This window comes from Haplochromis burtoni, unplaced genomic scaffold (genome assembly GCF_018398535.1).
Source record: "Haplochromis burtoni strain Fernald_Lab_line unplaced genomic scaffold, NCSU_Asbu1 Contig_249, whole genome shotgun sequence".
Lineage (NCBI taxonomy): Eukaryota > Metazoa > Chordata > Actinopteri > Cichliformes > Cichlidae > Haplochromis > Haplochromis burtoni.
Genome location: NW_024582610.1, coordinates 9,133 through 60,673, shown reverse-complemented (window position 1 = coordinate 60,673; position 51,541 = coordinate 9,133). Strand labels below are relative to the sequence as shown.

The 51,541-nt window shown below is 40.2% G+C and overlaps 4 protein-coding genes and 1 long non-coding RNA gene across 6 annotated transcripts in view; 1 reads left to right on the top strand and 4 right to left on the bottom strand.

Annotated features, from left to right (window-relative positions):
• Window positions 1-3,618, bottom strand: part of nfic (nuclear factor I/C) — a 48,795-nt gene extending 45,177 nt beyond the window's left edge. Inside the window, exon 1 of the mRNA XM_042227222.1 lies at window positions 3,375-3,618. Within this exon, the coding sequence (XP_042083156.1) occupies window positions 3,375-3,470 (96 nt within the window). The 5' untranslated portion in view covers window positions 3,471-3,618. The remainder of the gene's footprint in view (window positions 1-3,374) is intronic.
• Window positions 3,619-9,395: 5,777 nt separating this feature from the next.
• LOC102310485 lies at window positions 9,396-13,462 on the bottom strand. The gene is made up of 3 exons (XR_316821.1): window positions 13,329-13,462; window positions 12,379-12,517; window positions 9,396-10,176 (listed from the first exon to the last, which is right to left on the bottom strand). It is a non-coding gene; the product is annotated as an uncharacterized LOC102310485 (long non-coding RNA).
• Window positions 13,463-14,969: 1,507 nt separating this feature from the next.
• On the top strand, window positions 14,970-25,261 carry lrrc40 (leucine rich repeat containing 40). The gene is made up of 15 exons (XM_005938435.3): window positions 14,970-15,190; window positions 16,685-16,866; window positions 17,521-17,594; window positions 19,033-19,162; window positions 19,322-19,445; window positions 20,454-20,593; window positions 20,781-20,953; window positions 21,240-21,330; window positions 21,630-21,675; window positions 21,885-21,987; window positions 22,806-22,913; window positions 23,029-23,139; window positions 23,579-23,656; window positions 24,385-24,570; window positions 24,915-25,261. The coding sequence occupies exons 1-15, from the start codon at window positions 15,049-15,051 to the stop codon at window positions 25,018-25,020; spliced, it is 1,794 nt and encodes a 597-aa protein (XP_005938497.1). The 5' UTR covers window positions 14,970-15,048; the 3' UTR covers window positions 25,021-25,261.
• Window positions 25,262-26,538: 1,277 nt separating this feature from the next.
• Window positions 26,539-37,303, bottom strand: ptmaa (prothymosin alpha a). 2 transcript variants are annotated; one of them, XM_005938436.3, is made up of 5 exons: window positions 37,118-37,303; window positions 29,341-29,409; window positions 29,161-29,242; window positions 27,639-27,712; window positions 26,539-27,135 (listed from the first exon to the last, which is right to left on the bottom strand). In XM_005938436.3, exons 1-5 carry the CDS (start codon window positions 37,160-37,162, stop codon window positions 27,097-27,099), a joined length of 309 nt encoding a protein of 102 aa, XP_005938498.2. In that variant the 5' UTR covers window positions 37,163-37,303; the 3' UTR covers window positions 26,539-27,096. The 2 variants fall into 2 exon arrangements, with proteins under 2 accessions (XP_005938498.2, XP_014194267.1); XM_014338781.2 differs by having other exon boundaries at window positions 27,633-27,712; window positions 37,118-37,302.
• A 6,894-nt stretch (window positions 37,304-44,197) lies between these two features.
• phb2b (prohibitin 2b) lies at window positions 44,198-50,737 on the bottom strand (the record flags this gene model as incomplete). The annotated part of the gene is given in 9 exon segments (XM_014338792.2): window positions 44,198-44,744; window positions 47,445-47,524; window positions 47,704-47,781; window positions 48,116-48,219; window positions 48,405-48,534; window positions 48,722-48,906; window positions 49,163-49,242; window positions 50,242-50,326; window positions 50,605-50,737. Coding segments are annotated over 9 exon segments (900 nt in total), but the record flags the coding sequence as incomplete, so codon positions are not given.
• Between the last annotated feature and the right edge of the window lie 804 nt (window positions 50,738-51,541).

Below are 51,541 nucleotides of genomic sequence, written 5' to 3'. Positions count from 1 at the left end.
CAGCATTTTAAGTCAACAAAGATACATCCCATGTTATTATTTTCAGTATTGCAAAGCTTCTGTGTAAGTTCAATAAGAAAGATCTATAATCCCTCATCTGCCTGCTTTCCTCTGTTAGGTTGCTTTTCAGTTCTTCAGCCACTTTCTGTTCAACCACTTTGCCATGCTGTCAATCCTAGTACTGCCATTGTTACTCTAGTCCAATCAATTGCCTTCTTTGAGCCTATCAGCCTTCACTTTGCATGGCATAATTCTTTGCTCTCTGTCATTTTCCCTTTCAGACTCATTCATACAACCCACCTCCTCCCCGTCTCCACCTCACAGTCACCTCAGTCATAGCTCCATCCAAGCCTCAGTTTTCATCTTCACCTTCTTCTTCTAGTTGCTCAGCAGTCCTGAGCAAGCACTTTAGCAACAGTGGGAAGGAAAAACTCACTTTTAAGCTGAATGCTCTGCCTTCCATACTACTGCATACAACTACTACAGATGGGTTTTTAAGTAATGGTTTGATCACTGCCATCTTATAGGCATGTGGTACTTAACCCAGTAATAGGAATGAACTGATCATATTTAAAATTATAGTATTAATTAATGGCAGGACTTCTCTGAGCAGTCTTGTAGGAATGGGGTCTAAAAGACACGTTAATGAATTGGAGGAAGTAATTACTGAAGTTAACACTGAAAAATCAATCAGAGAGAAACAGTCTAAAAAAAATTAACAATATTACTGAAAGTAGCTGTACGTAATAATATTATAAGTAATTTTTTCTCTAATGTTTATTTTGCATTTTTGAAGAAATTTATGAAATCATGACAATTTAAGGTTAAAGGGATGCTTGGCTCAACAGAGCTCTAACTCTTTGTCAGCCTGGCTGCAATGCTAACAGAAACCTAGGGTTGTTCTTAATTTCCCTTAAAAAAATAGAGCAATAAACTATTTTTCCAGGCAAAATAAAGATCTTCTTAATTAGTGAGATTTCATTTCCTCCCCACCTTACAGATTATCTGCTTTAACGTGTATGTTTCAGAATTGAATACTTCTATTAAATTGGTTTTTGGTGAAGACCGAGTCTCTAAATATGCAAGGCCTTTCCTGAAAAAGATATTTTCTGTTTGAAGCACATGTTGTGTATTCCTTTCAGCACTGAATGATGCAGCACTCAGTGGTGAATCGTGTTCAGAGCATGACAGCGCTCTGACCTGCACAGTGAGCTGTGTTCACACAGTGATTTCTGGAAGTATTTCTGAGACCATGCACTGATTGATTACATAATCATACCTGGCCTTATAGCAGTGCTGCCGAGGGCCTTAACATTATATAAACATTTATAATATATAAATTATAATACATTACATTACATTATAATAAAATTTAATATAACATGAAATTTTTTTATAGAGCACTCAAATTTTTTTTGAATTGGGTTTGTAATTTTTATAAACAGAATTTTATAGAATCAGCAGTTCTATTAAGTTAGGATCAAAGATACTAGGTGAATTTTCTTAGACAGTGTAAAGTGGAACCTATTATACTGACATGACAAGGTGTAAAAAAAAAAAACTCTTTCAGACTTTAGGAAAAAGGTTTTGGATGCTTATTAATCTCCAAGGGACTGAAAAATTATTGAAATAAAACTTACAATTATCTACAAGTTGTGAACATTTAAAACAACGTCTGTTCTTTCAAGAACTGATTGGCTCAGCAAATTCAGCCCAGGAGCAGACCGTCACAGGCAAAAAGAAATTTGAAATTTCTCAACCTTGAGATTTCTCAGTTTTTCAAAAGCAACTGCAACAGATTCTGTTAGCAGTAAACTTTTAATCTATTCACATTTTACCTGAAAGAAGCAAACTTTTTAAATTTCGTTAATAAGCAAAATCCAGATTAACATGACATAGCTGAAAAACTACTGCCGTAATGTGAATGATAGAAACAGAAAACAACCGACTCTCTTATTTATGATATATTTGATGGACACACTGTATCTAGGTCTCTCTTTATATAGCATAAGCCAAATTTGAAGTTGGCCCATTTGGGTGCAACTCAGCAGGGTTCTTGTAATTCCACTTTGATATAACTGTGCCTGACTATCCTGCGCAAACAACTTTAACTTACAATAAACTGACAAGAGCACTGCTTAGAGGTAAACGAGAACAGGTTTGAACCTTGCTCTCCATGCGATTGATACATATTTGCGTGGGATTTATGTTTTGTTGCATTTCTGCATTTAGAGCACAGTTACCTTCAATGCATGTGCAAATCTCTGGGCAGATAAACAAAAAAATGTTTTTAAATCTGTTCCTTCCATTTACTATTTTATACACTGTTGGTACGATATAAGTTGCAGTATGTGACAGACATGAAAGAACACTTTAATAGTTTTCATCTGTCTGTCTGGGTCTGTTTTCGAGGCTTCTCATGCTATCGCCCTTGCTCCGCGACCACTCCTCTTCTTCCCTTCTTACAAAGATTATTACTGCCAGCTGACCTCCTACACACCACTTGCCACCCAGTAAGTTGTTTAAATACAAATAAGATGGCGGTATAAGAAAACACTGGAAGCAGAGTAAATACTACAATTATCATGCTTTTGTTTTGTTTTGTCATGTCACACAGTAAAAACAATACAATATCCACATCTCTGCAGTATTAAAGTGTAGAAACCCTGAATGCTAGCCATGTCTTTAATAATTCCTGATCTAATCTGAACAAATCCAAAAGGCACATGAAGCTCAACATTATTTTAAAAAAGCCTCAAACTACAAAAACATATCAAAATAAGTGACATTAAGTTACATTAAAGTACCAAGATAATGGACAAAAATGATCTTAGTCATTTTTTATAATATATGGTGTGTTCAGCACATTTGACTGAATATAAACAAGAGGGCAGAATGACACGCAAATTTAATGCCATATGATTATAACGTGATTCATCATAAAACATGAGCTCTTATTCTGACTCATCTCATAAACAATGTGGAAACAGAAAAGGGATTAGAGAACAACAAGCCCTCTGTCTCTCGCTCTCTTTCTCACACACACACACACACACACACACACACACACACACACACACACACACACACACACAGAGTTCAGCACCCAAACTCCAGCGCAGACCTCACACTCGCTGAAGGGCAGAGCCGAAAACAGCAGTCTGCTGTACGTTCATCCCTCATAATTCATAATTAAGATTCAAAGTTTGTTTAAGGAGGAATGAATCCTGTGCAAGCTGTTAGTGTTGTTGCTTTTTCTGTGGGAAAAAAACTCCAACTTTATTTTATATTAAAATTAAAATACCAAACTCATAAATCTGACAAATAAAATAAAAACAGATTAGCACCATAGTGCTCATTATTATTGTACTCACCATCCACCATGTCTTGGCACTGACATCATAACACAACTGCCACTTCACCGAGCTGTCTGCTTCACCGCATCCTCCTGGTGCAGATGACATTGCCATGACAACAGAAAGGGAGCAATCAAACCATCACTTCATGGCTTTTGAGGAAAACAGAGGACTCGATGATAAGTGATGAGCTGCGCTTCCCGTGCTTTTGTCTGTATTTCTCAGCCTTTTTCGGATGCAGTCCTGTGCTGTTGTAGTTCAGCTCTGGGTCTTTATACAAAGTTCCTGAGAAGAACAGAGCAAGAAGCAAGTGGCAAACTAATGCCCAAACCGTCCAGTATCTAAAAAGAAGGGCTTCGATGTTTGGTTTCCAGTGCAACGAAGATTAATGTACATTTGACATATTCAAGAATCCTCTGACATGTGTCGACACTTTGTATTGCTTGTGTTTGATATATTCTCCCTGCTCAACAAATCAGTCAAGCCTCCGAAAAACAAAAAGTTAGTTATATTTAGTGCAGTTTTAAATAAAGCCTACATTATAAAAGCACAAAAAAACAGCCTTGAACTATATAGGAACCCTGATCCAGCACCGTTTCTCCTCTCTGTCCCACTGGACTCCCACTAAATCCAAAAACTATCAGGCAGAGAATTTCAAAAGTCCCACTCCACCATGGTCCATTTCCAGTCGTCAGCTTCTTGCATTTCTTTCTTCATACAAAAGCCGAGCTGCTTACCTGTCACGTTCTGTCCCCCACAGCCTCGAGGAAAACCTCAAACTTTGAACTCCAAACAAAACTCAACGTGATATTGTTCTCTTGTCAGTTATGCTTCCCCTGATCATTCCCTCATGTGGCTCCTGACAGTCTCTTCATTTTGGAAAATCAAAATAAATAGGCATTAGTTATTTGTAAGTACTGCATATATTCCTGTATTGTTTTTCCAGGTCCTTTCAGCACCTGTCCAAGTTCAGCAGTATCTCTACAGAGAGTCCCATTCAAAAAAGTTCAATCAAGCTCCATTCTTTCTGACAATTTTAAAGTGGAGGAAAAACAGCAGCCAACAACCAAACCGACAAGCCAGCCACCCCCTTTCTTTATTCCACTGAGTGGGCTGTCACTTTGAAGAGGCGGATTAAGAACTAGTAGACACACATGCGGGTACACACATACATCAGATGCTTGTTGCCAGCTGTCTAATCACATACATGTACAAAAACATACACACGTTGCTTTAAAAAAACACTAATGTGCAAATAAAACAAAAATGAGCCAAAAACCCTTTAGGTCGAGATGTCCACTGTGACTCAGTGCTCATTTTGAAAAAATGCACTGACCTTTCTCTGTCTCTCACTCGCTCGCTCTCTTTTTATCCAACACCCCCACAGCAGCACGGGCTGGTACAGGGATCCTCAAATCTAACTTCTTCAGTGGTTCATGGAAACGTGAAGTTCTCTAATGTCCTATCATTTCAAATCTCTCTTATGTTAGGAAGAGACACTTTCGAGTTATTCCACAATCAAATTATAAAATTCAAGGTGAGAAGAAAAGATGATACGTGACTCTGAGAAGCTTAAGAAAAAGTGGATACTAATACTGAGAATACTGAGATTGTTAATACCCTAAATATTTGGGAATTCACAACTATATAATTGCTCCTAAATTTGCTCTGATTCTATTGTTTTGTAGTATGTAAGTTTTCTGTTATGATTGTTGTGCTGGAAACTCACACCTGCCCATTCTGCTCTGAGTCTCCTCTGTCAGCATGACAAAACGTGTTAAAATTATACGCCAGGACCACGGGAAGAATCTGGTGCCTCACAGCAAAAAAGTCTTGCGTTCGACTCCACCACCTTGCTGTGGAGTTTGCACGTTCTCCCCGTGTTTGTGTAGGCTATCCAGGTTCTCTGGTTTCCTCCCACAGTCCAAAGACATGCAGTTGGTGAGGTTAGGTTAACTGGTGATTCTAAATAACCATAGGTTGTCTGCCTCTCTGTGTTAGCAGGGTGTACCCCATCCCTCGCCCTATCATAGATGGGATGGGCTGCAACCCTGATAAGAAAGAGGACGTGTGTATCGAGTCAGATGGACATAGCTTTGGCCAATACCCAAGTAACCAGGTGAGTCAGCAGACCCTCAGGCTTTGAAGCTTTGACTCCAGCACACTAAGGCCAGTGTACGTGGGCCAGTTTCTGAAGCGTTCATTCAAACCATACTATTAGTTTTTCTACTCCACTCCCCTCTTTTCACCACCCGTGCATTTTTGTCCCTTTAGGAATTTATGTGCATTTAGGTGTTAATAGTCTTGATCTGCTCTCCCCTGTGCTTTTGTGTTGCCACACTTGCTAGTTGTTTGTCTCTATATTTGTCATTTCTTTTTTATCTGTCCACAAAGTCCAACCAATTGTGGAAAAGCCCTTTACAGGTCTTCTTCCTGTTAAAGGAACTTCATCCTCATAAGAGTTTGTCTAGTTATTGGCATTTTCTTTATCTTACTTTATAGCTGATCTTGAGATGACTGCTGATGAACTAATGTTATGTCAATTAAAAATAAATGAGCCAAACTGAACTGCTTGGTATTGTACCTCAGCCGAATGCTTCTGGCTTCCCAGGAACACAGGGTCTAACCATTTTGGAGACCTGGGGGCTGCAACAACTCTACAGACCAGTTTTAGCAGAAAAAAACTTATAGTAAAATTGCTGTTTTGGTTAAATGTACCCAGCCACTCACCCACCCACCTACAACCACACACACAGTCTCGATAGATAGATAGATAGATAGATAGATAGATAGATAGATAGATAGATAGATAGATAGATAGATAGATAGATAGATAGATAGATAGATAGATGGATGGATGGATGGATGGATGTCATTTCGAATCATACTTCCTTCACAGGGTATTCGAAAGATTTTGCAATTTTCTTTTAAAGTAAATTAACCAATTTACAGTACTACCTCTGCCCTTTGCTGAGCTGCCTTGTCTAGAGGACGGGTGGTTTTTCAGGGTGTGGTGACAGTGCGGTTGACTTAGTGTCTATGTCAGCCCATAGAGTTATAGCCTTACAGCTGAGGGCTTGAGGTCTCCAGATCAGGCCAACCACAGCCCACTGACGAGAAGGTCAATACTCCTCCACCAAATGTCAAACTGCTGTTTTAGGCTTGCCTTAAACTGGCATTATTATTTAGGGTACTATTGTTCTTCCCTGGTCTTTTTAGTAGTTTTTCCCTTTAAATGCCTAAATACTGCTTTAAATACTAGAGAGGATGAAAACTTACTGAGGGTTTAGCAGTATGAAACAGCCCACCTCTCACCACACACATGCACATAAATTTAAAACACAATCTTGTAATTACTAGTTCAATCAATCATCTCTAAGGTTCCACCCCCTCACTTAATTAGACAATTAACCTCCCTCAGAGGTGTAAACATGCAGCAAATCAGGCATAAACACAGCACTGTTGGTCCACAAAAACAACAGGACATAAAGGGAGTAAATTACAGGTCAGAATAAGCACACACACACACACACAGTCCAGTACCCAAACCCCGGAACAGACCTCACACTTACTGAATGACAGAGCAGAACAAGCCTCTTTTCTTGACTTCAAAATCTGCTCTACTTTCTTGCATTCATGATCGTTGTCCAACAAAATGTAATCTTATGATTCACATTAAACACGATACTTATATATAATCAGCATAGCTGGGATACACAGTTCAATTTGGTTTTATTTATATAGCTCCAATTCACAGCACCATTCATCTCAATGTGCTTTATACATTTATATAAGAACACTGAATTAAAACAGAAAGCACCCCAACAACAATCTGATGATGTCCTGTGAGTAAACACTTTATAAGAACCTTCAGCATGACCAGGTTTAGGGAGGGGCAGCCGTCTGCCTAGAGAAACAACAAACATATTGATATATATTTTATTTAATAGATATATATTAAACATATTTGATTTATATTTGGTTGTATTTGAGCAGAAACTGAAGTGGCTATACACATGCACTGTAGTTTGTGAAGTTCAGACAGTTTTTGATTTATTTATTCAGTGGGGTGGCATGTTGGTGTGGTGGTTAGCACTCAGCAGGACGGTTCTGGGTTCAAATCCAGGCTGGGGCTTTTCTCTGTGGAGTTTGTCTGTTTCCCCCATGTCCATCTATCTTCTTCTCAAAGACATGCATGCAACGGGCTAGCAACTTCCCAAGGTCAACCAGACTGTTGCCCTGTGACAGCTGGGATAGGCTCCTGTCCCCCCAACCCTGAACTGGATGAATAGAAGATGATGGGTGGATTTATACACATACCAGATGTTATCACGGGGAACTTATTAAGTTATTAAAGTAAATACAAATTTGCTATTAAACAGTCACTTCGGGACAGTGATTCCAGCTCTTAAGCAAGCTACAGTGGAAAACAGCGCTCGTGAAGCACAGTGGGCAGCAGTACGTGATACACAGATGTAGGGCAATGGGGCTCTTGATCTCTGAAGCCATTTAACAGCTTATAAAAGGCTTAAATGCTTTGGCACCACCTGCTGGATGTTTCCAGTGCTGCTTTAAACAACATTACTCTAGATCAGGCTTGGCCAACTCCAGGACTCGAGTGCCGGTGTCCTGCAGGTTTTAAATAGTACTCTGGATCTACACACCTGAATCAAATGATTAGTTCATTAGTTCAAGACATGTTGAGGAGGTAATTTAGCCATTTGAATCAGCTGTGATGGATCCAGCAGGACACCGGGCCTCGAGGCCCAATTTTGCCAATACCTGAAGGTTTTCAAACAACTCTTCCTCTTCCTCTCTGGGGGATCTGCCAGCATCCACAATACTGAATTTGGAATAATATGTTGTTTGGTTATCTTTTGAATAGCATAGCTCAAAATGTGTTAAATGTATTTATATCTGTAGCATTTTTAGCTCCCACTGGTCCACTCCTGCCACCATTGTGCCCTCTTACCACTTTTTTTTCCACTATGGTGACTGTGATAAGGAGGGAGCGGTTCAAAGAAAAGAGACGTTTCAGAGTCCTGTCGATGGATGGATTGATCTAGTGAATAAAAATAGTTCTTTATGGATTAGAGACATATAATGTGCATAGATGACAGCGCTGAATAACTGAGTTTGCAGTAGGAACAGGAAGCTCACTGCTGTGGTTTGTAGCTGACGTTACTGGTTAACAACTTTAAACAGATTCAGCTTCTCTACAGTAACTTTTTGAGTTTACCTTCCTACAGATACTTTTATGTCCATCTACAATCGCATTTCTGTACAAAAGTGGGGGTTTTTCTGTGGATGAGGCTTGTTTATATATCAGTGGCATAATTGCTGGAAAGAAACTTATTTTATTTGTTGTTAGGGTTTTTTCCATTTATTTTTTTTAAATTGCTGTATTTAGGGATGTCGGGTATGTTGCTGACATTGACATTAACACACATACAGTGCTGTGAAAAAGTACCTGCCCCTAAATCTAATAATGTTTTGTGCCACCTTTGGCAGCAAAAACTGTAATTAAGCCTTTGTGCTAACTGGCCATGAGTCTTTCACATCATTTTGGAAAAATGCGGAACCACTATTCTTTGCCAAAATGTTTTTATTTAGTCACGTTGGAGTTTTTTGGAGATTGACTTGCTGGTGTATTTTGAATCATTGTCTTGCTCTTAAGCTTCAGGGCATGAACTGAAGCCCAGATATTCTCCTTCGGGATTTCCTGGTAGAGAGCAGAATTCATGGTTTCATTATTCACAGCAAGTCGTCCGGGTCCTGAAGCAGCAAAGCAACCCACAACCATGACACAATCACCAGATCTGACTGTTGGTATGAGGTTCTTCTTCCCAAATACTGTGTAAGTTTTACTAACAGACAAGTTTTGTTTCCATCATTTTTTTTGATTCTTGATCAACATGCATATATTTTCTCAAATACATTTATGAAGGATACAAATTATTTAAAAGCACAGCTTTATGTAGGGATGCATAAAAAATAAAAAGACGACAGGATATTGGAAAAACAACATAATCACACCACTTCTTCTTCTTTCATTTATTCTGGGATTTGGTACGTCAGGTGTGAGCTCCAGTAGCTCTGGTTAACCAATAAACCAGTAACCAACCAGACCTAGTGCATCATTGTAAACATAACCTTTAAAACTAAATATATCATATTTTGTTTTATTTTATTTGCAAAGAAAAAACCCAAAGTAAATTGCAACATTTATTTTTAAAGAGCAAAATGTAAATAAATGCCTGATGTTGCAAATACAACACAAATCAAAACTTAATTTGTTTTGTAAAATGTTTAACATAATTTATAATTCAGCAACAGATTCTATATTGATCAAATATTTGATATAAAATAACTCTAAAATGAATTAAGACACTACATGTAGGATTTAAATTTCCAGTTTTCCAGAACAGTTCTTGGCTTTGCAAATAATCTCACCTTCCTCCAGTTTCCTGTCTTTCTTACATCTTTCTCCATCTGTCAGTTTTGCACATGAATGATTTTTTCCTCTCGCTGGAAAATGCAGCAACTCTTTATTTAGCTCACAGACATGTTTTGCGAGAAAAAGTGCAGAAACGCTTTTTGTCTTTGCTGATATTTTCTGATATTTGCTCAACCACCAACTTAAAAACTCGATTTATAGCAATATTCACTAAATATGACCATGATAACTTTATTAAATAAAAACAAGTGAGTGAGTGTGATTTAGCAGAATCGTGCTCTTCAGTTGGTCATGAACAGCTACAGACTGGTTTGATGAATTTCAACTCCATCCGCCCCTGCTGGCTCGTCATAACCATCCTCCCTGCAGAAAAAAGACAGTGATGATCAGACAGGTTATTTGTATAATCGCTTTTACCTGTAGCTACCTTTGAATACCGTGAGTGACTTCATAATGTAAGAAAGTGCATCCAAATTTATGTCTAATGGATGTGAATGCTAGATATTTTTAAAGAAAAACAAGGTTATTAATTTCACCACCAAGTTAACTGGTAATTGTAATGCAGAAGTACAGTTTCCATTGTTGCTGTGGAGGGAGGATGTGGTCTGTGGCTTAGCTGCAGGGGAGAAGTGGTACAGTGGTTTCAGGGGCACTGCCAGGGGAGGCTGACTGACCCAGCTGTCAACGATGGTCTAATCATGCCTTACCTATTTCAGTAGCACGCTGGAGCCTGGCAGAGGGAGGACAACACTGGGCTGGCATTGAGAGACAGAGACAAAATGAAGGCGGCTACTGAGGCCTGAAAAAGCCTTTGTAAATAAGCGTAGCCCATACACGCAGTCCAGGTACCGGTGAAGATGGTTGAGGAGCTGCCCACTCTGCATCAGGAGATTGAGGCAGTGCATCAGCAACAAGATGAGATGCTACAGACCGAGGCCACAAGACGCAGGCGTGCTCAGAGGATCCACCAGGGAGCCCTCAGCCAATGGTGGCAAGACCATGGCTCCTTGCCCCAAAGAGGAGACCCTCCATCACCACCTGAGGGAGAGGAGCTGCCCTGTTCATATCCTAGTAACCTGTTTCTCTCTGCGTCCCTTAATTCTGATTAAAGGATGTGCCAGATTGGACTAGGTTTAACAAACTGATGGGCAATGGCATGATGGGCAATGACATGTGATGTCTGTGCTGCTCAGAGGGATATCACTTTGTTTTAGTTCTTGTGGATTATGCAGTGAGATGTCTCAAAGCAGCGCTGCTGCTTAGCATTTTTGCAAGGAGTGTAGCACAGATGCTGTTTTAGTTCACCTCCTGAGTCAGCATCCCAACAGAGATACAGATGGACCACGGCACCTTGTCTCACACTTTAAAAGAACACTATGAATTATTGGACTAAAAGTCTGTTCGGACCAGCGTCTATCACTTGCGCACTGACAGGTTAGTGGGGCATATGAAGAAGACTTTAAAGTCTACGACTCGTAGGTTCATTTACAAGGATGAACACAATTGGCATCACTGGCTAGACCCACTATTGTGGTTGTGAGGTGCCGTTGAGGTGCTGCAGGACCCTGCAGGATTTTCTCCCTTTGAGCTGCTGTTTGGCAGGAAGCCATGAAGGTTGTTGGAATTAATTAAAGAAAATTGGGAAGAAGGTACAGGAAGGCTATTAGTGTTAGGTGCATGCCATTAAGCAACTTAATTCATTTAAAAAATAATGTTACAAAAGCTTCGAAATAAAGATGGTCTAGCACACCCAGAGGGCTTGAGCTCCTGGCATAAACATCATATAGGTTCACAGTTCATCAGCATATTTTATTTTCATTTCAGTAGATTTTCTATTGATTTGTTGTTGTGTAAAACAAATCGCCATGGATGAAGTACAGCTGCTTCTTCAAGTCAAAGTTTGTTTATCAGGTGCCTGCTAGCTTTTTCCCAGTAAAGGTTTTAGACACTAGAGAAATGCACCTGCACTGTGTCTGCAATGGTTCTACCTTTTCACTCTTTGATCTGTGTGTGTGTGTGTGTGTGTGTGTGTGTGTGTGTGTGTGTGTGTGTGTGTGTGTGTGTGTGTGTGTGGGCGTTGGCCTCCTTGCTCTAGGCAACGGGGCTAGCTTCTTCCTGCTAGAGAGGTTTTACTGTTTTTGCTCTTGTGTTTACTTTTTATTGCTGTTTCGTATTGTGGTAATTCAGTTTTTACATCGTTTTATACATTATCTATGCAATCACTATGGTAGTTTGTGCTCGTGCAGCACACTGTGCTTCTGCCTAGAAATAAATGAACTTTAACCCTACCCTAAAAATACTGACTAATTGTGAGGTTTGGTTTATATGCTGTGACATCGCTCATCACCGTTGCCTCCACCAGTGTGTGAACGTGAGAGTGAATGAATAGTGGAATTGTAAAGCGCTTTGAGGGTCTTGAAAAGCGCTATATAAATGCAATCCATTATTATTATCAGTAGTAGTAGTAGTATTAGTATTGTTTATAAAGTAAGCTATGCTTGCATTCATTTTTGCTACATGAGATTTCATATATTTCATATTTCCTCTTTTTTCCCTAAAACAAACCTTTTCTTAAGTAGTCTTTGAATAACCAGAATAATGAAGACAAGGAGAAGGAAACCCACAACAGCTGTCAGGCCGAGTAGCCAGGGCTGAAGGGACACTGGCTTGGATCCTTCTGCTGCTCTCATGCCATTTTGAACACCTGCACACACACAGACTTGCATTATTATTGGGGGGGGGGGGGTTCTAATCACCAGATGATATTGCACTTTGCACAGATTTCCTGTAAACCTTACCCTAAATGCTTACTCTAAACTTGGGTCTACCATAAGCTTAAACTGATTGTTTAACATCATAGTTTAAAGTATGGGTGCTTCTGTCTGTAAAAGGAAGATGAGTCCTCAGTGTGTGCAGAGAATTATAATGACATTTGTGATATCAATGCATAACTGTAAATAAACCGATTTAAATTAATTTGTATGTTTTTAATGACATAATCATTTTTTAAAATTTGACGTTAGGCTCAGAACTGCTCCTTATCAAAAACGGAGCGAGTCCGAAGGACAGCGTTTACATTCTATTCATTTCGATAGACCTGGTAATTATATGTAACCTGGTGGAAGCAGTTTGTAGGAATAATTGTTCCTACAGGTTCACACCGCACTGCAACAAGGGTCTCATATGTGACATCTTCAATCATTAATGAACAAAATATGGAAACAAAGTTGAGTAACAAAGAAAACACATTTTATGGTACCACAAAGTGCCATAGTTAGACAGATTAGTGTTTCACAAGAACAAGCATTTTAGCGTTTAAGGACACCAGGTTAAAATAAATCAAGTAACTAAACAATGACCTAACGTCTGAGCTGTAAACAGTATAGCAGATAAAAGAAAATCAGACACACCGACGCACATATGTGTAGACAGCAAGACGATATAACCCACACTTGTTTGTAGTAAGAAATACAGAATTACATATGAATTCAAACAGAAGGCGGGACATGTTTTACCTCTGTCAGCTAAGCAGATGGTGGCACACAGCAGCACGCATGACAAAAATATTTTCATTGTGAATTCAGACCAAGTCGATCCAACGACTCACTAGAAATGGGACTCCAACTCACCTGACTTTCTGAGAAAACACATGCACCTAACACTAACTGGGGTCAAAGTTCACAGTCCACACAGATAATATCACAGAAAGTTGTTGTGCTATTACATTTCAGCATTTTCACGTGGTTCATGTACAGCCACAGGCCTCATAAGGGGCAATAGTTAATTAGGCGAGCACTGCTGAGTAAAAATCACAGGGCCATTACAAAGAATCTGAATATACTGAAATATTTTATAGCTTTAACAGCAGCAGTTTAACTTGATTGCTGAGCCTAGATTATCCAAGTGGCATTCTGGGCAAAAAAACAAACAAACAAACAAAAGCGCTTCTTTCTCCACTAACATAATAATCTGGGTAGGCTATTTAAGAGAATGAAACAAGTAGGAGTTAGGTAAGCAAAGGAAAGCAGAGGACAAGAAAAAAAGGTGTGCCATTTTTATGGAAGTTGCCTACTGAGAATTGCTTTGCTCAACATTAAAGTTGCTGAGAAAATCTTCAGTGTGCCGACATGTCTGTGTCCTGATGGTAAATTTAACATGAACTCGAAGAAATTAGATTTGAACTCATAAATAAACTTTGGGCTCTCTGTTTTCAATCTAATGTCTGATTCGATCATTCAAAAACATTATTGAATTTTTATTAGGATATTTCCTTTGTGGATGGATGTATACACCGTGTGTACATCTATCTTAGAGTCTCAGAGCTTATCCCAGCTGCTATGTGATGAGAGGCAAAGTACAAACTGTAGCACAGCTGCCGGCAATTTAGAGTCATTAATCTAACCTAACTCTAATTACCTCGGGAGGAAGCTCCAGAGAAAACCCACGCTGGAGAGACCCACGGTGAGAACATGCAAACTCCACACAGAAAAATCAGATCATGATGGAAAGCTAGATGGTGGCTTTGAACCTGAGACCAGGGATGGGGGTTTTGATGCTGACGTTTCCTCACTGTGTCGAGCTCCCAAAGCACAGATGTTTCTGAAGTGGGGTATCACTGGTGCTCTTGTGCTTTTCAGATTGTTTGTGCCAAAAAGCGATTTCCAGTATTTAAACTGCTGAAAATAATTTGTTGTCTTTAATATGTGAAACATGTCAAATCCATCCCTCATGAATGACATCAAGTCACAAACAACATTTCTGCCACAAGGTAGAAGCTGTAATCAGGTTTTTTGGCAAAGTGACTTGTATATATTGCTTATTTGTCCAGTTAAAAAGTCTTGTTGACATTAAAAATGTCTTTTTGAAGAGAGACCTGGCCATGCTTTGATGCAATATAACTGCAGCTGGAGCTGAACTCCTGAACATTTAGCGCCCCCTGTTGAACTCTTTGATATGACAGCGTGTGTAACCTGAGTGTGCGAAATACTTCCAAGACCACATCAAGCCAGAGTTTGGTTCGTCATTTTTTAAGTTTTAAAGATCCCTTGTTCGTGTTTAAAGGATATTTTCTTTCTTATGCCACATAAATCGATTGATTAGAAGACAAAGTGTGAATAAAGGACTTTTATTCTGAAGGATCGTAAACGGAAACGCTTTTACTTTTGGCGGAAGGCTGTGGGTGGGTGAGGTGCTGAGGTTAAACATCAGCTGAGTTCAACGCGGGTTTATTTCACCATGTCTCGATTCAAAGGGGGGTGTAAGGATTCTCTGGCGGGCTTTAAGGTGCAAACGGCAGAGCCGACTGTTCCGTACGGCCTGCTGAAGGCGGCCCGGAAGAGCGGGCAGCTCAACCTGTCCGGCCGAGGACTGAAAGAAGGTAATTTTATGTTAGCTCACACATACAGCACCACTAAAAGACCAGATCTGCCATTGATTTAATAAAAAAAAAAAGTAACCTAACATATTATAATATATAATAATAATAATATGACTACACGTTTTCTTCCTCGCTGGACTTCTTTCAGTATATATTTTGACTGAACAAACTGAACCTTGATATTCCCATATTTGAACACTGACATATGATCCTGCCTGTTTCCAAAAAGTATATTTTACGCCAGTGTAAGTCTCTCTGCTTAATCTACACTGCTTGTTAATGTAATCATGTAATCAACCGGCCACATGGCAGCGACCCATTTATTCATGTAGACAGGGTTAAGACGACCTGAGTATAAATAGAGTATGAGAATGGGGAAGAAAGGGGATCTAAATGACTTTAAAAGTGGGAGGATTGTTGGTGCCAGTCTGGCTGGTGAGTATTTCAGACACTGCTGATCTGCTGGGATTTTCCTGCACAACCATCACCGGGGATTACAGAGCATAGTCTGAAAAAGAGAAATGTCTGGTGAGCAGCAGTTATCTGGGGGAAAATGCTTTGTTGATGCCAGAGATCAGAGGAGAATGGTCACAACACTTTGACCTGTTAGGAAAGCAACAGCAATTTAAAAAAAAAAAAAGTTAGCTAACAAATTCAGACAGATAAGGCTGAAATGGTTTGGACATGTGCAGAGAAGGAATAGTGTGTGTATATATTTGATGGATGATGATGAAGATGGAGCTGCCAGGCAGAAGGAAGAGCTTTATAGATGTAGTAAAGGAAGATATGTAGAGGGTTGGTATGGCAGAGGATGCTGAGTGAGATGGAGGCAGATCCACTGTGGCGACCTTCTGAAAGGTAGGCCCAGCCGGACAAAGTTTATTGTTCTTGTTGCTGTTGCAAAGGTTAAGATGAAACCTGGGGTCCAGGAATTTATTGGCTTTGTTACTTTGTGACTAGTACCATGTTGTGCATACCTTCATGGCAATGGTCTCTTTCCACAAAAAAATTACACTGGCCTTTGTTGTGTCAGGTGAATGGTAAATGGCCTTTATTCATGCTTATACAACTTGCCTCATTCATCCATTCACACAAGCATAGGTTTATGGTTTGTCTAAGTAAGCGCTTTCTAACATTTGCACGCATTCATATTCTGATGGATTCATCGGAGAGCACACAGGGTTAAACCTTGCCCAAGGATATTTGGCATGGGAGCAGCCAGGGATCGAATTTCAACCTTAGTAGATGACCTGTTCTACCTTGTGAGCTACAGGCACCACTTTTTCTTACTACTACTATTATTTTTATTATTATTATTATTATCATCATGGGAGCATAATCCTTTTTTTACTTTCATGTTGTAGGCCAGTTATATGAATGAAAAAGTGTTATGGTTGGGGTTAGGCAAGTAAAAATTAGGCTTGAGTCTCCAGGACATGAAACGAATTTAATGTCACCAATACTGCGTAGAAACCCTACTAACACGTGGCTCAGTTCCCCAGAACGTCTATCGTCTAAACATCGACACACCAGAGGAGGCCCAGCAGAATGTGTCCTTTGGAGCAGCAGATCGCTGGTGGGAGCAGACAGACCTCACAAAAATACTGCTCTCATCCAATCAGATTACATTATTGTCAGATGACATCAGACTGCTGCCTGGACTGACTACACTGGATGTAAGTAGTAGAAGCCCCAATCAACAAGCTAGCTGAGTGTATGTCTATTATTTGTGTGTGTGTGTGTGTGTGTGTGTGTGTGTGTGTGTGTGTGTGTGTGGTGTTTGCTCTTTTTTTGGGGGGGGGTTCTCATGTTTTGGGGTTTTTTTTCTTCCCCTCAATAATGAGCTAATTGCTAATGCTGTGTTAGTCAGAGACAATACATTCAACTAACCTAACAATGCAGTAAAACTATGTTGAACAAAAGCTGATTAGAATTTGACATGGAAACATTTTTAATCTGAAAATGTTTCCAACATATATTTCTGTTTTTAAATGGACTGATTCTTATGTAGCGCTTTTCTACTCTCCCGGAGCACTCAAAGCGCTCTATACAACATGCCACATTCACCCAATCACACCAATGCTCACAAGCACTGTCTCTATACTTAGTGCTTTCTAACTACTTGTGATACAGTGCATGAAAGCTACCAGCAAAGATCAAAACTGTTTTATTGTACCAGGCTGTAAACAGGACTGTATGGGCAATTGTCTCAGAATTTAAAACTAGCCTCAAGTTCTGATTAGAGGAAATGCAGTTTCTGTTTTCATCTGTGAAAATTATGACTTGAAATCCAGCTAATAAACAAAAAATGTCAACTTTTGTTTTGGCAGCTACATGACAACCAGTTGAGTAGTTTACCCAGTGCTTTGGGAGAACTGCAGAATCTTCAACAGCTGCGACTCAGGTACACACACTCACACACACCATAAGTCCATAATCCTAATGGAAAAGAGAAATCTGAAACAGTTTGTGCACAACTCATAATACTCCAATAAAATATCTTATGTTACAATACTGTTCAACAGCCACCCCAGTTTGTTTACATTTTGCCAGGAAAATAGATGTAGCGGTTTATTGAAATGTGCAGATACACATGGAAATACAGTATGTAAGGTGTAATATGTTTGAAAGTCAGTATGTGGTATGACCACCTTTTATTTTACAGCCCAGCCTGAACTCTGGTACTCAACCACAGTCTGGACTATGGTTCAGTGGGTTAGCGCAAAAGCAATCTCCCTGTAGAGTGTGTTTGTGGCTGGAGGCCGTGTACAGACTGTGCAGTATACCCGGTCTGCTGGCCACTGGAGCCACAGAGGGAGTTTGTAATCGGTTCTGTTAGTTTGTCCACAGTCCAGTTTCCAAGATGTCAGCTTCAAATTCTCTGTGATGATCGATAACGGCTCAAGCTCATTTAGTTTTGGTGAACATCAGGTTTGGTTGCACCAAATATGAAAATCAGTAAAAACTTTCATTACCCACAATTAGTTATGTATTGTTTTCAAACTTCACAGTAGCAGACTAGGCCTTGGGTAACATGAATACTTAGGTTGGCTAAGGCGAACTAAAAAACATTTAAAGAAACCATATCAAGTCATATGTCGTGTGAAAGTGCAGGAAAGAGCTGTACACTTTATTTTTTTCAAGATGTCACAATAGATCTAAAACTCTCAAGTTTGTACAGCTTATGGAAGCCAAAGATTTCAGCCACGTCTGCTTCAATCATATGGATAAAGCTAAAACACGCCATTTTATGATGTAATCCTTCAAGGTCAAAGGTCAAAGTCACACGAGTTAAGAAAAAGCTTTAGTTTCTGTTGGATCAACTCCAAACTTCAAAACAATATATTAGTCATTGGAGAACAAAACATTGTTTTCTTTGTTTGAGCTCTTTAATGTTTAGTTTAACTCTTCATCATCATACGTACAACAGTACAAAAGAGAGACGAGCAAAACAGTAAATGAAGACTAAATACAGAATCAGTCATTTTAGTAATAGTCCTATTGATTATTCCACCAGTTCGTTGCATAAGAAATACTTGTGCCTTATTAATGAGCAATAATAAATATTCAAAAGAGAAGACACTGCAGGTCTTTCATAAATGAGGTTTTCATTGATTTCTATTTTAGAAATTGCAGTACTTTAATAATTTAAGTGCATTAAACAGCTGTCAAAAAACAAATGATGTATTTACATGCATTTAAGTGTGCAAGTGAAAGAGAGGGCTTGTGTCTGCAGTCCTTTAAGAAGCATGCGGTGGCTGCAGTGAAGAAAAGTGAGCATATCAGCATTCTGAAGTTGGCAATAACTAGTGATCTGTTGTGTTTTTGTTCTGTGTGGCCAGTCATAATCAGTTAGACTCTCTGCCAGTTGAGATGTGTACTCTAAAGAACCTCCGTAGCCTCACACTGCAGCAGAATCTGCTGGAGAACCTGCCAGAGGATCTGGGACAGCTCGCGAACCTCACAGAGCTGGTAACTAATGCATAATGCATGCACTCTAGTGTGTCTTACGCTCTCTGCTGTATTGGAAATGCATTGATAATCCATTTATTTCCCAATTAAAACAAAGTGGAATGAAAGACTGAAATGGAATGATGGTCAATTTCTGTCCATCCTGTTGAACGATTAAAGGACGCGTCCAGCAACCAGCTGAAGAGCCTGCCCTCCAGTTTCGGGTGTCTCGTCAGTTTACAGAAAGTGAACCTGTGTCACAACCAGCTTAGCGGGCTCCCAGACAGCCTAGCCCGGCTCACAAGTAAGAGTTGCAGAAGTGCTTACAAATAAGTTGTGAACGAGAAAGCGTTTGTTCCGGCGTAACAAATTATTCCATCCATTTATTTTCTTCAAAAGCAGCTCGCAGGTTGGCGACCACACCGAATAGATGTTTATAAAAAGAATGCAAGAATATAGATTTGACATAAAAGATGCACTAAAGTATAAACATCTATGTATGCATATGACCACAGCCTTATAATTAATAGTCTGATAGACATCAAGATGACCAGAAACGGACGAGGATCAGGAGAAAAAACAGCCACCGGTGACAAATGTATTTGTGGTTTGAGGAGAAACTGTAGAGAACTGGGCAGGTGTTTTGTTTAGTGAAGGACCATAGCTATTGTTAGCTAATGTTGTTTTATTGAATAATAACATAACTCTGTGCATATTCAGATATATCAGAATTGATTTTGTTTACTGTTGGAGAATTGGTGCTTATCTAAAAGATGAGGATCAGCTGCTATAAAGCAAATGACTTTTGTGGTCGTGCCGGGTGGATTTTGAATGAATATCCAGCAAAGCTGCAACAGCATCATGGCTCCTCCTCTTGTTTCCTTCTTGTAAATTCACTGGAATTTTATTTGTTTGCTTGGGGTTCTTTTACCCCTCAGGTAGAACAATGGTGCAGTAATCAGCACGGACACCTTATAGCAAGATTCTGTGTTTAAATCTTTGTATTTATTTCTGGATAACACAATAGTGTCATTTTATGTTTGCCATAATGTTCCACACAACAGAAAATATTAATATAAGATAAACTCGTGAATGAATAGGTCACAGTAGTACAGCTTGAGCTTTATTTTGGGCAGCTCTCTGTATTTTTATGTTTGCTACAAGCTGGCCAATAATTCCCCAAGATGTGGGTGGAGGGACAACAAGTTATTTCTTTGACATACACTAAGGCCCTGTAATAAGATGGGCATGTCAGCAGCTGAAAGTTGTGTTACTTTTTCTGGCTTTTTTAAACTCTGGTTTAATTTGGCAGATGTTAAGCTGCTGGACTGCAGTGACAATCAGCTGACTGAGATTCCTGAAAGCCTATCAGAGATGCTCGCTCTGGAGCAGCTTTACCTTAGACATAACAAGCTCCGCTTCCTCCCAAAGCTCCCCGCACCTGCGCTCAAGGTATTAACAGCAAAATGATGTTCCAGGAATTAAAACTCCTTTGTGGTGTGAGTGAAGCTGACGGTATTGGAGCAATGACCAAATCGCTCTGCGCTCTGTATTGTGTCTGAGACATGCTTCTGTGCATCCATTACTCTGGCAGTGCAGAAAGATGTAACTGTGTGTGTGCGTGTGTGTGTGTGTGTAGGAGTTATATGTGGGGAACAACCAAATTGAGCAGTTGCAGACGGAGCAGCTATCCTGCCTGACAGCCATCTCTCTTCTGGAACTCAGAAACAACAAGATCAAAACAGTCCCTGAAGAGATCACTTTACTGAGTACGCTAACGCGCCTTGACCTCACCAACAATGACATTACCAGGTAAGCTTTCAGTATGATGACACACTGCTCAGTAAACCTTTTATACCTGCAAGCAGCCAGGATGCGACTGAATTCAGTTGGAAGGAAATATAATCACTGCTCTACACTGAGAGCAGCTGCATCAAGTTTCTAGTGCCATTAGTCTGAATTTATGCCTAATTTGTATTTTATTCTCGTTTTCTTTATTTCAAGTATTTCTTGATGTTATATCTGAAAAGTGTCCACCTTTTCAGAGTAAATCCTAGCAGGTAGATTTTCATACAAATAATATTTTGTGTCCTGTCAGCCTTCCAGCGTCACTCAGCCTGCTGCCCAATCTGAACGTGCTGCTGTTGGAGGGAAACCCTCTGCGAGGAATCAGGAGAGACATCCTCTCTGTAGGTGACACATGAGGACTCAAATACAGAGTATGCATGGTAAAACAGAGGAAAGGAAGAGAGAAAGGAAACGTGGCAGCTGAATATGTAAAAACACTGAAATCTGCATTTACAGGATTATATGGAGAAGTTGTAATACAACGTGAATTCCAGAAAAGTTGGAATGTTCTTTAAATTTAAAAACTAAAAGACTTTTAAATCACATTAAATATTATTATCTTTGAGTAATTCATTATCTGCAGTACATAATATCAAGAAAATATTCAGAGAATCTGGAGAAACGTTGTCTTTTCTTACAGAAAGGAACCAGTGAGCTTCTGAAGTATTTGAGAGGAAGAGTTAAAGGTAAAGTGCTTTTTTGCCCTACCTGTATATGTAAATGGGATACTAACTAGTAGTTATGCTATATAAATGAACGTGCTAACACCTTATTAATACCTTAATAATGCTTAGTAGTGTGACGGTATTGCTATCAATGCTTTAGTTCTTCTTGTCCTGGGTGCAAATCTACAGATTCTGCTGTCCTTACATGATCTTTTGTCTGTTTTTTGTAGAGGAGCCTGACAAAACAGATGGAGGAGATACAGCTATGATGTTACCCAGCCAGGCCAGGGTCAATGTGCATGACATTAAAACTCTCAAGCTGTTGGCATACAGGTTAGTTATATAGACTGGTTTCTGCATTTCCACAGGAATGTGCATGTACTCTGTCAGGGAATCAGAAAACTATACTCACCAGGCTCTTTGTGCTGGTTTTTGTCTTTGCTTTGTGCTGTTGGATTTGTCTTCATACCTAAATACTAAGAGAAAGCTCATATGTGTCTTCATCCGGATAGGGGTTTGTGTTGGTGTGTGGGACTTTAGCCTCAGGATTATAGTGTTAAATGGTGATTACAGGTCATTTTATGGAGAAACACAAAAGTAATGTAACGAGTAGTTACATTACTTTACATTACTAGGTTTATATCTGGGAGTCTCCACCATTTGACCTTAGAACTGAAGAAGCTTCTCAGATGAGAGGTGAAACGTCTTCAAGTAACTTAAAGAAGTCCAGACGCTTTTCTTTGCAAGCTCCTTTGACCGTAACGAGTAGTGTAACAAATGACTGACTCGTGGGAGTAATTAAGTAACGTACGCCATTACTTTTAATGTTCTGTGTAATAATTACTGTTTTGGAGTAATGACCCAACACTGATCCCAACAAAGAGGAGAAATACCCCCAACATGCACAAACATTTGACCACATCATGCAATTAATTTGCAGAATGTAAAGTCTGTGATATGCAGTTTGGTTATGGTGGTAGCTCACAAAGTAGAGCCAATAGCAATCGATGCGAGAATGAATAGTTAATCAAGTGGACAAGGGATCGAGACAATGGAATTGCTAAATTCTTATCAATTCCCATGCCTAATAATTATTGGTTATTACAGTATATTTACGCTAAATACTCCAATGTGAATGTGTTTGTGACCAGTGACAAGCAAGCAGGGAGTATCCCAGAGGAGCTGTTTGCTGGTGCAGCTGGTCAGAGCATTGCCACAGTTAACTTCAGCAAAAACCAGCTGACTTCAGTTCCTCCCAGGTACACGCACACTCCCTCGCTCTCTTTCTTTCACACACAGAGCATCACTGTGTGACAGACGGTAAAGCCCCAACAAATGCAGATGATTGCAGGCTAATCACACTTCTGTCTGCAGGCTGGTGGAATTCCAATCTTCGCTGTCAGAAGTCAATCTGGGTTTCAATAGACTGATCAGCTGTTCACCTGACATCTGCAAGTTACTCCAGCTTACACACATCGATCTCCGGTACGCAGACACAGCCGACACTCGGATATGGACAGAATCTATTTCAGGAAGCTCCCATTTATTATATAATATGCAAATTTTGAGTCCAAAGTACAGAAAGGACAGAAATCCACCGCATCATTCGTGTGTGTGTGTGTGTGTGTGTGTGTGTGTGTGTGTGTGTGTGTGTGTGTGTGTGTGTGTGTGTGTGTGTGTGTGTTCTTTTGCTTTTGTTTTATTTTTGCCTTTCCAAATCAGACACCACATCATTGCAAACCACTGCCAACATTTTAGCTCTGGAGTCTCCCGTCCTGTCCTGTTTAAATTAAGCTATAATCTGACATTACATAATAATGGGTGTTGTTTTTAGTACTAGTCAGTAAGATGTATGAAACCTCTGAAAAGGGAAGGGTCAGGTGTTAATATTTTATGCTGTATTTGTTTCTTTCGTTTGTTTTAGGAATAATCAGCTGAGTGATTTACCGTCTGAAATGCAGAACTTAACTAAACTACGTTCCATTATCCTCGTTTACAACAGGTAACTTAACTCCACATTGCAGCCCCATCATCCAGCATTTTTTCATCACACCCCGCACACACATACGCAGCTGCTCGAGGGAGCAGCCACAGCAGTCCCAGCGCCTTACTTAGATTCCTCCTCGATGTCTGATCAGCTCTGAGGCGATCCTGACATGGCTTGCACATTACTCCATAAAGCACTTCAGTGCTGTTAGCTTGTAATGTTGTGTGTTGTGATGTTCCATATACAGCTTGTGATCCATTGCAAGACCTTCCCTTGACTGACCTTTCTGAGCACCACATCTAAGCACTAAATAAAGAAGAGTGTGCAGGATGGAAAGATGGAACTCAGTGGGATGTGATCTAAACCTCTGCCCTTAGCAGCTTAGCATGAAGCATCCACTGTTGTCTTACTCGATCTGATTCCACAAGGGATGTCAGCTGACATGTTGATTCCTGCCTACAGTATGTTGTACAGTTTGGACCTCAGAATATGATGCTGTGCATTGAAAATGAAGTTAATCAATCACAGACTAGACAATGATCCTCTGCTCTCATGAAACTAATAAGAAAAATATGTTATCGTCATGGTCTTAGCTACAAATCGCTTCACGTTGTTGTCACGGAGTTCGGCCTCCTCGCTTTGTGGCTCATAAACTGTAGGTAATGGAGCACATGTACAGTGGTTCAGTAAGTTGGCCTGTCTGACCTGTGTTTGTGTACTCGGTGTATTTCTGTTGCTCACAGGTTCAAATCCTTCCCTGACGTCCTGTATGAGACCCTTTCTCTGGAGACTATATTGCTTGCTAATAACCAGGTGTGTGAGGTGGATCCTAGTCGCCTGATGAAATTGACTCATCTGTCAACACTAGATCTGGCAAACAATGACCTGCTCAACATCCCTCCTGAACTGGGCCTGTGTACCAGCCTCAGGTAAGGACCTTACTCATTATTTATTTTATTTTTTTAAGTGAGATCACTTTATCCTGCTGGATAAAACAGATGCTGACAACGTTTATCTTTGAGGACAGAATTTGAAGTTATAAATGACAATATATGCTTCTGTCAGCATGTCACAAAATGCTAAATGGCAATAATATCGTGCCATGAGTGAAGTATCATGATAATATCATATCATGGGCTGTCTGCTGATTCCCACCTCTATACCATAAGTGCATCTACTTGAAATCGCAGCCGAGTTTGGAAACTGTGTAAATTCCTGTAAGATGTACAATAAATTCCTCACAAAATGAGTTGAATTTGGTGTTGTTCCTCAGGTGTCTGAGTCTGGAGGGAAATCCTTTCCGCACACCCAGAGCAGCAATTGTGGCCAAAGGAACAGATGCACTGATGGAGTATCTGCGCAGCCGCATACCAACGTGATTTGTGACCATGTTTGGAGGAGAGCACCACCACCGTGATCAAGACGTTTAAATGCAATCTTTTTACATTTTTTTTCACACATCTATGAAAAATGGTGCAGACTGCTTTTTGAAGATGTTAAGGGTAATAAAATAAAACCATTGATCGGTTTTTCTTTTTTCCATGGATGCGAGTCAGAATAGGATTTATATTGTTCGCTATTCTGCGGGCAGCACTTCCCCAAATAAAGTTGTTTGGCTAATTGTGACTGGTGTGACTTTCGTAACATATTAAGTACAGCTAATAGCCCACTAAAAGTATGAAAACTAAAAAGTGCTGTTTATCTGAGCTCTGCATAGAGTTTATAGAACGTCTATACACACTACAGTCCATTTGAAAGGTTTTAGGTCCACTTTTCGGTCATGTTGTCAGATCAGTTCTTTTTCCCTCATTAATCACAGTTACATAACAGAAAACACCTTTCAGTGTAAATTCATAGCTGATATGTCCAATATAGTAATTTTTACCCTTCAGCTGTAAAAGACTGATAGGTATTGTTGTCACCCTGCCAGGCCCGCGTGTAATGTTGACATCCAAGTTTATGAACACAATAACTTGAGAAAGACTTTCGATTGATTCCATAGAGACCTTGGTCAAGGTCAAGGTTAGAAGCCAAGTGTTCTGAAAATCTTGTGAATATGATAAGAAGGTGGTCAGAAGTTTGAAAATGATAAGATAGGTTTGTCTACTAGGAGGCTGACAACACTGTCGAGAAAGGTGGGACAGAGGGAGATCAAGTGCCCCTGACAGCACATCTGATTGGGGGTAAAAGGTCTTAACATCCAGCCTCATGTTTAAAATGATCATAGTGCTAAAACAGAGCTTCGAGTAAATCATTGATTTTGATGGTCTGAGAGCAGAGAGTCTCTATGGGGATGCAGTTTGTGGAGGATGACAGAAAACGAGAATCTGCAGAGAGGCGTGTTAGACTGCAACTCTACTTCCTGGTCCCAGCTCTGGATATTCATGTTTTGGGGAATTTGATACATTTGTTCAGATTTCTAGGAATGAGAGCTGCCCCATCCATAGTGGGATAGATTCCATCTCCCCAGCCACCTCCTCCAAGATTTGGGGGGACACCAAGATGTTCTCAGACCAGCCAAGTGCTCTGGGTCTATCCTGGGGCTTCAACCAGGGAAGCATCCTTGTCAGATATCCTGAACACCTCAACTGGTTTGTTTCAGTGTGGAGGAGCAGCAGCTCTACTTTGAGGCTCAGCCACCCTTCTTCTGCAGGACCATTGGGGTCATGTGTTGGTCAGCAGTGAAGGATGGATGTCCTGGAGGTGTGTTCCCTGACTTTTGAGGCTAGCTACTCTGATATTTTTTTAAATGCTCAGCAGCCTGGCTTATTAATAAACTACCAAAATAATAACACTTAATATACCAGCTTTCATGTCATGAGCACAACCAGAAGGAGTGTTTTGCGACTTCCTGGTTGTCCAAACTTCTCTTTTAATTAAAGAAGAATCAGTCCAAATCTAAAAACAAAATCAAATGAATTTATTATTCAACCAAATTGCACAGACATTTAAAAAAAATGATAATCTGGCCATGACAGACACACAGATAGAGACACATGGACAAGAGAAACTACGACTTTGGAATCTCATAGTAACTACCACTAATATATCCCCAGCACTGGGAGAAGAGCCGAGTTATTTTAACACTCCCATGCAACTACAGGTCAACACACAACTTCTAGCATCCTATACGTCTTAGAAAAACAGAAAAAAGGTAGTTGTAGTACGTGTGTGTGTGCGCTGTTGGAATGACAGGCTGGTTGTTGGTCGAGACCGAGTATGGATGGTTGCTGTTGAACGTGGATCTAAAAGTCTTCAGAGCACCACTGTATACCCACTTTTGCAAAATGGCCAAACTCCTTACAATATTTACAAAAATATAAAATGTAAATAAAAATACAAACAAATTTTCTTTTTAAACACATTTTTGTTACGAAAGGAGGACTGAGGTGTAGAAGGTTTGCTGGCTGTCTTTCAACAGTGTCGTCCTCCGTGCAGAGTGGGCGCTGCAGACACTACTGATCTGTCTTCTGCTTCTTGCTTTCAACCTCATCCTGAAAACCGAGAAGATCGAGGTTAGAGGTGATGCTGCACAAAAATACAACACCGCTATTGATGTTTTGTTATCCCCCTTTTCACAAGTAAAAATGAATGTTTGCCAGCAGGTTAACAAAACATATTTCAAAGACGTGCTCTGAACTTTTCTATCCCTCACAGGACATTGTTTTATGTTTTTATTATCATTATTATTATTATTATTATTTAAAGGAATCTTAGATAACTGTTGGATTATGCACTGTAAATCTGTAGGGTCTTTATAATTTGAAACTGTACAGAAAACTGAGCTAAAGTTTCAAATATATGATATTTTGAATATCAAATCTGGGTTCAGGATAAATAACACCTTTCACAAAATAGTTGAAGGTTTACAGACACGTCTCTTTGCAGCTGCAGGCTGAAGCCCTTCAGTGTGACTGATCTGCTGTAACCCTAACTGTTCTTGCTGTTTTTAGCATAAAAAGCTGCTCCTGTAAGCTGGACACATCCTCACATCGTCATCGTCATCGTCATCAGCTGCTCTCTTCCCCCTCGGTCCATCAATGTCATCTTCTTCATCGTCCTCCTCGTCACCTGAATACAAAAAGATAAAGCTAGTTAGAATGAAACAGTAGAACAAATCGAGGCTTCAGTTCAGTGTTTTTCACCCCACCTGGATCACACTGTGACTGCTGTGACTTCTAAACAGATGTCTTGTCAAACTCTATCAATAAATAATGCAGACAAGTTTCTATCTACTTACATGAATAATTGGTCTTATGTGTAGTTATCCATCGTGTGTATGATTCATAATTTAGATATGTAGCAAACCCTTGGCCTTCTCTCAATAAGCTTCACGATGTAGTCACCTGAAATGGTTTTCACCTCACAGCTGTGCCTTGTCAGGGTTCATTTGTGGAATTTCTTGCCTCCTTGATGGGGTTGAGACCATCAGTTGTGTTGTGAAGAAGTTAGCTTGCTACATGGCTGAGAGCCCTATTTGACTACTTCATATTATGGCATGAACCAATCCGCTAAGTACAGAGAAACAACAGTCCATCATTGCTTTAAGAAGTAAAGGTCAGTCAATCTGGAAAATTGCTAAAACTTTGAATCTGTCCCCAAGTGCAGCCGTAAAACTATCAAGCACTATGACTAAACTGGCTTACACGAGAACCTCCCCAGGAAAGGAAGACCAAGAGTCACCTCTGCTGCTGAGGGTATATATTTCTGAGTCACCAGCCTCAGAAATTGCAAGCACCTCAGATTAGAGCCCAGATAGAGAGACTGCAGGTATCAGGCCTTTATGGCCAAATAGCTGCTACAAAACCACCACTCAGGAAAAGCAACAAGCAGAAGAGATCTGTTTGGGCCAAAAACAAGAAGGAATGGCCATTACACCAGTGGAAATCTCTGCTTTGGTCTGATGAGTCCAAATTTGAGATCTTTGGTTCCAACCATCGTGTCTTTGTGTGACACAGAAAAGGTTGAATCCTCACCCTATCTCTAAGAGAGATAGGGTGAGGATTCATTTCCCCCATTTGGATCTGTGATCTCATTCTTTTGGTCACTACAGCTTGTGACCGTGGGTGAGGGTAGGGACGTGGTTGACCAGTAAATTACAGACCCAATATCTGATTTATAAACATGAGGACTGAAAATTTCCCGTTTATCAAACACCGCTGAGCAGTCCTTACCTTTAAATCTAACCTTTCCTCTTTCATATCTTTCTCCATCTCGGAGTGAAGTTAGCTCTCTTTCTTTTCTCTCCCTGTGTAATACAGCAGCTGAACCTTTAGCTAGCAACACACTGTGGGACAAGCTGCACACAAGCATCTGTGTTTGCTGATGTTTGTTGAGCTCAAAAACATTCAAAAATGTTGGGAGGTGTTACAAAAATCCAAACTCCTAAAATGACCCCAACACTAAAAACAACGCCACGTCTGCTTTTTCCTCTCACCTCTGCATTATATTGATTGACATGTTTTGTTGTTGTTCTGTTTCATCACCTCTTTGCTCAGCATGGCATAAAAAAAACCTACCTTCTCTATCCTCCTCTTCTTCGTCGCCCACATCCTCCTCATCCTCCTCTACCTCATTGTCTTCCTCACCATTTTCCTTTTCCTGACACGGTGAGACAGATTTATGTTGGTCACCAGTAACACACAAGGACTATCCACGTCCTAAAAGGTGCGAGAGGCGTTAACAGGAGCTGTTCTTACATTTTTGCCATTGGCAGCAGAGTCTTCTCCATTCTCTGTCTCTTCAGTCTGTTTCTTCTCCTTCAGCTCCTGAAACAAAACATATTCTCAGACATGCTGGCCCACTTTTATGAATGCAGGAAGAGCACATGATTAAACGAGATGACCTAATGACCAAGTGTGATCTCAGCATAACTCGCTTTATGGTTTCAGAAAAATTTTTAGGAAAGATTATTTCGTTTAGAAAGAGAAAATTGAGCAAAAATGAGAAAAAGGTAAATTGCATTGTTTTAAAGTTTAACTAAATACGACATCTGTCAAAAAACTAATGTAGTTTTTTAAAGAAAACATTTTCTTAAATCCAAAAATAGATAAATGATCTAAAGTACTGTAATGTCAAATGATATAAGGTATACATGCAACATAATACATAAAATAAAACTGTCTGTTAGGCTTTCTTACGTTAACAGTGGGAAAAGGTTCTGACAGTGTTGCATCTGCTGGATGACATAGATTAGGTATGTGTTCATGAGTATGTGACTTTGTGCAGGTGTGTGTCTGCATGTTTACATGTGCAAAATGATTGAGTGAGTTTGTGTCTTTAAGCCTTTAAAGGAGCATGTGGTAGCAGCGGTGAAGAAAAGTGAGCATATGCACATTCTGAAGATTCTGTCCTGCTGAACACAACGTTATGATGCTGCACATGTTAATAATTAATGTCAGTAATCATTTGGTGCAACGTAACAGCCCCAGGCCAGTGGCTCATGATCCACAACATTTTTATTAAAACAATTTCATTAACACAATATTTTATAATATTTCACTTTAAATCTGAAAAATAATGTTACAAAAGCTTCAAATAAATACTGTCTAGTTCACCTCATGGCCCCCTTTAGACTCAGGTGTTGCAGGTCACCTGCAGCAGCCTAATCTAAACGTGGTATCAGACTAAGTGAACAGTTCATCTGCATATTTTAATGTAGCCGTACGTCTGTAGCTTAACTGTAGATTTGTTGCTGTGTAGAACAAAGAGCCGTGGATGGAGCAGCTACAGGGTTTGCTTTTCTTTACATTGGAGTTTGTTGATCAGGTTCTTTGATGACGGGCTCCTGCCAGCTTTACCCACTGAAGGTTTTAATGGTCATTACAGCTAGAAAAAAGTTTTCACTCCAGCTGAGCTCAATGTGTCGTCTCCTCTTTGCCCTTTGTAGTGCACAGTGTAGACAGACGTCAAGCCAACGTTAACATGTGACATTATCATCACTGCTTCTGTTGTGTTATCAGGCTTTCTGTTGAAACACTGGGCTCTGCGTGGGCTTTATGTTGTCGTACTTTTTACTCACATGCATGCTTCTAAATACGTTTCTATTGCAGGTCTATTTTTTGTTACAAATGTGGGCGAGCGTTACAGTACGGAGGAGTATTTTTGTTTTCTTTTGTTTCTTTTAAACAAAATGTGCAGATTACAGTTGTTTACAGGCTAGCTTCCACGGCTCCTATACCCTCTACAAAATGTCTTGTGTAGTTGGTGTAACCATCGATATCCTTGCACCTGTCCACTGCAGCCACTTCATTTTTTACAAATCTGTCCAACTCTTCCCTGACCAGATGCAGCTTTCTGCACCATCTTTTCAACATTGGAGTGGATAGACTGTAAAATCTAATTAGTTCACAAAACTTAAAAAAATTTAATCAAATATGCAAACTTGTTGCCTAAAAAAAGAAAAAAAAAAAAAGAAAAACATACAAAAAGCTTATTTAAAATAACCAAGTTAGGGCAACTTATTAATTATGAGTACATTGGTCATAATTAGTTCTTACAGAGTTTTACAAAAATATGCAAGCTCGTTGCCTCAAAAAAAAAAAGAAATAAGCGTACTTAAGATCACCAACTTAGGACAGCTTCTTCATTGTGAGTACACAGCACTAAGAATATCTTGGATTTTCTGAACAATAGTAAATGTTTGGTCAATGACAAACATTTCAAGATCAATTATATTAAAAAAAAAACTTCTGAAAAAAAAATTGTGGTAAGTTACTATTTTTAATTTGTCTACATACAAACTGAATGCAACTAAAATCACATTACTTTTTATATTCCTTGAGTTTAAGAGATTTCTAGTTCAACAACACTCAGATATAAACACTGTAAGTATAATTAAAAACACTTCTCATAATGTAGTTAAAATCAGCCCAACTTTTATTTTCAAACGCAAAAAAGTATATCAGCCAACATACTGGACACTGTTATGCTGAACAACAAACAAGTATACTGCCGCTATAGTAGCCTGTGTTATTGAATTTTATTTTAAATATTACCAAATGTAAATTTCATATTTATTTGTTACACAATTTAAAGCTTTAATAACCGTATAATGAAACAAAGTCCTAGTTTCAATTTCTGTCTATCTATCTAATGTTCAGTGTAGTCTGTAGCTCTAACACCACATTTGTTGTGCATTTAAACACACAAGCTTGTAATACTTTAAGGATGTGAAGGTCCTGGCATTACTTTCAAAATGACTGTCATAGATTTAGGTGATTCAAATATAAGTGCCTGAAGAAAGTCTTTAACATTGTCCCAACATCCCCGTACAGTGGCAGTGGATGTGGGTTGGAGATCCAATGACCTTGAAGATGCAGGTGACCATCTTCACTGACCACACCATCTGTGACGGAGGAGTCATCTCTCCTTGCGTTCTGCAAGGAAACAATCATATTCTTTAGAACCCATTCATTCTCTTCCGCTTATCCTTTTCAGGTTGGTGGCGGGAGGCTGGAGATAATCCCAGCTACCATAAGGGAAGAGGCAGGGTACACCCTGGACATGTTGCCAGTCTGTCACAACACATGAGACAGGCAACCATTTACACTCTGATTCACACCCACTTGCACTTTCGAATAACCAATTGACCTAACTACATGTCTTTGGTCGTGGGATAGTCCGGAGTACCTGAAGAGAACCCACGCCAACACGACCATGCAAACTCCACACAGAAAGGCCCTGGCCAGGTGGCGAAATCGAACTAATCACCGCGCTGCCCATTCTTTAGAACACCAAGTTATATTTGCTCTTAAAACATTTTTTCTGCATTTTAGACAATCAAGTTACATTATTACACTGTTTTCAAAAAATGCTGTCAATTTGATATAACCAATTATGCCATCCATCCATTTTCTTCCACTTATCCACGGCTGGGTCGCGGGGGCAGGGGCCTAAGCAGAGAACCCCCAGACCGCATGTCCTGGGTCTGCTCTGGGGCCTCCTCCTGGTGGGACACACCCAAACCACCTCGACTGGCTCCTTTCAATGTGGAGGAGTAGCAGCTCTACTCTGAGGATGATTGCAGCTGTGGCCCCAATCCATCTGCCAATCTTTTGTTCTTCTCTCCGCTCATTTGTGAACAAGACCCCAAGATACCTAAACTCTTCCACTTGGGGCAGCAACTCGTCCTTTAGCCAGAGTGGACGCTCCACCCTTTTCCAGCTGAGGACCATGGCCACAGATCTGGAGGTGCTGATTCTCATTCCCGCCACTTCACACTCAGCTGTGAACTGCTCCATTGCGAGGCGGAGGCCACCACCTGGCTAACCAAAGCTGGTAGGACTCCTCCTTCAGCTTGATGCCTCCCTTCTGAGATTACCACCACGACAGGCACCAACCACCTACCGGCCGCAGCTCCTTGCTGCAGCAGCATCAGCCATGGAGGTGCAGAACATTGTCCATTTTGACAAAATGTCCCCACCCTCCCTTGGAAACTGTTGAACTGGGATATTAAGATCTCCTGAACTGGGGCTTCTGGCAGGCATCCCATGTGCAGCCTACATGCTTGGGTGTGACAGGTCTGTCCAGCATCCTCCCCCACCACCTGATCCAACTCAGTGGAGTTGATAGCTCAAACGTTCAGACTTCACTATATACTGTACAGACATTGTGGTACCTCTAAACTAAGTTTGTGAGATATAATCTTTCAAGAAATGCAGCCCAAACTGTTGTTTGTATTTACTTACACAGCATATCTTATGAAATGTACACAAAGTCCTGCTTTAATGCCTCTGAGGACAACAGCATAATGCAGTCATATCTGAGGACTAATAACAGAAAGCACGAAAAGCTTGGTAAAGAAACAATTTCCCAAAGCCAAAGAATAAATTAGAGGAGTAAAACAGGTTGGTCTAAAGTATGATTAAACATTTAGCATGATTAATATAGATGACACTGAATATTACTAATCTCCTGGAAAACAAAAAATACTTACCACTCAACTGATGTCTGTCCAACAGCTCCTTTTCTAGACTTGCAAGAGTTCAGTGTAATGTGGGCAATCATTAAACTCTTTCAGTCTAACGACAATTCTGCAAACTCTCTGAGAAATCTCTGACAAAGTAAAAAGAAAAAAGAAAGAAAGAAAACAAGAATAAAAACCAGCAAATTATTCAGAAGCAGATTAGATGCCTAATGGCTGTGCAACCATAGATAACTTACAACATAAAGTTCTGTTGTTTACAACATAGAACTTAATGTTGTTAAAGTTGTTACTTGTTACAGTTTCTAATAAGCAAGACGACCAGATAAAACTTGTGGCTGTGTTTATATCTAACACAGGCTACCCCAAAATGTTTCTGATCTGATTTATGGATCTCTTAAATTTGACTTTCACAACAAAACTTGTATACGAATACAGTTTTTAGTAAAAAAGTAATGGTATTAAGACTACTTTTTTGAAAATGTAACTAAGCAGAAATGTTGCTAGTTAAATGTAAAAGCAGTTTGTTTATGTTGATAAAGAATGGCTAGATTTGACATAAAGCCATAAAACATTAAAACAAATGCAGGAGTTCGAATACATGCTTGTAAATTATTGTGCTTTTGCCACCTAACAGTTTGTGTGACATGAAAACATGACAACACTGCTGAGAGCTGCGAAAACCTCTCGTCTCTTATCTAATGATTTATAAGCTCACTTTTCCCATTTCGAATCAACAACAGTTAGTTTCACTGAGAGAAATGTAAACGAAAAAGTTAAAGCTGCAGGGTTTATGTTTTTTTAACCAACAGAAGCGGCAGCATGCTACAAGGCTAGGCTAACACTGGCTAGCAAGTTTATAAACCTGACACTGCAAGAAGACAGAAAAAGTAAATTATTTACTCACCAAATCAGCGCACCTCCTATAAGAATCACAGTAATGCCAACAATAACCACTTAAGCTGAAGCTTCTCCAGCTGCATCCAGGTTTGCTCATCATAGTCCAGAAAAAAAAAAAAAAAAAAAACATACATGCCATGAAAGTGGAGGAGGAAAGCAGCCACATGGCATTTTTAAACCACATCATCTTATCCTTCCACTGAAGGAAGACTGCCTTTTGCAATTTCTCTGCAAAGTCATGCCATGATGAATTAAAACAAAATAAAAATGACCATTTCACATGGTTTTAACTGGTTTAGTATGGTTTAGTAGGCATTTGTATGACCTAAGATGCATGTTCTCAATATAGTTCTTTGTTTTTGTGTAGAAACAAAAAACAAAAAACAACAAAAAAAAAAAACAAGAAAAAAAAAAGCAATGAGAAAAGGCAAATCAAAAAATTTATTAATATTTATTTTTTTAGCTGTACAGCTGGGTGACTTTATACAAAATTCCAATAGTGATACAAACTGTCAGATAATGAAGTATCTGAAGTACAATTTCATTAAGTCACCTACACAGAGGGTATGGCAGCCATGGCAGTTTGCCTTGAAAACAACAACCGTGATCTCCACATTTCAGCTTTCCTCAAAACCTCTCGGGTTTTTCCCCTCCTGTCCTCACCTCTGTGGAAATGGGATGCCAGTTATCGTTTACAAACACAGTGCTTCGACGCTTTAAGTTGCAGTTGGCTGGAAAAACAAAAGTTATTTTTCACAAAGTAGTTTTCGGTGCCTTTCATGGACGCTCACTCTGCTTTCCAGTAGCACGCTCTAAACAGAGCATATTTACATGAATGCAGCATTTCACAGGATTCCTTCTAAACATGGCTGAACAGGACTACAAATCTATTCTTCACTCGTGAAATTGGGGTACATGATGCTCTGTGCTGAGTTTGCATAATAAAACGCGCGTTTGCACCCTGCCACTCCAGGTCTTTGGAGTGGTTTTCCAGTGTCTGTATGCTAGTTTAAGTGCTTGATGAGTTGTTGGACTGCCTCTGTGTGGTTAAGAGACTGAAATAATCTCCATGTCTCTCATCTTATTTGATTGCCGTCTTAAAACACTGAGCCTTTGCCTTGGGTTTGATAACTAAAGGCTCCACATTAAAACGGGTGGATTAGACTGAAATTTCTACTTACTCTGAATTATTCTTAGACACTACACTAGGTTATCCAACTAATTAGGCTGCTTTTGAAGGTGTAATGATTATTCAATTGACCTGAGGTCTGCTGATGTAAGAAGGGCTGATTACATTTGCAAAGAGCATATTATGAACAGCACATTATGATTGGGAGCTGAGCCCCCCTAAGAGTTTGAACCTAGAATGGCACCTGGTTAGACGAAAGGAAGGCTTCCACCCCTCGTGGAGCGCGCGAGTCGGCTTGCAGACAGACGTGCACAGCTTCACGGGCACGGCTCGCGCGCCAGCTGTTTGAATTAGCGTGTACCTGTAGAACACCCTGCGCCGCGTCGCTCGCTGTTAGCCTTTGTTTGAAATGGAGCTGCTCGGAAACAAACTGAGCGGAAATCACCAGCGTCCCCTCGGCATCACTCAGTACTACAGTACACGAGGCGCGAGGAAACTGAGACATTAAAGAAAACTCGGTTAAAGAAGAAGAGAGGCGCGAGGGTCAGCACGGGCACAGCAGCCCGCCTCCACCGTGACGACACTGGTGAGAAACACAGGAGCGTGCGCGCTCCCAGCTCCGCTGAGGGCCACAGTAGCAGTGAGGTGGAGCTCCACAAGCATAAACTCAGATTATTGCTCGATCGCGTCACTGGAGTTACAGACAACACAGAGCTGGACAGTTAGAAACATGCGTGTCCACGCCGTCTCACCGCAGCGGAACTACCATTTGCTTTTGTGAATGATTACACGAATACGTATCAGAAGCACTAACAATGAAGCCGATATTTACTATGTTAAACCAAAACCAGAACAGTAGTTTAACAAGACTAGATGTGGCTCTGTGATAGTCCCACGGTCGTGAATGGAAACACTCGGTGCGGGAGATAACCCACTCTGCTATCCTACCTCCATCCCTGAAGGTCTTTATTTGCTTTCGGTCACTGCTTCGACTTCTAAACCTTCCCCAAACAGTAAAAGTAACAGTTCTGCGCGCCTCAGCCGGTTCAGTTCCCTCAACTATCCGAGAGTTTGGCGACAGATCGGGACAGCCCTCACAGAACACACACCTGCATTGACGAGTACAGCGGCCGTATATGTAGTTTGTGAAATGACAGACAGGCATCCTACAATCTCTGCATGTCTGACTCTAAATGAAACTGGGAGGCGGTATTAAGCTGCCCACCGAGGAAGCTTAGAAATGTTCCCTGTGCCAAAACTAGTACCTTAATAAGCCCGTCTTTATTCCTCATCCATTAGCTCCGATCCTTCAGTACATATGTCAATGGATTACAAATGTGTAGATTTATATTAGAATTTCGTGCATACAAGCAGGTCATAATGAATATCATCTAGAAAACTGGTAGTCTTCTTTTTCATACGCACTGTGCTTAAAATAGAAAAATTAGTAACATGTTACAGTTATAAATGGAAGCAAGAGTTAGAAAAAGCATCGTGCCCTGTCTCCTTCTATTGTCCTTACCTTGGTGCTCAGTTCTCCGCTGCTTTCCACCTGGCTGTCTGCCATATTAGATATATAAAAGGAAATTATTAATATCCAGTCAGAATATAGCAAAAAATAAAAATGAACGTATTGTAATTATTCCAGCGGCTGTGTTAAGATAATCGTTGCGCTGTCAGCTGCTTGTCCGCCAGCTGGAGCTCCCTTCTTTATAGAGCAGTGGGCGGAGAAGGGTGTCCAGAAGCGAACTGTGATTGGTGGTTTGGCTTTGACAATGTCCAGCCTACTATTGGCGAGGGGAAAACAATACCCAGCCCTCCTTGTGAGTGTGTATGTGGGTCCTGACATTGATACACTATAAATCTCACACATGCTGTGTTGCACACACACACAGTGCATGTATTGTATTGTATTGTATTGTATCTTTATTTGTTTCAGACATATAAAACAAAAATCAATATATACACACTACATATATTTTCATTTACAGATACGAATATATATGTAGATATACACACACACACAGCATGTTTAACTTGAACAATTTCACAAGCTAGAGCCTGCACTTTATACTTCATACTACGATATGGGGCGATCGTGGCTCAAGAGTTGGGAGTTCGCCTTGTAATCGGAAGGTTGCCGGTTCGAGCCCCGGCTTGGACAGTCTCGGTCGTTGTGTCCTTGGGCAAGACACTTCACCCGTTGCCTACTGGTGGTGGTCAGAGGGCCCGGTGGCGCCGGCAGCCATTGAGTCCCTGAGGACATGTCAATGTGTAGATTTATATTATTATATAGTCCTAGTCCTTAGGGACTAGTAAAGCGCTATACAAATACAGACCATTTTACTGTCATACATCTGCTGTTCAGTTGTGCAAGAAGCATCGCCTAATTACGCGTATTGAAAGGAGCGATGCTGAGGTGAAATACCCCCAACAGCATAATGGGCAGGCACCTAGATTTTACTTCAGTAAAAGTACTAAAGTATTTCCAGTGTCATTTAAAAAGCTGTCATCATGCTATATTACACTACTTCTATTATTATTATTATTATTATTATTATTATTATTATTATTATTATTATTATTATTATTATTATTATCATCATTATTATCAATATTATTATCCTTCGGAAGTGAACATGCAATAAGATTTTCTTTGACTTTTTTTTAAAGGAATAATGCAATCAGTTTCTCTCAGTACTACATGTATCAATTGTATCAAATGTATCAATTGTATCAAATGTATCAATTGTATGTGTGGTGGTTGTTATATATGCTTAGCCTACGTGCCAAGATGTGCCAAGATCGCATTTTATGTTCGTTTTTTTCGTAACTGACTATTGCTTCTATTGTCTTTCTATTTGTTCCCAGTTATAGTACTTCTGTATAAGAATAGGAAAGAGAAAGGCTGGACAAGGTAGCGAGATATAGAGAGGAGGGAGAGGAGGGAGGACGGAAGCTTGGTGGCAGGATTGGAAAGGCGTTATGGATCCAAAGGAGGAGAAAGTGTGAACATATTAATATGAAAATATTCTCTGTGGACAGGGCTGCATTTTTTTATTTTATTTTTTTGCCTAATAACATTTTCATAATGCGTAGCAAGTTCTTTACTATTAAAGGAAATATTCAATAAGCCTAGTAAGACGTTAATACTGGAACTACAGAGTGAAGAAGAACGCTTCACTGATTGAATCCGTCCTGTAATCAGGATAGCTTGTATTAAAAATCCCACAGAGGGCTTCGGGGGCTTCCCTCACCAACATGGCGAGTCTTGGAGTCCGTATTGCGTCTTGAATGTTTAACACTTGTCCTGATTGGTTAGCAAACCGGAGTAAACGTAAAACTGACGCTTTGCGCCATGTGAGTGGCTGACAGAGCTGCCAATCACGCAGAGCCGCTTATGAAAGTGTGCGCGCTGTCGGGCAGCAGACAAAGACAGGAGCGAATCGGAAGCAGGTGGACGGGCTGTTTCTGAGCTGCTCTCAGGCCTCAGAACTCAAATGAAAGAACCTGAAATAACGCATTTCGTACTTTTAAATTAAAGTTACGTAATGTTTGAACACATTACAGAGCAAACTATGAACCAGTATGTAACAAAAGGAGAGATCGTTAACACACGGTTAAATTCTTTTGTCTTTTTATATCGTCTGTGTCACTTTTCATCAGAGACATCCCAGAGGTCTTGGAGGTGGAGAAGAAATTCCAAATATGAGCGATCAGATGGTTGCAGTGGGCACAGCAATCCTGGAAGAACCAATGTGGTTGATCTCCATCTCTGCTGAGACTGCAGATGCTTGGCTCAGAATTTGGCTTGAACAGCCCATAGGGCCAACCTGGCCTGTATCAACAGTCTGGCTGCTGTTGACAATGTAAAAATAATAATATGGGCAATGTTTTCTTGGATCATTTTAAATACCAACAAATCATTGTTGCTGTTCTTTACTGTCACAACCTACCCTTTTCTAATGACCACCTGAGTGCCCCTCCAAGTCACAATCATGTAAATAGAGAAAACAATAGTACCAAGCATTCTAACCAGTGGGTGGTATGAAGGAGGATGCAATTGATGTTTCTTTCGGAGTAATTAATGTTTGATTTTAATTAGGGCTATAGAGTAATCCATCGATTAACCAAGAAATCATATAAGAAATACTTTTGTCTTATTAATGAGCCTTTGGAAAGCTTCATCAAATACATATTATATAAATAATATACAATGATTACTGTCATATAGATAACAGAAAGCGAGAAAGACCAAGACTGGTGGGTGAGCTCCATTTCCTCACATCAGCAGAGAGAGCGTGGCACACTGTGATGTATAATAATTCAAATATGTCAATAAAAACCAACTCTGCTTTCAAGAAGAAAAATAACACAGGAGGGTTTTTTAGCTCTGATTCTGTCTGGTCTCTAGTTTTTTTCTTGAATTGTGCAGGGCTTGTCTGCATCTTGCACTTGGTATACATGACGTGACCTGAACATAGGACAAGGACTATCAAAATAAAACAGGAAGCACAACAAATAGTCAGACGTGGACGAAGACACACAACCTTAATGCTGGGAACAGGAGGGCATGACTGATTTGGAGAGACAGAGAGGGCACCTGGAACACGGAGTCAGAAACCTAAAGACTAAAAACTATAACATAAGCACAAAAACAATAAAGAGAACCAAAACAATGACTGACACAAAACCAAGGAATATTAACAAAACTCAAAAAGACATGAACACTGGGTCACCACACCCAGGACCATGACAATTCCTCTGCAGATGATCAGTCAGCTGTTTGACAATCACTCTTTCAACAATTTTTGAGATAAAAAGAAGCTTGGAGCTTTTTAAGTAATGGTTTAAATACTGCCAGCTTGAAGGTCTGTGGTACATATACAATCATTATAGATAGGCTGATCATATTTAGGACTGAAACTTCATTAATGGTAGGACTTTTATGAGCAGTCTTGTATGAATGGGGTCTGAAAGACACATTGATGGTTTGGAGGACGTAATTACTGAAGTTGACTCAGATCAACTGGAGGAAAACAGTCTAAATGAATATCAACGCTACTGAAAGTAGCTGTACATAATTTTATGTCTGTGAGATGGTTATGAGTAATTTTGTCTCTAACCTCTTAGGACCTGACGTCCACATATGTGGACATCACATTTTGGGTTGTCTAGAACAAAATACTAAACTTTGCTCTACAAGGGCCTGATATCCACTCATGAGGACATGCTGCCACTGTTCTATCGACGTTTTAAACGAATGTCTTCATATGTGGATCTCATTTTTCTCAGAAACTAAAATCAGGTAATTCTTTGTTTTTGCATTCATCAGGTCCCAATCAGCCCAAACAGCAAAGAGAGATTAAAAATGCATGCCATGAAAGAGTTCAGGTCTTAGGAGGGTAATGGTGAAAATGATATCTGGGAAGAAGTTCATGAAGTCATTACAAGTTTATGTTAAAAGGATGTTTGTCTCAACAGCGCTCTGGCTACAGCGATGAAGAGAAACTTAGGGTTGTTCTTATTTTCTTCAATCAGTGATGAATAGTAAGATGTTCTAGCTTTGCAAAGGGCTTTCTTATAAAGCAGCAAAGTGTTTCTAAATGATCTTCTACATTTGTGATACGCCATTTTCTCTCCAGCTTACGATTTAGCTGCCAGGGAGTCAGGTACTTCTGATTTTAAAGCTCTATTGTTCACGGGAGCTACAGTATCCAGTGTCATACGTAAAATTATTAACAAGATAATCAACCTCTGTTGGAGTAGTGTTCAGGTAGTGTTGGTACAAGGCATTGAAGAAGATAACTGTGGCTGAAATATATTCTTAAACTGAGTTAAAGCGCTTTGAGAAAGACATCTGTGATGAACTCTACTCCCCACTGCTGTGTGATCCATTCTTGTAAATTCACGTTATTAGGAAATGATCAGACCAAAGAGGGTTTTCAGGAAACACTGTTAAATGTTCAGTTTCTATGTCATATGCCAGAACAAGATCTTGAGCGTGATTAAAGTGGTGGGTGGGTGCTTTGCCGTTTGCTGATAGAAATGTTGCATTTAAAATTACCTGATGCTTAAAAAACATGACTCCCTTTATGCTCGCTCGTCTTCTACTAGGGGTTAAAAAAAACAAAACACAGTCCCACTTTAACACCTGACTTCCTGACTTTGAAAACACGGTTCTGACTCTCTCATCTTTTATGCGACATCCCCTGATGATTCATATACAAACAGGACTAACTTTTATGTGTTGCTGTTCCGCAAATTGGCAAAAGTAATGAGTCTGTTTTGAAAATGTAAGGAGTAGAAAGTTGAGATATTGGTTTAAAAATAGTTTTCGTTCAAGCCCAGACCTGAGGAGAGCAGCTGCTGGGCTTTGGGAGGGAATATTGTCCCATTCTCATCTTTCAGAGCACTGCAGCTGTTCAGCAGTCCCTGGTCTCCATTGGCCTTTTTCAGTTGTTCAAAGGTTTGCACTACAGACATGCCAGTTCAGCACCTGGACCTTTCTACTAAAAAGCCATTCTGTTTTCCAAATAGAAATAAACATTTTTATTCTCCTGACTTTAGAGCAGTTTTCCACTTTTCCTCAGTCCGTTTTAAATTAGCTTTGATCCAGACAGGATGGCTGTGTATATATTTTTTTTATTTATTTACTGCATATAATTGTACTTTGAATTTGAAAGGTAACAAACGGGTATCAGTGCTACTAACACATTTACATTGGCTGATTGCACTGATGTTAAAGTTTTACTCATAACTAGTAACACATGCATTAATCACTGCTTCACAATTCCAGCCCCTATTTTCAGATACATTTCTACTTCCTTCCCCAAATCTCCTCTCCCTCTTCCACCATCACAGGATTGCTGTAATCCTATTTGAAATGGCGGATGAGACAAACATGGGAGGGAGGGAGAAGTGAGGCGCCGCAGAGGCTGCAGGGAAACCCAGAGTGGAGCTGCAGTGTAAAGTGGAGCTGGACTGACCTAACTGCTTTGAACACAGTTAACTTACTGAGAGTCAGCAACTTCAGCTGTGCCTGTTGAATCAACCGCCCCACAACTGTGAAGCATAAGGATGGATTTTTCCTTTGAATGAAAAAAGCAAAACCATAATGTGTAATGAAATCTAAAGCTTCTTTCTTTCACTGACATTCACTGGTCTATGAGGGTCGAGCACGAAGCTGATGTTACAGGAGCCACATGGTTGATTTCAAATCCCAGTTAGCATAAAGCTAGTATAAGATTCAGAGTTTAGCACATTACCTTAAACATCCTAAAAAGCACCTGATGTAACCCAACAGGAGCAACACACCCTGTTAACAGCATCACCGAAAAACTTCACCACAGTGCTGCAAACTAGTTTAGCCTGCAAAACGTTTTTTTTTTTTCATGCAAACTTTCAATAGCACAAACTTAAGTTTTGAATGTTTTTTTCCACAAAACAATTCAGCAACACATTGTTTATAGATCTAATATCCAAGTATAAACTAAAATAAATTAGAACATTATATGTAAGATTTGCTTTTTCAAACGATAAAGTTTCACTTCCTGAGCAGCCCTTACCTTTGAAAATAATTCATCTTACAGCTTCCTCCATCTCAGTGTCATTTTTCTCAATCACTAGGAAATAGAGCAGCTGTCCATGAGCTAGCAGACACACTTGTGACAAACTGCACAGATGTACTTTATGATGGTTGTTGAGCTCTTTAAAAAGCTGCATCTGAAATTACCTTGCACTAAACCAAGCTGCCATAACTCCCTCTACTGCAAAGTCTGGAGGACACATGAAGTTAAAACAAAGTGCCAGCAGGGCAAACCACAGATTAAGCCTCCAAATAAATCGTAGGGATTTATTCACGATTAACTTCCACCATTAAAATAAATCGGAGCAGAAAAAGGAAGTGGTTCAATGTCAAGGTCTCCAAGGCCACAACAAAACCTCACTCTTACTAGAAAGTAAAGAAACACCATTCTCAAGATTGAAACCAAAACTCTAATGTCCAAGCTCCTTGGCTGCCCACAAAACAGGACAGAAATGTGCATAAAAATGTCAGAGCTCCTACCGAGCTTCTACTAATAAAGAAATTGCCGCACCAAACAGCCAAACAAAGATTTGTCACCTTTATCACTTTAACTAAGTAAATAACTAGAAGTTTACATAACTACTATTACTACTACACACAGTATTAGTAGAGGCCAAATGGACAGAAGCGCTTGCTGCTCTAGCTTTATATGTGAAACCTGAAAGGAGAAAGTAGCTTTCTTTGAGAAAGGTCAGTGAATGCAACATTAACCTTCTTCTGGAGCACATCTAGAAAGCAGTAGGCTGTTTGATATTGCATTTTCCTTTTATTTTCCTTTTTTTTTTTAACAGTTGTAGTCAAATCTGTGGAGCCTGCATGTTGTCCCAGCACTTGTGTAGGTTCTCTCTGACTTCCTCTCACAGTCCCATCACATGCATGAGTTGCGTTTTCTGGCAATCCTAAATTGGCCACAGGTGTGACTATGAGCATGAGCGGTTGTCTGCCTCTCTGTCTTAACCCTGCAGTTAACCTTTGACAGCTGGTTAGTAGAGCCGTGTAACTAATAGAAATGAGAACTTTTCCTAATAAACTTTATTAATGCATAAGATGGTCTGCTAGCAGCAGTGGCTGTATTATAAACTCACACACATGTGTAGATGGAGCTAACATTCTCATGTCATAGCTGTAAGAGGAAACAGGAACATTTATTGATAAAACATGTAAAACGAACATCGCCAGCCAAACTAGACAAGCGGCTTGGAGACGTTTTAGGCCAATGAGCTCCTCCTGACAGAAGTCTCTGATCTTCTTAAGTATCCATATGTACTGTTGCATAAATCCTTCAACACAAAAGTCTCTGGTAAAACTGGATTTTGATCTTTTCTTCAACAAATCTGTTAGACGTATTCAATGTGGATTTTAATAACGTCCCCTTTATGTATCACTAGACAACTCATTGATGAAAGTCACTCCGACACATGAGAGAATTAAAACAAGAAAAACCAAAAAGAAATCAAGTTTCCAGTCATGTACGTTGATTTTTCCAGTAGCACAAAGCAAAATCAACAGCCTCTGCAAGAGCTCGTGTCCTCTTCATCACTTCTTTGCACCCATTGTCAAACTGAAAAACAAGGGAACACCACATTAGCTTACACTGTTACACACAGTTAAACTCAGAGTCACAACTCTGCTGTCGAGCACAACACTGTTCAAATTTCATGTTATCAGGAGTGGAAATAAACTCAGTGGTAAAACGTAGAAATGGAATTTAACAACCTTGTTGAAAAAGCTGAGTCAGAAGAAAAGTGCAACACAGAGCAGAGACCAGATCCTTTAGTGATGAACAGGCAATAAATATTAAACATTTCACTTATTAAATTTAGTTGAACTAAATCTGTATTTACAAAAGTAAAGGCACGAGTTTCAGATACGATGCAGATGTGAAGCCCGTTAGCTGTTTTCTTGCTTATGTGTTGTGGACAAAATAAAGACTGAAGATAAAAAAAATTTTTAAAAAAGTGTTCATACATTTTCCAGAGGAGGTAGTTTGTGTTTTTATTTGGTACTATATAAAACTAATGACTGCTGCCAGTCCTGACCTCTCGTCAAGTTGACTCGAACTGAGTTCAAGGTCATTGTGTGTTATTGCATTTACAAACTTCAGTGTGCATGCTGCCCACCTGCCTGGGTTACGACCAGGGATGGGCAGTAACATTACTGTAATCCAATTACTTATTTCAAGTAGCGAGTAGAGTAAGGGATTACTATTGCAAAAAGGTACCGTAATTGTCGGGCTATAAGCCGCTACTTTTTGCACAAGCTTTGAACCCTGCGGCTGGCTTTTCTATGGATTGTCCATGATTTTTGTCATATCGTAAGACGATTTGTTTTGTTTGTTCCGCTGTTGTACGGCACTACGTTGCCTGGCGGAAGGGCATGTGATCAGACACACAGTATCGGGGTTCAAGAGTGGTATGTTGGTCACATGTCCATCCGCCAGGCAACATAGTGCCGTACAAGTAGCGCGAAAAACAAACTTCAAAGTAGCGCTACGCGTTCAGCGGGAGGCGTGGATGACGAGCGGCGATAAACTTGCGAAAAGCAAGTTATGCTCAACTCCACCGGTGGATTCTGACAGCGTGGAAAAGTGTGAAAACATCCACGATCACCAACGGATTTCGAAGGGCTGGACTGCTGCATGATGGAGAGGAGGACACCGCCACGGCCCTTCTGAGGGTGTTCGACTCTGACACTGACAATGAGGATTTCTTTGGTTTTGAAAGTGACAACGAAGGAGAGAAGCTGAGAGTGGATGACGAAGCCATCCTGAGCCTGTTTGTATCCGACACTGGAGAAGAGGACTTTGGTGGTTTTAGTGCGCAGGAAGAAGAGAAAGATGTGGTGAATGACTGACTTTTCTTCTTGTTAAAGCCGTGTCACTGCACCTGAGCCTAAAAGGTAGTCCGAATCTATTTTTCTGGTGTGCTGTAGGTTATTGTTATGTACTACATTTGTTACTCATTTATGAAGCACAGTACATGTTTCGTACTTGTAATTACCGCTACTTGTACATATACCTAAAAAGTTATGCAAATATGTACCCATAACTTGTTTTTCAAAATATTAATAAAAGTGATGTCTCCAAACAGCCATCTCTTTCCTGACAATTCCCTTTGTGCATATTCTCTTACATATGATAAGTCAACATTGAAACACCTGCGGCTTTTAGTCAGGTGCGGCTAATGTATGTACAAAACAGGATTTTTCCTCATAAGCACGCTGCGTTACTAAACCGCGATTTTGTTTGTGAGAGTGTCTCATGACAATGACGTACGAGCGTGCGACGTGTGAAGATCAACGATGGATAATATAGAGTACGACCATGCACCGTACTTTTGAAAATAAGTCATGAGTAAAGTAATAGGATTACTCTCTTGGAGAAGTAATCAGTAATTATTAACCAATTTCTATTTTCAACACTGGTGACCACAATAGCCTTTCACAGTTGATGGGGTAAAAAGTGCCATGCTTTGGTGGAGAGGTGTGTTTGAGGGGTTTTTGTTTAGAACGGTTTGTTTTTGAAAAGTAAAGACCAGAAGTTTAATAATGTAAAAGCTCATCCGGCTCACAATCCCTCATCATTCGTAGGTCACCGCCCATAAAGCAACTTTGAGCACAGTTTGGGGGGGAAACCATTAGGTGATCGTCACCTGCAAGTTTTGCTAAAATGTGAAAAAGACTCTACGAAGAGCAGCAGCTGAACTGTGGACAGATGGACACTGGACGCCTCAACATGGCACAAGTCCACGAGTCCTTCAGCTGGATGAGCTAAAAAGTAAAGACTGTGCTTTGTTTTATAAACTAATAAAAGTGAATTTAGTGAAGGCAATAATGTTGCAATTGAATTTATGTTGATGCCAGCAGGATATTTTACAGGAAAAGAAACACTGTTTATACTTTCTGTTAAAGTGATGTAGATTAAGACGGAGGTTCACAGGGATCTGGCTGCTTTACTCACTGAAATGTAAAGTGTTGTTTCGCTTTGTAACTACTGAGCCATGTGCAGTCTGCTGATTGTGTGCAGATGCCAACAAAACTGAACGTGGGAGTTGAGCTTCAGCCTCCGATCGTTCACAGTCAAGACAAGTGGAAACTAAAAGAGGATGCAGCGTCCTTTGAAGTGATGCAGATGGAAATTAGCTGACAGCGAAATCTGGTACAAAACTGGTAATCTGTGCATGGTCCGAGTAATAAAATGAAACAATGAAGCGATGCAGACATTTGTGTGTTTGTGAGGGACAGAGACTGTGGGTAAACCTACTTGTTAAAAAGTGCCTGGTCTTGTAGGTTTAGGACCAAACTATCAGCATTAAGATACACCTTGTTCTGAGACGATGCCACCTGGAAGCAGACACAGCAATTATTAGTCACCTCCCAATGTTGGGAGTTAAAGTCTACATTTTCACCTCGGGGAGGAATTCTGCTGATTACTCAAAAGCCAGAGCACGCATTTCTGGGATTTTACTGAGTGTCAAGACAAAACAGAAACGAAGCCACGGGCAATGAAGGAGCGTACTGACCGTCTTAGCAATGTTCTGTGCCGCTCGGATTCTCCTCAGCTTCAGGTAACCAGGATTCTTAGTCACTGCTTGGCCGAGCTGAAGGAAACAGTTTGTGTTTAGATTATTAACGACATTCATACCATATGACAAGAAAGGTAGAGAATGATTACTTTTAATTGTTCTCTATGGATATTTACGTTTCTCACAGTTCATTCTCAGCACTTGTTTTGCTGTCTGACTCGGGTTACATACATGTGTGAAACCGTAGAGGTTTCAGGTACAACATCCCTACTTCCAGTTTGCACTCCCATAATAGAGAACAACTTTATTTCTTGGCTGACATGTAACAGCTTCTCAGAAAAACAGCATTTTGTTGTGCAGTAATAACTGCTGCTAACACTGCACCGAGACCACGTCAGTGTCTGCTTACCATTTTAGCAGCTTCAGCCTCTCCTTCAGCCTGGATGATCTTCTGTCGCTGATCTTGTTTGGCTTTCTCCACATAGAACTGGGCCCTCTGGGCCTCTTGCTGAGCTAAACACACACACAGTTAGACAACAGGCGTGGTCAATGCAACCCAAGCAGCCACATTTACTTCAGAGACAATAATGAAAACTATGGCAACAGCATTTTCGCTGTTTGTTGCTCCAGTGATGCTAATGACAGACTGGAGCAGTCTGATTCACTGTTTGATAACACTGTGGTATACTGAGCCTTACCAACTTGCTTAGCTTCCACAGCAGCAGTGTATTGGTTGCTGAAACTCAGCTCAGTAATGGCGACATCATCGAGAATGATGTTGAAGTCTTTGGCCCTTTCAAATAGCTCCCTGCGCACCAGCAGAGACACCTAAACGAGACACACCAACACAAGTATGATCTGCACTGTGTGTCAGCTTAGTGGAACGACTGAATCTACAGTCGAATCAGCTGAATATTATATTTACTGTTCTGGATCAACTTATCAATGCTGATTACAGTAACTGGCCAACAGGAAAAACATGAATCCCCCCAGCAGTGCGAAGGTGCTGCAGTACCTGTGCTCTCTGTGTGATGAGCTGGGAGGCATTGAACTTTGCTACCACAGACTTTAGGATCTCGTTGACAATAGACGGGAGGACTCTCTCATCGTAGTCCTTCCCCAGCCGTTGGTACATGGCTGGCAAGTTGGATGCCATGGGTCTGGACAACACCCGCACTCCAATATTCACCATCTGCAGATCTACAAACAAACATGCACGCACCAAAAATGACTGAATGGTTTCTTTGCCACTTCTCCAACAAGTTTTGTTATATTCGCCTTTGTAACTTTGAACTTAAAACAAATCTTTCGCCTCAGTTATTATACTGGCACATCGATACATTCATCAGCAGCTGTCTCAAGCACGAGCTAGATCACTATTACAAATAACAAATAAAGAATCGAGATAGAGAGTGTGTGACAGAGAGAGAGTGAGAAAGCCCCCCATGTTTGTTACCTTTGCTTCCAGTCAAAGAGGAGATTTTTCTGGGTTTAGCTCTGATATCGTAGATGATAGGGTACTGGAACCAAGGGATCCTACAAAAGATTTGAAAGTCATAGCAAAGCTGATCAAGATTTCGAAGCATACTCACATTTAAGTTATAAATGACTTAGATATCATGTGCTGTGATCACCTTTAATATTCTTAATTCATAATCTTTTTTTAAAGGTAATGTCTTGACCTCACCACAGAGCTCACAGCCCATTTCATGTCTTTATTATATTATATTATATTATATTATATTATATTATATTATATTATATTATATTATATTATATTATATTATTAGATGAGTGGCTGAGGCTGAAAAACAACACACATACCATAGGACCCAACACATGCCGATTTGTGGCCACCCACACAGTTTCCGCCATGTTTGGCTGTGGCTCATCTCCTGCACTACGGCAGTACTAAAGCCGATGGTTTTCTTGTAGTTCTTTAAACCAAAGATCTAAAGGCATCAGTACAGCTGGGCCATGAGCCTACACAAAGCTTTGTAGTCACATGCTCTAACTATTTACTGTCACCAGGGGGCAGCATCAAAAATCTCTAGAACCAGCCAAGAAGAGCAATGTCCAAACCTAAAGCGCTAAAGTAAACCGAGTGTGCTTCTCATCACATTTTTCCTGCACTTCTCCCCTTTACAGTCAAAGCTGGTGTCCGTTTCTTTTCAGGTACACTTGTCAATCAATCAGCATTTAACCTATGCATAGCAAATGCTGCTGGGCTACGAGCTGTTTTTTGGAGGACTGCATACAAGGACATCTGTGTAAGTTGCACACACAATCCTTCACTCTGCCTAATCATGTACCTCTCAAACAAACATAAAAGTGGTTTGGAAACTGCTTTGGGTGTCATCAGGCAAAATGACTCACAAAAATAATAGTAAAAAGTTGTTTTTTTTAACTAAGAGTCAGTTTCTCGGGGAATATTCAGGGAGATTTCATTTAATCGTGCTGAGTGCAAAATCTGTATCATTAATAGATTCACATAAATTTATCTAAAATTTATCTTGACACTAGCTGTAACTCTACCTGAAATGTAGCCCTTCAGCCAGAACTGTGTCCATCTGCACCCCTCCGATCCTGTTGAAGATGATGGCTCTGTGACCACCCTCCACTGCTCTCACACACACACACACACACACACACACACACACACACACACACACACACACTATATTAGCATGACTGAAGTTGTGAAACCTTGCCTTGTCACCATCTTTAACTCGATCAATAAGTACAGTAGTACAGTTCTAGTACACAGCATGTTATTAACAAAATTCATCATTAAAGTTTCTAAACAGGTCTTCGGATCTATTTCTGTAAATCACCATAGCATTACCCAGGCCGCCACAAATTTAAAGCATGGTGTAAAAATCCCACATCTCTGTTTACCTGTGTAGGTGGCTTCTTTAATGCCATATGCCAATGCACCAGCTCCAAGAAGCAGTTTCACTCCTAATCCGGCTCCTCTGCCACCAGATGAGGACATCCGACCAGCCAGATCCCTCAGGTGCTGGATGAACCGCTGCAGTTTGTGTTTGTATGTGGTGGCGAGAGTGCAACAACAAAAATACAATCAGTATCTTGGTGCGGTTTATGTTTATGTCAGGTGTAAAGCTTAATTTTTCTGATTTATCATTTAGCTGATGGAGCTATGATGGTGCAGTGGTTAGCACCATCACCTCACAGCACCAAGGTTGTGGATTTGAACTTAAGGCTCTGTGCGTGGAGTCCGCATGTTCTCCTCCCACATCCTAAACACATGCATGCCAGCCGGGTTTTTCATACACATGGATGTGGACATGAATATTGGCTGTGTCTGTGTTAGCTCTGTGATGTATGTGGGACCTGTCCACGGTGGATCACTGCCTTCCGCCCACTGTTAGCTGGCATTGGCATGTTTAGGTAGTTAAGAAAAACGATGAATGCTTGAAAACCATATGTGGTAGTAGAGAAGAAACCCGCTATCCTTAAGCAGAAACAAGGTCTAACAGTAGCTTGCCGGATAGCCCAGTTCAGGTTACTCTACTAACAGAAGGTCAGCTACATGTAATCTCATGATATTGCTTACAGTGTGAAACATCTGCCTCACAGCGAAAGGTCGCCCTGTCCCACTATCTCCTGCCCTCACCTGTATCGTGTAAAGCCAACTAGATCACATACAGCAGTTGTCGCTGCTAACCGAGCTGTTAGTGAACTACAACGAAACTAGCAAAGCTGCTCAATCTGATGGAGCATGCTAACTTAGCCTCGTCACCAGTCACATTAGTGCCAGATAAACATGTCGCACAACAATAAAGATCATGCTGTCTTCATTCAAAACCAGTCA

What these genes read in the sequence shown, in the direction of transcription:
- lrrc40 (XM_005938435.3), top strand. Translation starts at nt 15,049, where the DNA reads ATGTCTCGATTCAAAGGGGGGTGTAAGGATTCTCTGGCGGGCTTTAAG. An exon ending in CTGGACTGACTACACTGGAT is followed by an intron (nt 16,867 to 17,520) that starts GTAAGTAGTAGA and finishes TTGTTTTGGCAG; the next exon opens with CTACATGACAACCAGTTGAG. An exon ending in CTTCAACAGCTGCGACTCAG is followed by an intron (nt 17,595 to 19,032) that starts GTACACACACTC and finishes CTGTGTGGCCAG; the next exon opens with TCATAATCAGTTAGACTCTC.
- ptmaa (XM_014338781.2), bottom strand. Translation starts at nt 37,162, where the DNA reads ATGGCAGACAGCCAGGTGGAAAGCAGCGGAGAACTGAGCACCAAG. An exon ending in GCGGAGAACTGAGCACCAAG is followed by an intron (nt 29,410 to 37,117) that starts GTAAGGACAATA and finishes GTTTTGTTTCAG; the next exon opens with GAGCTGAAGGAGAAGAAACA. An exon ending in AGAAGAGGAGGATAGAGAAG is followed by an intron (nt 27,713 to 29,160) that starts GTAGGTTTTTTT and finishes TTTTGTATTCAG; the next exon opens with GTGACGAGGAGGACGATGAA.